Below are 72089 nucleotides of genomic sequence, written 5' to 3'. Positions count from 1 at the left end.
CTCACGGGGTGGTGAAAGCAGTCTTCTCCCGGTCTTCGGGTGCCATCACTATCTGATTGTAGCCTGAGAAACCATCCATAAACGAGAGCAAAGCATGCCCCGCTGTAAAATCCACCAACTCATCAATATGTGGCAAGGGAAAGTCATCCTTTGGACTAGCTCTATTCAAATCCCTGAAATCCACGCATACTCGAATCTTGCCATCCTTCTTCGGCACTGGAACAATGTTGGCCAACCAAGTCGGGTATTTGGATACTAACAGGAAGCCTGCGTCGATTTGCTTGGTGACCTCTTCCTTAATCTTGAGAGCCCAGTCCGGACGGATCCTCCTGAGTTTCTGTTTGATCGGTCGGGCCTCGGGGTCAAGAAGGATCCGGTGCTATACAATCTCAAGATCGGTTCCAGGCATGTCTTCGTAGGACCACGCGAAAACATCTTTGAAATCTTTTAATAAAACGACTAAGCGCTCGCGTTCCTCCGAAGACAACGTGGACCCGATCTGGACCAGCTGCGGGTCCTTCTCAGTACCAACATTCACAGTAGTGATTTCATCCATTAAGGGTTTAACAAATCTTTCCTGCTCTTGATCAATTAATCGTTGCAAAACCGGAGGAATTTCTTCCTCGTCGTTTTCATCAAAATTTTGAAAATCCTGATTTAAGCAATAAAACAAAGGCACAGAAAAATACTCAGAAACCACATCCACATCATTCTCATTAAATACTTCCAAGCCGTCCGATTCTTCTGTTACAACAGACTCAAAAGAGAAAGAAAATGACGACCTAGACAGGACTGTGGCATCCGGGTTATCACCCCCAGGAATACCGGACTCTGACTCAGTCGAGCTAGAACCTGATTCTGACTCACAAGACTCGGTGGAATCAGATTCCGGCTCACTACCTGACCCGGTGCTGCTTGATAAAAACCCCTCTTCGTATTGCCAAACGAGAGAGAGTGTGATGGATGCATCCAAAATAGTTGATGGTAGGCCGACAGCCATTTCATTCCCGATCATGCATACCGAGAAGTTATCCCCCAAGCACTTCTGTTCGATCGGAGGATCTGAAAGTAGACATGCCAGCGCTACCCCCATTTCATTTTCAGCGTCCTCAGACTGCGCTTCCTTACTCCGCTCAACCTCAGCTGATAGATCTGTCTGCCCTTCGGCAACGTCATCCTCAGGTAGCTGCAGGTCAAAGAAAATCTCAAACCCCGGTACGCGCTTCCTCTCCGCATTCAGCCACGGCTCTGGGAAGCCACAGAATGGAAAGTCCTCCCCCTCCCGGACGAAGCGTCCGTTTAGGGTACCCTGGATGGGCCTATGCATCAACTCAAAAGGCTTCCTAGCCTGCTTTGCTCTGGCTCTTCCAGCCATTTCCTTTCCCTTCCTTATCCAATCCTCTTTGGTGGGTAGATAACCCAAGCCAAAGGTATGTGGGTTATGTGGCACTTCGGCTAATGCTGCGACGCCCTTCCGGCCGCTCTTTCCCAATCCCATCCCAGGGATATGTTGAAGCTTGTTCATGAGGTATACCGCTTGGGCACTGACATATGCCCCCTCGTTAGCGGCCAAGATGTCCTGTACAACCCGAGCCTCAGCAAGGGTGAAACCTGACATGAACACGTCCTCCATGCCGTGCTCAATTTCCAAAACTGGCGTAGATACTTCCGGTGGTGGATGGATCGATGAACTCCCAAAAATAATGGCTACTCCCTTTCCATAGGGGTATTTCACCATTTGATGCAAGGTAGAAGAGACTGCCTTGACTTGATGTAGCCACGGCCGCCCCAAAAGCAGGTTAAAAGTTGCAGGAACCTCCAAGACATGGAAATCTATCTCATGCTATCCCGGCCCAACCTTTGTTTGAATCTTAATTGTTCCCATTACTTCCCGGCTTGTGTTGTCATACGCTCAAATCACCTGGGCAGTTGGCACAAAGTCCGCAATTTTCAAACCGATCGCATAGGCTGTCCTTGCCGGGTAGACGTTGATGGCGGACCCTATGTCGACAAGGACCACTGGTATCCATTTATTCCTACACTCCACAGAGATGTAGAGTGGCTTGTTATGGTTTTCCAACTCAGGTGGTAATTCCTTGTCGGAAAATGTCAGCATCGGGATAGCTCTTCCCGAAAAAACCAATCCGACTAACTGCTCCGGCGTAGTCTCTATTGAGAGTTTGGCCTTGTCCATGGCTGAAAAGACAGCCTGTCTATGTACTCGAGAAGCCATGAGCAGGCCCCAGATGGAGATGTCTGCTTGTATCTTTTTCAATTGTCTCAATACGGCCTTATCCTCGAGTTGCTTTTCTTTTTGCTTCTCTGCCTCCCTATCTTTTCCAGACACCTCTGGTTGATCCAGGTGTGGAGGCTTGAAATACCGTCCACTCCTAGTCATGTGATCGACTTCGCCGATATACCAGGTATCATCTGGTTGGTTATTCCCCCAATCTTCGTCCGTGTGGGCAAGACATAGATCATCGTCCTCCCACCACATTCCATCTGCAGCCGACAGGCACCTGTCCGGCTCTGGCATGACTGTCCTCATACTCGCAGTACTTTCTATCCCTATGCCCGCGACATTCTTCATTTCTGTGCTCACAGCAATCTCAGTCCTCACATGGGCTTTTGCCTTCCTGATTCTCTCAAAATCTTCAAATCTCTCCTGTTCCGACTGTGTCAATGCAGCCGTCTGTTCAATAGTCCCCGTACTCGAAATGCTCCAATCCCGAGCGAAATTCTTGACATCAGCGCTCTCCGGCGATGCATTCTGTTCTTTAACTCTTCCGGCTGTCACTGACATTCTTGCCCCTGCCGGGCCTTGTTATGGCTAAAACTCTTCTACCACATCTGGTTGATCGTCCAACCAACCCGTAGCCTCCGTTGATTCCTCATAATCGAACCAGTTAACGGCTGAGTCCCCTGGATCTTGGTTACTGTAAAACTGGAGTTTGGCAAGGTCCTCTTCCACAGCCGTTAAATCATTCGTTCCTTGTCCCAGACCGTCCCCCTGGATTACACACAGCTCCTCCTCTGTTGGTAGTTCCATATCTGGCCTATCTTGGCCTATCGACAAAATGTAGTCACCTGGACTATAAGCTTTCTCAACACTACTCCTAGATTCCGCAGACTCTGGCTCAACAAGCCCCTTCTCCTTTGGAATCTTCTCTCTCCTGTCCTCGACAGTCATCACCGCTGGCTTAGGTTGGGTTATGGAGGTGTCCATCATGCACAAATCGGTGTAATCGGGAAGGAACACTTTCGGCTTAGGCAGGTGGGAAGGAGTGATATAGATGCTCGGATCGTAAGGCATGACCCCAATTTGGATGAAGTTGACTCTTTTGGGTGGTGAAGCTTGGTTATGTGTGGGGAGAGGGTTTGTAGTAACGTTAGGTTTCTCGGGAGGCAAAATCACCCCGTTATCGATGAGATCTTGAATCTCATGACGTAATCAGAAGCACAGATCGGTGTCATGACCGTGCTGTTGGTGAAATGCACAATATTTGGCTGGGTTGTGGGTAGCGGGGAGTCTTTCTGGTAAGGGTTGCGGCTCTAGGGGCTTCAGATGCCCTTTTCTGATTAAAACCCCCAAAGCTTTGGACAGGGGCATATAAAGCAAAGCGAAGGTTCTGGTGTTTTGGAGTGGGTATTTGGCTGTTTGTGAGTTGCTTCCGGATGCACCGGAGAATGGTGCGGCCGCCATAGCTCTTGAGGGAGGGTTAGTGGTGACCATACTCACTTTGGAGGTCCTGGTAGTTGTAGCGCCACTCGGGCCTGTATTAGTGTTGCGATTGAAAGTTCTGCGGGGTTGCTCCCAGTCATTATCAATTAAGCCTTGCTTCAGTGCATCTTCAATCTGTACCTCCATTTTATGTAAATCGGAAAAGGTAGGGAAGGGGAGTACGATCATCTTCTGCATTAACTTGGGCTGAAGATTGCGCACAATCATTCGAATCTGATCTTTGTCCGTGGGCCTTAAGGTCATCATCGAAGCCTTAGCCCTCCATCTGGTCACGAATTCTGAGAAGCTCTCTTTAGGTTCTTGCCTCGTTGTCTCGAGATCTCGGGTCATAATCTCGATTTGTGTATTGTATGAGTACTGCAAGATGAAGGCCTCAGCCATTTCGTCCCAGCTTCTCTTGACGTCATCCTCCAATTTGGCATACCATATGGCCGCTACACCCGACAGGGTCCGGCCAAATAGAGACAGCTTCTGCAGTCTAGTGAGGCCCATTGGCCTTAGGATATCTGAAAACAACCTCAGGTGCACCATGGGGTCCCCGGACCCATCAAATCGATCAATGTGCGGCATTTTGAATCTGTCAGGCAGCATCACAGCTGTGTCAGTGTATCCATCTTCGATGTCAGGGATGGTCTTGACTCCCTGGGACTTCTTAAACATCTTTTCCAACTTGCTTAGTTTTAAGGCTGTGGGGTCCACTTCGAACTTAAAAGGAGAGTCCAGTATATTGACAGGCGTGGGCGCCTTGGATAGTTGTGGTGGAATCGAGGGCAGAGCTGGCCCCGCTGGGAGGTCTGTATTCTCTTGGACATTCCGGACATTCGGTGTTTCTTCGGGTATCGGAACCCTTAGTGGGGGAGAGACTTGCTGTGAAGCAGATGCTCCGGTTTGCTGCTGTAACCTCACGATTAACTCTGCTTGTTCATTCATAACCGTGGCCTGCTGTTTGGCGAACTCTGCCTGTCGGACAGCATCTTGCTACATCACTTTCATGCTTTCTTGGAGTTGGCGCACCATCTCCTCTAAACTAGCCATACTGTTCTGTTCTGACTGAATTATCGGTATATGTTCCCTCTCTGTGGGTGAAACAGAACCTTGATCCCTACTGTACTCGGGTGAGGTAGACAAAGCCCTCTATACTGACTGCGGAACTGATATCCTCTGCCTAACTACCCTCCGTCTAGTAACCAGGGATAGAGAGTGGTACACTGGTTGTCCGTCTACCAGATCCTCAGATCGATGGAGCCGACGACCTCTAATCCAGAGTGCTTGGGGAATATCTACTGGGTCAGAAGCAATTGTGCTCGACTACCTAGTAAAAAGATAAATAAAGCAAATAAATGAACGGGCAATTGGACGATGTAACAACGTAAAATAAACACACACAACGCACAGTTGGGTATTTATAACACACAGTTGGTAAGCCGAACACACTATTCCTCGATACTGATCACTGTTCCCCAGAATTACTGTTCCTAAAACTGAACTTGATACCCGCAGATAACTGATTTCTCAACAACACTGATACTGGTGCCCTCGGGCCTGATGCTCAAACTTGCAAACTGATATGTATGTTCCTGTAGAGATACACTCTAAAGCACATAGCAGATAAGTGAGAGCCAAAACACCTCTATGTTGGGGTAGGGTTTCCCTGTCCTATTTTGTCAGGAGCTAGGGTTTTACTATGCACGCAGCAGTTTTCAAACAGCCTAACATCGGGTAAGCAACCTGTCCTAATTTGGAATGGTCACTATGGATTTCGATATGCACTAGGTCGAATGGTCGAAAAGGGTGCCCCGGTGAAACTGGGGTTTGCGTTCCCATACTGTCAGAGCCCACAACCGGTCCGCCTTATGGCATGCTTTGACAAAGTCAAGCCTCCGGCAAACCGTTCAGGAATGGCAGATGGCAAACACGGTGTCTTAGGCGCATCAATGCACATGCAATGCAAAGAGACACATAAATGAAATCAAAATAGGATATCACGAGTTCGAGCCAAGCTCTCTAAATCCCCAGCAGAGTCGCCAAAAACTGTAGGCGCGCCCGTGGGCCTCACTACAGTTCGGACTCGATTTGTGTCATGGTTCTTAATCTGAACCAAAGAGTCCAAATCTGGCAAATCGTTTTGAGCAAACAGATTTTTTGAAAGAAGTGCCAAACATGGACTGCTTTGCCAGATACAGAGTCGCCACCTAAATTTTTTATTTTAGGGAAATTTAGGAAACCCTGACTCGGTGCCAAAGGCCACGTGTCCGTCATCACCAAAGTTACCTCGGCTCGGGAACTTGGGTACGATTGGGGAAGGTCAGCTATGAGCACCCCCTCTCCCCCGATCCGAAGATCGGCCTCTACTAATCATGATATCCAATTTTGAAAACGTTATGTGTTTTTATTCCAGTTATTAGCCTAGAATTACTATGTTATGCGCACAGCAAACAAGTATAGACCAAATCGCCTAAATTGGGACAAAACATTTCATGTTTGTTTTGAAAATGGTTCGCTACTCGCAAGTAGGCTAAAATGCAGGTTTTGCCACCCTCAAGTGGGCTTAAAATTCACAATTTTAATGCGTTATCCCAATTTAAGCAATTCGACCTCTATCCACAGGCATTCAAGTAGTTATATTACATAAGCAGCTAGCCTCATGGTAGTTATGCAATTATGGCAATACTCACACGCATGAGGCATGCTAAAGCATAAAAGCTCACCTAGTACTCCAAGCCAAAACAGAAACCAGTTAGTAATCACATGCATGATCCTAGTTCATATTTGAAGTGGCTAATGCAACACATGCAAAGATGCAATCCAAACAGGCTCGGCTATCCTAAACATGGCATATGAAATGCTGCAACTAACAAATACTCAACTTGGAATTGAAATACGAGTGCAGTTAGCATGATGTACCGAACCCGGTGCATGTAAGAAAAATGTATGGATGCACGCATGCTAAGCATAAGGTATGCTAATTTAAATATGCCCTAGTCTACCATCATAAGCGGGTAAATAAAAGGGAAGAAAGACGTGGGGTTGGAAGACATACACACACTCACGCACACTTATTACACAATTGCCCTCACTCGGAGGGTCCGAAAGAATAATACAGTCCGAATAACAAATCAACTATCCTAGCTAATTAATTATTACAGATCCTTAATTAATTAACAAAATAAATGCAGAAAGAAGGTGGCCGCAGCCGTGCCTCGGAATGCGCAAATGATGCATGTTTGACTCGTCTTGCCCGGAAACTCGCTGCCGTAGCACTACTGCCTCTGTTTACACTGCCCTAGCTCCTCTGAAGACTGCATAAGTCTTGGAATAGGTTCTCTGCACACTTCGGAGCACCACCGGCTAGGAGGAATGGTCACCGGCTGCGGGGAATGATCACCGGCTGCATTTTGATATATCGGCTGCAAATTCCTGGCCGATCGGCACTATATGTAGCCGACCGGCCAAAACTTCCTGCAGAACCTGCAATTGACAGCAACAGAGGGCAAGCAGTGTATGGCATGGAATTTTCAAAGCAATGTATGCATGGCACACTCCCTATTATGCAAGGGACTCAAGGGAGCATGACCCTCGACCCTCGAGCCATCAACCGTGCATTTTGATGCGTGATGGCCTAAGGAGCCAAGGTTGCAATTCAATGAAAATGCATGCAACATATAAATGAAGACCAAGACCCTATCATGCCAAAGTCAAGGGCCTCGGTGACCGAGAGTTGAGACGCATTACATCACTTATAGTATGAACAATTCTCCCCCCTCGCACTTGGTTTGACACCCCAAACCAAGCAATGCAATGCATGTTATGTAAACATGGCTCGAAAATGCAACATATTACTAAAATGCAAAGCATGCCAAATGTAATGCAACATATCATGGCAAGCATGCAATGTTCCTAACATGCAATGCTAATATGGTACAATGCACGCATGCAATTAGAGGCAACAAGTCAAACATACAACCATGTCCAAGAAGGGACTTAGACTGAAATGGGAGGCCTCAAACACCCCCCAAAACAGAGGCTAAAAGTGCCTCAAGTGATGGACAAAATGCACTACAAACATGCAAGCCAAAAGAGGGGCCAAAGCTAAGGCATAACAAAGGGCATTCTATCACCACTAACCCAAACAAACATGGCATGAACTATACAACCAAAAACAGAATTTTGGCATGCAAAAAGAGCCCCAAAACCCACACATATGGCATCCCAAATGAAACAAACACCTAGGCATACACAATGCATGTTTCAAGGCCTAAGAGGGTGCAACTTCAAAGCATGAGAGGAGCGATGAATGCAAGTATGCAAGCATGGTTTAGGGACTGAAATGACATGCTAAGTGATTCCAAATCACCGAAATAGCCTAACCAATGCATGTTCATGACCCATACCCTTAAGGCTCTCAAGCCAAAATGCAAAGCAACTATATCAAGCATGCTAAACAAGACCAAATCAGTGGCCAACAAACCTCATGCATGGCAAAATATGGTCAAGAACTTCACAAAGTGAAGCCAAAGTATGAGAGCATGGTAGTCAAAAGTCATGATGCATTTCTAGGCACAAACAAGGGAATACAAAGCAAGTATGTTAAGCATGCAAAGGGTCACCAATCCGACAAAAAACAGAGATAACATGTGACCTAAATAGCACCAAAAACATCTGATATGGAACCAAAAACAACCAAGCATATATGCTACCCTTATGAGCCCAAAACATGCACAAATGAGACACCAAGGGAGAGGGGTATCCCTCCCCTATACAAGACTTCAAACCTTCTTCTTTACCACTGAAAATCCACTGAATTTCAGTGGTGAAAGAACCAAACACTCAAGCAAATAAAGCCTAACAATGGAAGCACCAAAAGGGCCAAACAAGGCCTAAGAGGGTGAGTTCGACCCCTAATGCCAAAACACCCTTAGTGAAAGTTCTTAAGCAGGAAAATATAAGACTTTTTTATGTTATACTCAAAGCTTGGATCAATATGCAAGACAGGTCAAAAGCCAATGCAAGATTGGGGAAACTAAAGTGAAAATCTTACCCTTGAAGAACACTTCAAGAACAGTTGGTCCAGCCACACTCTTCTGAGCAAAATCAGTCCAAAATCTCAAAAAACAACCCTCAATGCCTCTCAATCTCGGAGCAAGGTGTAATGGTGTGTGTATTAGTGCAAAAGTAAGGTCAAAATGCACTTTTAGGCCAAGAAAACACACACAAGGGAGGAGAGAGAGGGAAATATAGAGAGAGAGTGTGTGTATAAGATGTATATGTATATAAGCTCTGGTTATTTTTTTTTGTTCAAAACTCTAACCCCAACAATGGAAGAAGAGAGGTGTTTAAATAGGCAAAGGGAAATGATTTAAGCTTCTCAAAGAAGCTAAATGAAAGGGGCAAAGGGGGCAAAGGAGTCAAGGCTTCTTGGGGAAGCTAAGACAGCTGGCCAAGCTTCTTGAGGAAGCTTTGACAAAAAGGTCAAGCTTCCTCAAGAAGCTTTGACCAAAAGGGGGCAAAAGGGGCAAAACTGCCACTACATGCACGGGGAAGAGTGTTGGTGCATTCTAGCTAGCACAGCTGGCATGCACCAAGTCTGAAGGGTGCAAAAGAGTCACACCGGCCAGCAAAAAAAAAGGTCACCGGCCAGAACAAAGTGCCGATTGGCAAAATATAATGCCGACCGGCCATTGGTTTTAAGAAACCACTGCCAGTGGCACCAATAAACGGCCGGTGATGTAAGGGGATAGCCGGTGGGGTGTGGGAATGGTCAACAAGCCATTCCTTGCCTTTCAAGGAAAAAACACAAGTGTTTGGTTCAAAATCGGACACCGAGAAGTCGAGTCGAGAGATCCTGAGGCGAGGCGCGCAGCCGAGACCTCCGGGAACTCGAGACGAACACAAGCACGGATGATCCCCGAGTGTTCCAACAGTGACGTCCAAGTCTTGAGGACGGTCAAAAATGGGGTGTCTACACAAGGCTCTATCAACTCGGTTTCCCAGAAAATAGAAACGATCACCGCTCGAAGTGCACACCGTAACTCTCTGACGGTAACAATCAATCACAACTTGGTAAGAACACAACCAGTCCATGCCTAAATTGACATCAAAACTCAACATATTTAGCAACACAAAAGAAAACGAAAGTCGATGCCCAGCAACTTCTATCTCACAATCACGACAACCCCGGTCTAAATCAACTGTACCCCCAACAAGTGACTTTACTCTAAGTGGAGGCACTAATCGTGCTACCTCTAACCCCAATGCAGAAGCAAATGCAGTAGATATAAATGAATGAGATGCACCCGTGTCTATCAATACATTAGCTAAAGAATTACACACAACAAAAATACCTCTCACAACTGAGGATTCTGGCAACTGCTCTAGCACGGTAACAGCATACACACGTCCCTGTGGCCCCTGATTAACTTGCTCCCCTCTCGGACCATAGGCTTGTTGTACTGATTGAGCCGAAATGGCTCCCTGATTAACTCGCGAAGCTTGGACTGAGTAAGCCTGCTGGTGGCTCTGAGTCTATCTCGACCCTGATGCGCCAGATGCACCTCCCAACTGTGGACAAGTTCTCTTCGTATGCCCCGGCTGACCACACTGATAACAATTAAACCCTTGACCTTTATTCTGAGACTGAGACTGACTTTGAGATCGGTTAAGTGGTGGTAACATTAACTGCCCTCCTCCCTTCTATGGGCATGAGAAAGATTTGGGACCCGGTTGGCCACACTTGAAACAGGAGAAGCTACTCGATGCACTTTTTCCTTGACCCGCACTAGGCAAAGGAAAAGTGGATCTAGAATGCTATTGTTGGGACTGGGATGGATAGGTGTTCCTGCTCTTCTTGTTCTACCTATAGTCTCCTTGAGACTCTTGGCCCCTAGACCTTGAACTCCGAAGCCTCTTCTCCTCGGCTTGTATGGAAATTTCTACGTGTGTCGCCATCTCCACAAGATGGTCATATTCCCGAATCATATTTCCGACAAGCTTGAACATAATTTTTGTTTTCAATTTCTTTTCAAATTTAATGCAACGGCGCTCTTCCGTTGCCACCAATTCTGGTGCAAATCTGGACAAACTAGAGAAGACCGCCTCAAACTCAACCATGGGCATGTCGAGTTGTTTGAGGTGTTTAAACTCTTGCCTCAATCTCTCCCTAGCAGTGGGAGGTATGTACTTATCTTGGAAAGCAACCGCAAAGGCTTCCCATGTCGGCTTTTCTACCCTTGGCATATTTCCACCATTGACCCACGTCTCCCTTAAGGTAGTAACTCGCTAGAGTCACTCTTAGTTCATTATTTTTTATGTGAAGCATCTCAAATGTCTTCACAGTTTGTTCAAGCCACTCATCCACTTTCTTAGGCTCGGGGCCACCATGAAACTCATCCGGTTTGGCCCGCAAGAACTCTCTAGTAAGGAAACTCGCCCTTGATAATTTTATACAATTTTAGCATTATTAGATTAAACCAAATTGACAATTGATTATTCAAACTTAATAAATTATAAAATATATTTAAAATCGACTTATTTAGGCCATCTCCAACGTTGCATTAGATGTTTCATCAAATTCAAATTGATAAAAACAGAAGAAATGTCTACTATAATGTTGTTATCAAACCAATATCGGATGGAAGGAGAACCAAATATTGCATCAAATGAAGGGAGCGTTTATCGTTCATCAAATTTGTAGGTAACTATTGGGCTAGATATCCTCCTGGACAACCGAGCTTTCTTTATCTGAACTCAATTTTTCCCAATGTCCTGAATTCTGCCCAGACGTTCTCCCGAACATCCTCCTAGACAATCTGACATTTGATAAAAATTTTAAATTTAACGTTGGAGTGTATCGTATTAGATCAAAATTATTATCAAATTTTTAAATTTAATAAAAAAAAAATTAATGCAACATTAGAGATGTTCTTACTTAATGAATTGAATATAAATAAATTTTTAAGAAGGATTTGGTGATAGATCCCTCAGTGACTAACTTGTCCCTTTTTTTTGGCCAAAACTTGTCCTTCAAAAGGACAAGAATTATATAGATCATTTCAAAACTTCCTAGTATTTTAAAACTTATTTCTTTTACTATAATATCCTCACATATATGTGTGTCTGTGTATATCAGATTGCAATCACTCTCTCTCATCTTAATCTCTTTTCTCTCTGGCTCGTTCTTATCATTGTTGCTATCCATCAGTGCCATCGTCGCTCACCATAGAACTCTTTCTCTACCGTCTTCATTCGCCACCATCACTCGTTGCATCCACAACTTTAGATTTGAGATTGTTCACAGTCGTTGTCATCAGAAATTGACAGTTCCTGACAGTTCACAAACCTGAGATTTGAGATCCTTTACTTTCTCTCTTTAGGCCAAGTTTGGCAACCCTTGAAAAATCCAAAAAGACAAAAAAATTACCTAAAAAGTTAAAAAGTTAATACTATTCACCAAAAAAAAAAATTACTAAAAAAATAATATACACATATTAATACAAATAAAAAATAAACCCTGGATTGGTACTGATGAGATGGTGAAGTCAGTGACCGAGGGAAAAAAATTATAGTAAAATATTCACTAAATTAGATGGTAGAGCTGGGCCCGTGGGGGCCCACCATGGGTCCCGTTTTGAAATCTGAACCGTTCAATAAGTAGAACTCGTCTAGTACTATATTCTTGTAAAAAATCACGTCTATCGGATATCGCTAAATACATGATCAAATCAGTTTTGTATAAAAATGGATGGTGTTATAGTTAACAGTTAACAAAAAAAACTAACACGATTAGATAGCTATCAATATCCAATCAACGTGATTTTTTACAAGCATATAGTACTCGACGAGTTCTACACATTGAACGGTTCCGATTAATAAAACGGAACTCGTGGTGGGCCCCCCATGGGTCGAAAAGAACCGATCAATTTATACCCGAAAAGTAGAGAATCAATCTCCTAGACTACCCTCTGCCGCGCTGCCCTTTAGGCTTCCAACCGTACAGCCTATTCCATCACTTTATTCCCCTATACACTTATTTATACCATTTTTTAATACACATTTTTTCATAAAAAATCAAAAAGTTAACCCAAACATCCATATTTTTTTCCTCAACTTTTTAGTCCAAAAAGACAAAAGTACAATTATTTAGGACACCCCAAACAATCCCTTAGTTTTGATGGTTCATGCTCTCTCTCTCTCTCACTCTCTCTCTCTCTCTTCTTCTTCTTCTCATTTTTCTTATGATCTTTTTTTTTTTTTTTTTCAACTTTGTCTTCTTATTTCTCTTTCTTTTTCTCATGATGCTCTGTTCTTCGAACAGTAAAATTTTACTCTGATTCATGATACATCACTCTCTTGTAAAGCCATCTTGTTTCAGAGTAAAATTTTACTTTGAATCATAATCATAATAAATTTTAGGGTAAATTACAAATACACCCCCTGAGATTTGCTTAAAATACGAATTGCCCCTTGTGGTTTGGAAAATTACAAATACCTACCTGTCAGAATTTTTTATTTAACAAAATTAATTGAAAAAAATGAAATCTCTAACTGTTCACCTATATAATAATAAAATTATATGAATTATTAATTGAATTAAAATTTTAATATTATTAAAAATTGTTAATTAACTTGATGATTTATTAATAAAAGGACCTATTTGTTATGAAATTAGAAACCTTATGAGGCATAATGTAATTTCTAAAACCACATATGATGATTTGTAATTTAGGTAAACCTCAGAGGGGTGTTTGTAATTTACCCTAAATTTTACTTTGATCTAGAGTAAAATTTTACTCTATAATAATAAATAAATAAATAAAAGAGTAAAATTTTATTTTGAATCATAGTAAACTTTATTTTGATTCAAAGTAAAATTTTACTGCCATTAAGTAAATTAGTAAATTTTTTTTTAATTTTTTTTTATAATCTTAGATCAAAGTTATTGATCTCAAATATCAGTTTGTAAGTATCAAATCTAAGATGGGAGTAGTTTGACTATAAAAATGGTGGTTGTCGAGCGACGATGATGATGAGCAACGCCGATAAACGATGAAAATTGTGAAAATGATGAACAACCATTGAGTTGATAAAGAGAGAAAGAGAGTGTCGTAAAAGAAATAAAAGAAAGAGGGTATAATAAAATATTCAAATAATAAATTTTATCCTTCATATAAGACTTTATAATTATGAAGTTTTGAAAATAATAAATTTTTTTTTATTCTTTTAACGAGAAAATAAAGCTAAGAGAATTTTATGACTAGGGGTTGTTTGGGATAAACTATAAAAGTGCACTTTTTAACTTTTTAGATAAAAAAGTAGAGAAAAAAATATGATTGTTTGGGATAACTTTTTGACTTTTTACAAAAATTTGTGTATTAAAATATTGTATAAAATAGCAAAATTATCGTATTACCCCTATGCCTTATGCGTTCTGACAATGACATTGAAGGAACCGTACGAATTGCTTTGAAATGAGATGGTGCCTTCTGAAGATGTATATATATATAGGATGAGGCTTCCCTCCAGTCACTATTGGGCCCATGGAAGCCCACCATGGGTCTCGTTTTGATAATTCGAACTGATCAATGTGTAGAACTTGTCGAATACTATGTGCTTGTAAAAAAATCACGTTAATCAGATATCGATAGCTATATGATTAAATCAGTTTTGTATGGAAAAAAATGGATGGTGAAAAATAAACAGTTGACAAAAATCTAATTTGATCACATAGTTATCGATATCTGATCAACGTGATTTTTTACAGGCATATAGTTTTCGACGAGTTCTACACATTGACGGTTTGGATTATCGAAACAAGACCCGTGGTGGACCCTTACGGGCCCAACAATATCTAATAGTTCGATGAATATATATATCTAATTTTTTCATAAAATATATGAAAAGTACCCCACCGGCCCACACGTTAGCTTGTACCATCACTGGAGGGTACAATTTTGGCTAGTACTTTTTTTTTTGGTACTTTTTTTTATGAATAGTGATATTTTTTTGTCTTTTTAATAATTTTTTGACTTTTTATCTTTTTTAAATTTACCCAAACACCAACTAAATTTCTTAATCTATACTATGTATTAAGCAAAATGAGGTTTTTAACCCCAAGCCTTGTGGGAACTCCAATCTCCCAATCTAAATTTTTTGATTTTTTGATTTAAAAAAAAAATCTTAGCATTTATTAACTTCTTCCAACTCCCAAGTCTTACCCTCATAATAACGCTTTAATGCATTAAAAACAAGTATAAAAAAAATTCTTTGAAATCCAACACATATGAATTCCTTGAAAAGTCCCAACACATATGATTAGTATCCCTCATAATAACACTTTAATGTATTTAGAACAAACATAAAAAAAAAATTTCTTGAAAAGTCCAACACATATGATTATTATCAAAATATTAAACTTTAATCTATATCTCTATATTAAGGAAAATGGGGTTTCTAATCCCAGCCTTGTGGGAGCTCCAATATTCAAATCTAAATTTCTTGATTTTTTTATTTAAAAAAAAAAAACTTAGCATTTATTGATTTGGTCAAAATTTCTTAATCAACATTTATTAACTTTTTTCAATCCACATGTCTTTTCACATGCTTGCATTTATTAATTTAATCAAAATCCCTTAATTAGCATTTAAAATCCCCTCATACAAATAATTATAGATACAATCCTTGTATAGTTATTGCAGTACATTTTTCAACTTCTCTTAGACATTATGGTTAGTGATAAGATTGTTAAATTATTTTTATAAAAATCTTAAAAAACATAATTTATATATTAAAAAAAATCTAAAACAAATATAAATATTTATAATTATTCCGTGCATAGCATGGGTGATAGGCTAGTACTATATATTAAGCAAAAGAGGGTTTTTAACCCACAAGGTTTGTGGAAGTTCCAATATCCCAATCCTAATTTTTTAATTTTTTTATTTAAAAAAAAAAACTCAGTATTTATTAATTTCTTCCAATCCCTATGCCTTTTGGGAGATTTGGTCAAAAGTCCCTCATAATTAAACTTTAATGCATTAAAGACCAGTATAAACAAAATTCTTTGAAAATTTCAACACATCTATCTATCTATCTATATTATATTATCTATATCTATATCTATATATCTATCTATCTATCTATCTATCTATACTTACTATATCTATATATCTATCTATCTATCTATCTATCTATACTTACTATATATTAATCAAAAAGGGATTTTTAACCCACGTTCTGTGGGAGCTCCAATATCTCAATCCTAATTTTCAAATTTTTTGATTTAAAAAAAAACTCAACATTTATTAATTTCTCTCAATCCCCATGCCTTTTGGGAGATTTGGTTAAAACTCACTCATAATTATTTAATCGTTTTATTTTTACAATTATTATTTTTATTATGAAAAAAATATGATTGTAATTAGATAGCATAAAAATATTTGTGATTTGTATGATTGAAATTATCTCATTTTTTGATGTATTTGGTCTAGCCAAAAAAAAAAAAGTTATAATTTGTATTTGGTTTAGCATTTTCTTCTTTTGTGTACTATTTTAATAGTTCTTTTAATTGAAATTATCTCCTTTTGTGATTTGTAAAAAAAAAATTATAATTTGATTTTTTAATATGATTGAAGTTAGATAAATATAAATACTCACAAAGAGAAAATGTGATTGTAATTAGTTCAACAGTTTTTTTTTAATGTGATTGTAGTTTGTTCAATGATTCTTTTTTTTAATGAGATTGTATTGTAATTAGTTTAATGGTTCTTTTTTTTCATTTGTTTTTTTTATTATGAGAAAAATGTTATGTGATTGTAGTTTGTTCAATGGTTCTATTTTTTAATGTGAATGTATTATAGTTAGTTCAATGGTTCTTTTTTTTTCATTTACATTTTTTTATTATGAGAAAAATGTGATGTGATTGTACTTTGTTCAATGATTTTTTTTAATATGATTTAATTGTTTTATTTACTGTTTTTAATGGTTCTTCTTTACAATTATTTTTTTTTATTATGAAAAAAATATGATTGTAGTTAGATAGCATAAAAATATTTGTGATTTGTATGATTAAAATTATCTCATTTTTTGATTTGTATTTGGTCTAGCTAAAAAAAAAATTATAATTTGATTTTTTAATATGATTGAACTTAGATAAATATAAACACTTACAAAGAGAAAAATGTGATTGTAGTTAGTTCAACGGTTTTTTTTTTAATGTGATTATAATTAGTTCAATGGTTCTTTTTTTTTTAATGTGATGGTATTGTAATTAGTTTAATGGTTCTTTTTTTTCATTTCATTTTTTTTATTATGGAAAAATGTGATATGATTGTAGTTTGTTCAATGGTTTTTTTTTTTAATGTGATTGCATTGTAGTTAGTTCAATAGTTCTTTTTTTTCATTTACTTTTTTTATTATGAGAAAAATGTGATGTAATTGTAGTTTGTTCAATGATTTTTTTTTTTTAACGTGATTTAATCGTTTTATTTACTGCTTTAATGGTTCTTCTTTATAATTATTTTTTTATTATGAAAAAAATATGATTGTAGTTAGATAGTATAAAAATATTTGTGATTTGTATGATTCAAGTTATCTCATTTTTTTTTATTTGTATTTGGTCTAGCCAAAAAAAAATTATAATTTGATTTTTTTAATATGATTGAAGTTAGATAAATATAAACACTCACAAAGAGAAAAATGTGATTGTAGTTAATTTAACAGTTATTTTTTTAAAATGTAGATTGGTCAGAAAATGTCTATACATTTCAGAAGGTTAAAAAAAAAAAATTTAAGTATGACATTTTTACTTTATAACATTTTATAAATACATAATATATGTATTGTTCATTAATTATAATATTAAACCTTTGTTTGGCAATGACTTTTTTAGTTGACTTTTGGACCTTTTTGACTTTTTTAACCTGAGACTTTTTTGTTTGTTTGGTATTCTTGATTGGATTTTTGACTTTTTAGCTTTGGAATAGTGGTTTTTTTTTGTCTTTTTGTGATTATTTAGCCAAATATGATAACCAAACACCACCTAACTATCATGTTGACAATGCAGGAATGCTGATGGAATGCTCACAACAATTTAGATTTTAGTTATTTTTTTGTTTTACTTATTAAGTGAATTTCGAACAAATGTAATAAATTCTTATTTTTATTACTTTAATTATGTAATGTCAATATTTTTTTTTAAATTATATATATTTTATGCTAATAATTTATAAATATGTTTGATATAACATAAATGATTTTTTTTTTAAATTTAATTTCGTGTATAACATGATATGCTAGTTTTTAATAAGCGAAAAATAAGTTAAACTCAGACATTTATAACACGTGGCAGTTGCCTCGACAGGTGGTATGGGATAGAGATGGTGGAGTTGTACTTACGCTCATTATTATTATTTTAAATTAAATTTGTCTTTAATAAATAAAATAAAAAGAGAATTACACTCGTTATTGTTTTTTTTTTAGTCTCTATTGATATGCAATTATCTTTAAAATAAAATTATAATTATTAAAATAATTAAAAAAATATTCATTTATCGAATTTAAATTTGCCTAAATCATCTGAATTTATGCATTACCTAGACTATCAATGTAATCTTTGTCAGTCTCATTTGTTACGTGAGTGTGGCTATTAGCACTCTATAAATTATTTTGAACTCTCCATTTATTTGGACCTCCACTTATAAATTTTGAAATCCTCAAAATTTATTTTTTCCTCAAAATAATACCAAAATTGTCCTTATGAAAATATTTCATCCATTAAATACACACTCCCCTACACCCCAAAAAATCCTAACAAAACCCACCAAGAAGAAGAAGAGCCAATGCGATTACTGTCTTTGCTACTTCATCCACCATTATTACAGTTGGTATGCTCTCTCTCTCTCTATATATATATAATTTCTTAATTTTCTCGCAATAATTTCTTTTCTTTCGGGAAAAAAATTATAATAATTGGTTTGGTTGGTTTTGTTGGTAGATATTATAAAATTGTGACTTCAACAGAGTATTGCGCAGTAATATTATCAAAGTTACGCGATGTAAGAATAACTTTTGAACTTGATAATGGATTTGGGTTACTTTCAATAACTTCTGCTAGTGTTAAAAATTTTGACCATTCAATGTGTTAAGAAATTTCCATGTTCGGGCCTATATTTCTAAATTTGAAAAAATGAAAGCTTCTGCAAGCATTAACAATTTTGACCGTTCAATGTGTTAAGAAATTTCCATATTCGGACCTGCATTCCCGAACATTACTTATTTGTTCGGAAATGCCTTCCTAAACAAATAAGTAATGTTCGGGTTTGTATTCCCAAACTTGAAAAAATGGAAAACTTCTGCAAGCATTAATAATTTTGACTGTTCAATGTGTTAAGAAATTTCAAGTTCGGATCTGCATTCCTGAACATTACTTATTTGTTCGGGAATACTTTCTCGAACAAATAAACAATGTTCAGGCCTGTGTTTCTAAATTTCAGTAATATGTTTGGGAGCTTAGTCCCAAAAAAATGGCGAATAGATTTTATTATTTTTGCCATTTTTTTCAAGAAACTTACCCTTACAAAGTCAATCTCTTCTGAGAAGAACAATATCAAAGTTATGAACCTCCTCTAACCTATTATTGTTGTACTCCTCTATTCTTATGGAGTTGTGTTTATCAAAAAAACATTCACTCATTATCATTGTCGAAGAAGTGTAGTTAGTCAAATGGTTGTCACTGTTACTGCCAGAATATTGCTGACAAAGGATTTTTAAGGTTTTGAGAGTAAGTAAGTTTTGAAGGTAAGATTTGGGAAAGATGGATGGGTGGTGATAAAAGTGGATGCTCTTATAAATCATAATTCATGATGTAGTGAGTGTGTAGGTATAATTGTGAGATGAAATATCTCAAAATAAATAATGTTCTTTTTAATAATTTTATTTAAAATTATTATTATAATAAAAAAATTAAAATTAAAAAATCTAAAATAATTTATGAAATACTAATAACAATACTTTTATTACTTTTATCTACTGCAACCATCAATTGCAACTACGTAACTGACTAGACAACATACATGCACAAATATATTATAGGAGGAGTTAGATAAGTCAATTTTTTTTTTATTAATTACAGTGGTCACTCTTGTCAATATTGCAATTTGCAACTACGTGACTGACTGGCTAGACAACATACATGCACAAATAGATTATAGGGGGAGTCGGGCAAGTCAAAATTCTAGTAATAATAATAATGATTTATTTTATTAAAAATATCACCACTAATAGCACTAATGTATTAAAAAAGTAAAAAAAAAAATAAAAAAAAATACAATTTCAAGACTAAAACATCACATCATTAATGGCGAGACCCACTGCCACCTAATTAGTTTGAGCACTAATTAGTGCTCCCAAGCATTTTTCTAATAATAATTTGGTGGGTGTAGAAAGAAAGAGAGAGATTATGTGTAAACAGAATCAGGCAGCCCGTAACGGCCGAACACACGAACTCGCTGAAATTACAGTAATCTCGTTTCCCTCTCTTTCCCTCTCTCTCCTCTAATTTATTCTCCGAGAACTTCCCTCATCTCCCTCAATCCTCACCCCCACACTCTGTATATCATCATTCTCATCCATATACATATACATATACATATACATATCATTATCTATCTATCTATGTATGAAAATGAGAGGTCGTGATCGGATAAATCCAGTCCTACCGGACGAGTTGATCCTCGAGGTCTTCCACAAGCTGGACTCCAAGCCCAGCCACGACGCCTGCTCTCTCGTTTGCAAGAGATGGCTCGGCCTCGCTAGGCTGAACCGCACCACCATCCGAGTCGGCTCCTCCGACAACGCCGACGCGCTGGTTCAGAAGCTGGCTCGCCGCTTCGTCAATGTCAGGAACGTCTTCATCGACGAACGACTCTCCATTTCTCTCCCCGTTCAATTCGTAAGTCTTTGTTTGAGTTTGTGTGTTTTTTGAATGTTAAATTTTTTAATTGCATTTTCTGTAAAATTGGACCGAGTGATCAAGTTTAGGGAAAGTTGCATGTGAAAATTTGAAGATTTGATTGTGTTCTGGAAATCAGCTGAATGATTAACAATTTGGGTGAAATTTAGGTTGCATTTTTTAAATTTTTTTTTTATTGTTTAGAAAAAAAAGAAAAAAAAAAAAAAAAGAGAGAAGGAAATGTTATGTTAATTATTTTTAGGAGAAATTCCCCCAAAAAAAAAAAAAAAACTCTTAAGGTTTGATCATTGTAACAAAATAAATTTGCAATTCTTAATTTTATCAATTTAAAATATACTTTGATTCACTTTGTTTGTTTCCAGTTTTTAGAATTCACTTTTCAAAAAATTATACTTTTTCATTTACCGTATTTTTTTTTTTGTTTTTACTGAATTTTTTAATATTTTAAGTTTTTTTTTTTTTAATTTTTTTTAAACGCATCTAACATAAATACACTTAAAAAACATAATATTTGTGAAAAAAACTTTAAAAAATCCACTAAATGCTAAAATTAAAAAAATAAAAAATAAAAAAACGAAAATTCAATACATTTTTCTTATTTTTGTATATTTATTAATTTTTTAAAATATTTTTTCACAATAATTTATTATTTAGATACATCTAAGTAAGATACATCTAAAAAAGTAAAAAAAATTGTTTAAAATTTTAAAAATATTCACTAAAAACAAAAAAAAAAATACGAAAAACAAAAACAAAAAATTCAATTTTCAGAAAAATGAATTCAAAAAATTAAAACCAAACACACTGATTGTTTTTAATTTAAACCCTCTGCTTATTTTCGTTAAGTAAAATTGTCAAAAAAAAGTATATATTAGTCATTAAACTCAACAGTGGCATATGAAAAATGTCTAAAATATTTGTTTTCATTGAGTTTAATGGCTAAAGTACACTCTTTTCAATAATTTTACTTAATGAAAATAAGCGAAGGGTTTAAATTGAAAATAAATAAGAAGACTAAGGTTTAAATTAATAAAATTGGAAAGTAAGGTTTATTTTGTTACTGGGTTAAACCCGAGGATTTTTCTTTATAATTTTCTTTTATAATTATTATTATTATTATTGTTATTTTTTGTAATTTTCTCTTATTATTATTTATTATGGAGAAAGTTCAGTAACCCTCTTAAACTTTTGCTTTTGGGGGGGTACATACCCTTATCAAAAGTAGAGCCTGGAATGGTCTTTTTGGACTATTTTGGTGAGATTCCGTAAAAAACAGTTACTATTATTTTTTAAAAAATTTAGGAACACTAACTACTGTACCATACCAACCAATGTAATGTTAGGTGAGACTTATGTTGCATGATAGAACCCACATGTATGTCTTATGTCTTAAGCCTCCGTTTGGCAAGCAAAAAGCCAAGTTTTTTTGGCTAAAATAGCCACAAAAAACAAAATAGGCTATTTTAGCCACAAAAAACAAAACATCAAATCCAACCCATAATCATTACAATCTTCTCTCACAAAAAAAGCCAAAAAAGCCAAAAAGCCAAAAAGCTCTTCCCAAACCAGGCTAAAATAGCCCAGGCCAAAATAGCCAAAAAGCCAAAAAACCAAAAAGCCAACCCACTTCCCAAACGGAGTGTATTAGTTGGTACACTAGTTAGTGTTTTTGGTATTATTGGAATCGATCATAATTGGTTGAAGTTCGTGTAGAGGAAGTCCATTTCTTTTTCTTACACTTGCTGGATATGGCATGTGTGAGAATAATATTAGTATAGTATGTATTATGTGAATATTGTTTCTTATTTAGGATTGGTTTAGGTTTATTTGTTTCCTATTTAGGATTAATTTAGATTTATTCTTGTTTCTTATTTAGGATTAGTTTAGGTTTATTCTTATTTCCTATTTAGGATTAGGTCTAGAATTACTATATATATCAGATGTATACATTGTATTAAAACACAATTGAATATACAGTTTTATTTAGAAAGTTAACATGGTATCAGAGCCGTCAGAAGTAGGAGGATCAGCAGCAGGGGCAGAGACAACTGGTGGAGTAGAAGTCTTGCGACAAAAATAAACTAACAACGGAGGAGGAGAAGCAGCTGGAGGAGAAGACGAAACAAGCTCAGAAGGAACTGTGGAGATGTACTTATCAGACAGAACCTTAGAAGGAAACGAATTAATATGAACCAAATTCTCTTTGAAAACTGGGGCGGTGAGAGAAGGAAGCTGAAAGTAAGGTAGACGTTTGAGAAAAGAAACATGACAGGAGACATAAAGATGACGGAAAATAGGGTCGTAACACTACTAACCTTTCTGAGTAGGATTATAACCCCAAAAGACACAGAGGACAAACCGGACACTAAGTTTGGTCCTATCTTTGCGGGAAAGAAGGTCAAAACAGGCAGACCCAAACACATGAAGGAGGGAGTAGTTAGGCATTTGGGAGAACAAAGCCTCATAAGGAGATTGGCCAGAAAGAAGAGGAGTAAGCATGCGATTGAGAAGAAAGGCAACAGTAAGAACTGTCTCCTCCCCAAATGGAGCCGGAACTGAGGCAGAGAGAAGAAGAGACCTAACTTTCTCAAGAAGATGACGGTGTTTACGCTCAGCTCGACCATTTTGGGCAGATATATCTGTACAGGAAGTTTGGTGAATGGTACCCAAATTGGCTAAATACTCACAGAACTCATTTTTAAAAGATTCCCCACCTAAGTCAGACCTTAACACTTTAATTGTAGACCCAAACTGAGTAGTAATCATAGACTGAAAGGTACGGTATATCTGATAAAAATCGGACTTATGAGTCATAAGATAAACTCTAGTGTAATAGGTGCAGTCTTCAACAAATGACACATAGTATGTAGAACCCTCTTTGGTGAGAACAAGAGACGGACCCCAAACATCAGTATGAACTAAAGAAAATGGTGTATCAGATAGAAAAGTACTTTTACGAAAATGTAAGGCTGTCATTTTGGCAAGTTTACGCCCCCGACATTCAGTAAGTTCACTAGAATAAACTTTACCTAATATACCTGACTGAGCTAAAGACAGTAAGCGGTCAGCTAACAAATGCCCTAATCTAGAATGCCACAAGTAGAAAGGAGTGGACAGAGAATCTAACTGAAAAGAGGAAAAAGCAGTTGGAGAAGTTGTTATAAGCAAATGCAAGCTCTCCACCACATAGAGGTCTCCAACTCTACGGCCTGTCCTAATCTGCTGCGTGAACATCCGATCCTGTACAGAACAGATAGAAGAAGAAAAGATAGCATCAAAACCGGAAGCATCAAGCTGACTGATAGATAATAAACTGACAGATAACTGAGGAACATAAAGGACAGATGGAATAGAGACAACAGACATAGCAGACAGTAAGACAGACCCAATAGATATAATAGACATACTAGACCCATTAGCAGCATTAACAGTAATAGGAAAAGGAGGGGGAGTACAATTTTGAAGTAAGAAGAGACGGGGAGTCATATGATGAGAGGCACCGGTGTCAAAAATCCGGACAGACGAAGAGATACCTAAAGAAGACCCAAGCAAACCTGAATACAGAGAGGAAACAATGGAGGCAAATGGGGATCGCTAGAAGGTAGACAATGTATGTTGAAGCACACTAATCTAAGCACTCAAGGAAGCCAAGTTAGGATCAAGAGCTGGAGTAGATGCAGTAGAACCGGCGGAAGCCTGAAAATTACTCGGAGAAGAAGGGCAAAACTGGGTCTGAGACTGCTGAGAATACGAGTCAGACATACATCCGTTCTTGGAACAGTGATACTTCCAATGGCCCCTTTGATGGCAGAAGGCACACTCATCCGGAGCTAGAGACATCATAATAACTAGAAAACTAAGGGGTTCAAGTGTAATAAACCTTAAATAAGAAATAATATTCACATAATATATACTATACTAATTTTATTCTCACATTTATTCAGTTAGCAATTCAATGGGCTTTATATAAGTTGTGTGCTTTATATAAAAAAAATAGATAGAATGGATAGATACTCAGAAGACTTCCACTATATATTTCATTGAAAGTGTTCCTTGCAATTATACTTCAAAAAACTGCATATCAACTCTTTAGTTGGTTGAATAGTTGGTAATGTTTCTATTTAGTTTTCAGTGGATCATGATATTTGAGCTCATGGAGAAGACCTAAAATTTCGTATTTAATCACTTTATGCAACATTTGAGTTTGTTTTTAAATTAGAGCCATTTGAACCTCCTGACATACCAAAATGCAAAACAGGCTGAACCCCTTGGACACCTCAAACCAATGCAGTCAACCTAAAAGGCATGACTGCAACATCAACTGCAGCAGCTATAGAATGTGAGAGGGTGTCAGTGTAATTTGCCCATTTTTAAAAAGAAGAAAATAAATGTATTATTGTTGCTAGAAAAAAAAAAAAAAAAATTGGTGCTAGTACATGGTTTGCTACAGAGAAATTGATCCATGGGTTATGCGTTTATTTGCCCCAATGCCCCCCCCCCCCCCCCCCCTTCTCTCTCTCAATTTTTTTTTTAAGTTTCTTTGATTGGTTGTTTATATGAACTTATTTATCGGGGAAAGGTGTTATTGAGCTTGTTATGATCATTATTTGATAGACTTGTATAAATTTTCCCCTTATGCAGCAAAAACATGGTGGTGAACAGTCTGCACTTTCATCCCTGACGCTTCATTATGCGAATGAGAAAAGTGGGTCTGAAGATGAAATGGGGTCATACTGTTTGTCAGATGCTGGTTTGACTGCTCTGGGTGAAGGCTTTACAAAACTTGTAAGTTGAGCCTTATCTGGTGCTCTAATGTGACAAGTGCAGGCTTAAAATCTATAGCTGAGAAGTGTAGTTCCTTGAGATCTTTGGATTTGCAGGTGAACATCTAGCTGTAAAACTTTAGGTGTCCCACTTGTTGATTTACACAACCTGTTTCTCAAACATCTTAATAAATTTGAGCACTCCTCCAGTATTTTGATGTGTGCATGTACTAGTCCTTTTAACTTATTTAGAGCTGTTTTTTTTTTTATGTACCATTGGTTCCTCAACTGATGCACAAGCTATTCCATCTGTTCATTTACAGAGGTTTCATTAACAATTCTGTCTAGGGGGCATCTAGACACTGTGATATCTTGACAATCTGCTAATCCAGAAATTGGCTTGGGTTTTCCTTCTCAATTCTCATATGCATTTGCATTTCTTGCCTACACCGCCATCTAAAATCACACTCCACTTCCAGAAGTAAGAAATTCTTTATTAGCTTCACACTACATGTTAACAGAAGAAAGGCCAAGGGAGGAATGCCCAGGACTGTCTAAGAAACCTAGTACTTCACCCTACAAGTCCGGCAATTAGAGCTTTATTAAATTGGTCTCTGCTACACCATGATTGATGCCTTAGACCACCCTAAATGAATGATGTGTTGGCGGCTGAGAACAAATGGGTACAGGTGGGGGCTTTGCATGGATTTGTGGTTGTTCTTTTCTTCCAAGACTTTTGGAGTACAAAATATTTGGGTTTGACACAATTCTCCATGCTGTGAGACTGCCATAACATGATCAAACTTGGATCAAACTATCCTTGGGGTTAAAAAAATAACTTTGAGTGAGCTTCTGAACCTGATGGTAGCACAAATTGCTCTCTTTCCTTGCTCCCCTAGATTGACTACAACTTTGATGCTGATTTCTTATCTGAAAAGGTAATTAGTGCTTATACAGGGAGTTGTTTGGGATGACTTGAAGTGGTTTCACTGTGGTGTGTGCTTTCTCACTGTTTACGGAGCCAAATGATTTTAATCTGTTTGGAGTTTGTTTCATGAATCTGCCATGCCATGGTCATTTTTTGTGGTGTTATTAGGCTGTCATTAGTTCTTGATGTAGTATGAAGGGAGGTTTACTGCAGCTATTATGTGAGATGATTGGACTTGGCTTTGAAATGATCATTTCTGGTTTTGTTTTGACTAGATTCAGCTTACATTGCTTTCTTTATTTGGGTATTGAAGTAATGTGTGGTCCAAAGGTTGAGTACTAGTTGCTATTATTACTTTTCCACTCCTACAGCAATAGCTACCAGCAGCTTTTCAACTTTCTATGTCTTAGCTGGTTTTAGTGACCACTATTGCAAGGCTGTTCTGATTTGAGGTGCTGGTTAGAGTGGACTGTTTGTGGAATTATATACAAATATATGAACATTTATGCTTTTCCTTGTTAGTCTAATTTTCATCTGTCTCTCTTTAGATCCTTCTTCTCTCTAGTTTGTTGGTCATATATGCATATACGTTGCCCCCTCTATTTTTTTTTTTTACACTATTGTGCTAAAGTGCAAAAATTAATGCATTAACTAAAATCTAGATGTTCACATTTATCTTTTCAAGGGTTGCTATGTTGGAGATCAAGGTGCAGCTGCTGTTGGGAAGTGTTGTAGGCAACTTGAAGATCTGAATTTGCGATTTTGCGAAGGCCTGACAGATACAGGGTTAATTGTGTTAGCCATCGGTTGTGGGAAAACTCTAAAATCTGTTGGAGTTGCAGCTTGTGCAAAATTAACTGATGTCTCCTTGGAAGCAATAGGATCTCATTGCAGATCTCTTGAGAAATTGTCATTGGACTCAGAGTTCATCAACAACAAAGGGATCCTTGCTGTGGCAAAAGGATGTCGCCTTTTGAAAGTACTGAAGTTACAATGCATCAATGTTACAGATGAGGCACTGCAAGCTGTTGGCATTTTCTGTTTATCATTGGAGTTGTTGGCTCTTTACAGTTTCCAGAGGTTTACTGACAAGTTAGTCATTCTTCGCAGATGCTTTTTGCATGCCCTTATTACTATTTTGACATGAATCCCAGAATAACCAGTTTACTCTCTCTCTCTCTCTCTCTCTTATTGCCTTTTCCTCTTTAGATTATTTTGTTGTGAACCAAACTCTGTAGCTTTATCATGTTTGGTTTCAGTTTTTTGAGTTATTTTTCAAAAAAGTGATTTGAGAACTGTAGAAATTTAATGTATAAAGAGAAATAGAGAATTGTATTATTGATTGATATAATGTTATTGTGTATATTACAAATGGTGAGTGGCTCATTATATAGGAGAGGGTGAGTGTAGTAGGTGAGGAGTAGGTGAGGAGTAGGTGGTGGTAGGTGATGGTAAATTGGTGGTAGGTGATGGTAAATTTTAACAACCCCCGCAAACTCAAGGAAGATAGAAACTAACCAACTTGAGTTTGGAGAGAGTAACAAAACAAGAAAATACATAAAAATAAAAGAGGATAGGAGACACTGTATGGTCGTGTCAAACCATTGGTGAAGACACTGGATGGTGGTGTCATAACGTTGTAGAGGACACTGTATGGTGGTGTCATAACGGTGTAGAGGACACTGGATGGCGGTGTCAGACCGATGTAGAAGACAGTTTATGGGGTCATGTCGGACCGTTGTAGCTGACAATGTTGTGACAGTTGTTGTGATAGTTTACAGAGTCTTGCTGGACCCTTGTAGAAACTAACCGGAATCAATGTCGGGACAGTTTACAGAGTCTTGTGGGACCCATGAAGGAGCTAACCGGAATCAATGTCGGGACAGTTTACAGAGTCTTGTCGGACCCTTGAAGGAGCTAACCGGAAGCAATGTCGGGACAGTTTACAGAGTCTTGTCGGACCCTTGAAGGAGCTAACCGGAATCAATGTCGGGACAGTTTACAGAGTCTTGTCGGACCCTTGAAGGAGCTAACCGGAAGCAATGTCGGGACAGTTTACAGAGTCTTGTCGGACCCTTAAAAAGTCGCACCCTCAAAAGGTGTGCCCAATCTTTCAAAAGGCGTGCCATCAAAAGGCGTGCCCAATCCATAAAAAGGCGTGCCCACTTCATCAAAAGTCGTGCCTGACAGAAAGCGTCGAGCCATCAAAAGGTGAGCCGGAGACATTATGGCGATGCACGTGAGTGCCTTGGCTGGCGCGCCCGTTTGTCGTCTGGCGTCAAGTGGCGCGCGAGACGCATGGCTGCCTCGGCTATTTAACCAAGGTTGATGCTGAGGCTGAGGCAGACAAAAAACTTCTGAAAATCCTCTGAAAAAACTCTTCCTTTGCTGAGAGAGAAACTCTGTAATACTCTGTAACCAACCCGTCTCTGAAACACTCAGCAACATGGCCTCTTCTTCCCGTCCAGCGACCCAGAACATGGCCTCGTCTTCCCGTGGTCTGCTCACGCTCTTTCCAGAATTGAACGAGTCCACAAGAGAAATAACTGGTGCGGTGGCCAGTGAACCTCAACCAAACACCTCTGGTTTTGCTCCGTTGAACTTTCCGATGCGGTCGGTGGAGCAAAAAATGGCGGTGCAAACTGATATTTAGGCCAATCAGTATACTCTGAAGTCATGTGTGGAAACCATGACTGCGGTCACAAACCTGTCGCACCGGCTGCAGAGCAGGACAAATGAGGTGCAACAGTTAAACTCCCAGCTGGCTCTGCTCCAACGCATGTATAAGGATGCGCGAGCAGAGATAAGTGTGCTAAAGACAGAAAACAAGGAGCTGAAGCGGAAGGCCACCGTGATGTTCCGATTTGGAGGTCCACCATATGCTGTAGTGGAGGAGCAGGGTGGAGTGATCGTGCCCAGGGGAGTGGGAAACACGGAGGCAACACCGTCAAGGGCCGCCCAGGACGGAGGCAAGAAGAAAAGACCTGCAGCAGAGTAGAGAAGAAAATCCTGCTTGTGGATGTGGTTGTTTTTTTTTTTTTTTTTTTTTTGGTGTAAAATTGTGATCGGGGTTGATCTCCTGAGATGAATAAAATGAGTTTGGTGTGCAGTTTCGTCTTCTTCCGGTTTTTTTTTTTGTGTAAAAATAAAAATAAAAGGAAAGAAAACAAGGGATAAAGAAAATAGATAAAAAGAATTGGTAGATGGATTATATGAAACACATCAGTGTGGGAAATGAAATAAAATAAAATAAAGAGTTGAAAAAAGCAGAGGTGGGTGAATAATATAAAAATAAAAAGAAATGAAAAGAGGGGGACAAAAGTTGGTGTCTGGTGTGATGATAAAGATATTAAAAATGTTCTCCTCATAAGAAAAGGAAGTGAGTGGGTCTAGTGTGTCTTTACCTTTCAAAACTCAAAGCTTCCGAGAAAAAAAAAAAAAAAAAGAGAGTCAGTGCATAGAAAGAGAGAGAGAGAGGTTCGTAGCCCCTCTCCATTTGTGCTGGGTTTGCTGAGAGAGATGAAATCACGTGGGTAGCTTTTCTTTTCTGGAATTCAATAACACACACACACACAGAGAGGGAGGAACAGAGAGAGAGAAAGATAATCTCAGGCATGCTCACTTGATCTCACCTTACTAGCCATTTTATTGCACTCTCTCTCCAACATTCTCTTATATCTGGCCAAAGCCGACTGCAAGGACGTCGCAGTGGCTCGGCGCATCGACCGGCTCATGGATCTCAGGCGAGGATCTTGATCAGACCGCAGCGGCGTGCGATCAAGCAGCGAGCTTCGATTCTGAACTCGAAAAATCGACCGGCAAAGGAGATCGGACTCCGATCTGAGGCAGAACAGAGCTGAGGCCCCGAAGTCGCTGAGTGGTTGATGGTGAACGATCTTGGTTGGAGAAAATGGCGATGGCTGATCTTCTCGAAGATGGATTCATTGATTCGAAGGAGTCGTAGAGAGTTGTGTGTGAGTCTAGTGCTTCGATCAGATCGACATCGGATATGAACCGATCGACTTTGACGGCGATTCCGACGGCGGTGAAATCGAGATTTGATGGTGGTAGTGGTTTTGTATCTCTCGTAGAAGAGTACCAAGTGTTCGATGTAATGCCTCAAAGGCCAGTTGTCCATTATGCTCCTCCATACCCAGATGTTTATGGGTCGTCCTATGGTTATAGGAAGCCAGAGACTCACCAGGTCATACTGGAGAAGAAGAACTATGAGAGCGCTACTGAGTATGCTAACGACGGTAACTACAGAGTCTATGGAGCGGAAAATAATGCTGAAGCCGATGAATTTGTCAAAACCAAACATAGTGGCTACAAAGTCTACGAAGAGGATGTTGATGCTGAAGCCGATGACTTTATCAAGTACGAGCATAAGAAGTGCCAATTGGGCAAATCGATGTCCATGGATCGCTTTTGATGCTCGTGATCAAATGAAACGTCAAGGGCGCGGTTGAAGCAGCGGAGGAGGGTGGAGTCACCACAGAGAAAGAAATTAGTGACGATGAAGATGAGAAAACAAAGAAAGAAGAGTTTCTGGTATGTGTTTGTGATATGTGTTGAAAAACTCCCGCGGGCAGCGAAGGCAAGGTTGCCGGCCGGCTGCCCGCCGGAAAGAAAGGAGTATAGGCCTAAATCTTATAGCTCTGATACCATGTAGAAATTTAATGTATAAAGAGAAATAGAGAATTGTATTATTGATTGATATAATGTTATTGTGTATATTACAAATGGTGAGTGGCTCATTATATAGGAGAGGGTGAGTGTAGTAGGTGAGGAGTAGGTGAGGAGTAGGTGGTGGTAGGTGATGGTAAATTGGTGGTAGGTGATGGTAAATTTTAACAAGAACTATGTTTTGAAAATGGATGTGTTTGGTTTCCAAAAATTTCATTATTGCAAATTCAAATTTCCCTCCACCAGTGGAGAGAGAGGCAGCCTAAAGGATGTATTCAACAATTAAAAAATATATGTATATATATATATATATTGTCACATCAAAAGTACCACCACGTTTGTTTTATGTATATATGTACATTCTATATATGTACCAAAACATAAAAGAGGAACCAAACAAAGATTTTGAAAAAAGAATCCAAAAATGTGATTTTGAAAACTTTTTCAGATTTTCTGAATAACCAAACAAAAACTCTACAATTTTCAAAAAATTAACTCCAGAAACGAGGACCCAAACATTGCTCCTTTATGTTATGGCCTCTATGAAGATGTTAGATGCTTTGGGAAGGAATCCAAAATTTAATCACTTGCTTTAAGCATCTTCCCACTTTAAAAGAATATGCAATAACCATTTTTTTAGCTGTAAAGAAAAAAAAAATGATCTCTTTTTGAGGAATAGGTGTTATTAACATCTTTTACTGGTTTTTGTTCTCAATGTAATTTTGCATAAAGATGCAATGTATTGCCTAGGATTTTCTTAAAATCATTGTCTTTTCTGGTATATTCTGGTATATTGCAGAAAAGAAGAAAATTGTGCCTTCATATAATTCATTCTGCTACTAGCAACATGGTTGAATATCTGATAATAAAAAATAAAAAAAAAGAAAGAAAAAAAGAGGGAGCAGAAGAAATATATTTTTTCATCATGCTCATTTGTGATTTTTCTGTTTACATATCCAGGAGTCTTTGTGCTATTGGAGAAGGATGTAAGAAGCTAAAAAATCTTGCTTTAAGTGATTGCTATTTCTTAAGTGACAAGGGTTTGGAAGCAGTTGCAGCTGGTTGCTCTGAACTTACACATCTTGAAGTCAATGGGTGCCACAATATTGGCACAAGTGGACTGGAGTTCGTGGGAAGATCTTGCACGTACAGTTTGCTGTTGTTGGTTTATTATAAATTATTGATTTTATTTTGTGGTAACTGTGTGACTGTGCAATGAGTCTTGTTTTGCTGATTGTTACTAGCTAACCAGCTTGCACTGATTTTTCTCACTTAAAAAAAAAAAAAATATCAATTTGTAAACAAACCCTCCTGGAAAAGAACTGTAAAAATTGATGTATTATTGATTGATATTTTGATGTGTTGTATATATTAATAATGATTACAATTACAAGGATTCCTATATATAGAAGAAAATATGGTAGTAGGTGTAGGAGTGAAGTGGAGGTGGTAGGTGGAGTGTGTGATAGTGGAGGTGGTAGGTGTGGAGTGTGTGATAGTGGAGGTGGTAGGTGGAGATAAATTCTAACAGCCCCCCGCAAACTCAAGGAGGAGAGAAACTAACCAACTTGAGTTTGGAGAGAGTAACAAAACAAGAAAATACATAAAAATAAAAGAGGATAAGAGACACTGTATGGTCGTGTCAGACCATTGGTGAACACACTGGATGGTGGTGTCATAACGTTGTAGAGGACACTGTATGGGGGTGTCATAACCATGTAGAGGACACTGTAAGGTGGTGTCAGACCGATGTAGAAGACAGTTTATGGGGTCATGTCGGACCGTTGTAGAAGACAGTTTATGGGGTCATGTCGGACCGTTGTAGAAGACAGTTTATGGGGTCATGTCGGACCGTTGTAGAAGACAATGTTGTGACAGTTTACGGAGTCTTGCTGGACCCTTGTAGAAACTAACCGGAATCAATGTCGGGACAGTTTACAGAGTCTTGTCGGACCCATAAAGGAGCTAACCGGAATCAATGTCGAGACAGTTTACAGAGTCTTGTCGGACCCATAAAGGAGCTAACCGGAATCAATGTCGGGACAGTTTACAGAGTCTTGTCGGACCCTTGTAGAAACTAACCGGAATCTATGTCGGGACAGTTTACAGAGTCTTGTCGGACCCCTGAAAAAGTTGCACCCTCAAAAGGTGTGCCCAAAGTTGTCAAAAAGGCGTGCCATCAAAAGGCGTGCCCAATTCATCAAAAGGTGTGCCATCAAAAGGCGTGTCCACTTTATCAAAAGATGTGCCATGAAAAGGCGTGCCAGTGTGTCGGGCGTCAAGAGGCGCGCGATGCGCGTGGCTGCCTCGGCTATTTAAACATGACAGAGCCTGAGGCCGAGGCAGAAGCAAAAAACCTGCGAAATCCTCTGTAAAACTCTTCGTTGTGCTGAGAGAGAGAGGCTTTAACACTGTTGTGCTGAGAGAGAAACTCTGTAATACGCTGTAACACTCTGTTGCCCAGAAAAATGGCCTCGTCCTCGTCTTCCCGTGGACTGCTCACCCTCTTTCCCGACCTCAACGAGTCAACGAGAGAGAGAACTGGTGCGGTGGCACTGGAACCTCAACCAAGCGCCCCGGAGTTTGCTCCGTTGAACTTTCCGATGCGGTCGGTGGAGCAAAGAATGGCAGTGCAGTCGGATGTGGAGGCCAATCAGTATACTTTGAAGGCATGTGTGGAAAGCATGACGGCGGTCACAAACCTGTCGAACCGGCTGCAGAGTAGGACAAATGAGGTGCAGCATTTAAACTCCCAGCTGGCTCTGCTCCAACGCATGTATAAGGATGCGTGAGCAGAGATAAGCGTGCTAAGGGCAGAAAACAAGGAGCTGAAACGGAAGGCCACCGTGATGTTCCGATTTGGAGGTCCTCCATATGCTGCAGTGGAGGAGTATGGGGGAGTGGTCATGCCCAGTGGAGTGGGAAACACGGAGGCAACACCGGCAAGGGCCGCCCAGGACGGAGGCAAGAAGAAAAGGCCGGCGGAATAGGCGAAGAAGTGAGGTCGGTTGGTGGCCGGCTGCAGAAAAGAAAACAAAGCTGTTGTTGTTGTTGTTGTTATTTTTTATTTTTTATTTTTTTTTGTAAAATTATGATCGGGGTGGATCCCGGAGATGAATAAAATATGGGTGTTTGCAAATTTGTAAATTGTTTGATTTTTTGTTATATATAAAAAAACAAAAAAAAAAAAAAGTGGGAAACAACATGATGTCTGAGAGCATCAATGAAGGTTTAGAATAAAAAATAAAATTTGATTAAAAAAATAAAGTGGGCGGTGGAAGGCATGCCCATGTGGGGCAATGGGTTTAGTATATATATATATATATGGTTTTGTTTATTTTGTTTATTTTTTTTTTTGTTTTTAAAAAAAATAAAATAAATAATAATAATAATAATAATAATAATAATAGTAAGACTATATGAATGTGCTGGAAGACCAAAAACTCTCACTTCACTTTATCTCTTTATATAATTATATAATGGTAGACTCCCACCTCACCACAAGATTACGGTCCTCAACGGTGGCGATGAAAACAGTAGCAGATCTGCAGCGTATCATCACAGCCGACGACGGAAATCTGGTCGGATCTGAGTTGGATCTGTGAGTCTATGCAAAGATGAGATTATTCGAGAGGGCGATAACGTAATGGGATTGGCCATCGAAGATGCAGATCTGGTCGACGAAGAAAGCGGACAGAGTGGGTGGGTGGAATTTTGTGCAAGAAGCATCATCCGGAGGTCCAAGGTGGAGAGTCGATTGGCGGTGAGGTCCAACTCGGTCAGACTCGGTGGAAGCTCGACTGAGTCGAGATCGTGTAGCTGGAAGCTTGTGAGATCGAGGACTGTAGCCGATGATGACTCATTGTAGGAAAGATTTACATCTGCCTCGGATAAAGAGAGTATTAGTTTTACAACATCAACACTGCCATACATGGCAGCAACCATTAACGGGGTGCGATTCTCGAGTGCTATCTGTTTTGATGCTCTCTGACGACCATACCAGAGTCCCATTTCATTAATTGCAGAAGCAATACGCAAAAATTGATTGCTTGAACCCCTCAACATCATTGTCTGCAGCAAGTTCAAGCAGACTTGAGAAAGAAATTTCAGTCTTCACTGTTCCGGGCAGAGAGAGAGGCCGCCGATTGGAAGCAACAAGTGAAACGATGAAGAGAAGAAGAAACAGAGAGGATTTGGGCAGTGATGGGAAGGTATGTGTAGAAAATAAGCGGAATAGGTAGAGGTCCGGCGGACGGCTAAGGTGAGGTTGCCGTCCGCCGGTGAAGCGAAAAATCCTAGGTTCTAAACCCGCTCTGATACCATGTAAAAATTGATGTATTATTGATTGATATTTTGATGTGTTGTATATATTAATAATGATTACAATTACAAGGATTCCTATATATAGAAGAAAATGTGGTAGTAGGTGTAGGAGTGAAGTGGAGGTGGTAGGTGGAGTGTGTGATAGTGGAGGTGGTAGGTGTGGAGTGTGTGATAGTGGAGGTGGTAGGTGGAGATAAATTCTAACAAGAACAATTGACATTTCATATATATATATATATATATATTTAAATATGTAGTATTATTTCTGATGTGTCCACATTTCATAACTTTTTCAGAGCAGTCGACCTAATTCAGTATAGACATTGCAGTGTGGCCCAATGGTCTAGTAGCCACACCTTAGGGTGTGGTGAGTGGGAGGTCAGGGGTTCGAGCTGATGGAGTAGCGGCAAACCCTTCAGTTGTAATCTAACTATACTAACATACTAACGCTATCTTTGCCAAAAAAAGAAAAAAGACCTAATTCAGTATTACTTTGGTGGGTTTTTTGTCATTTGCTATTGGGGTTTTCATTTTTTGATAATATAAACAAAAGAATGGTGAAGAAGAAGGAACATAGACCAATAAGGATGAGAAACCTTGTGAAAGAGAGAAATGAATGTAATGCAACCGAAATAAATGAAGGTGAGATGAACCCCCAAAACTTTCTGCTCCCATGTAGAACGTGAAAGGATTTTAAATGTCCTCTCATAGAAGCACCAAGGAAGCCTGGGCTTCTCCAATGAATCCACCTTCTTGGTGGCTTTGGAAGGGTATTCTTCCAAGTTCACATTGTATATTACTTCTGCTCCAGTGAATATCTTTTTTTATTTTATTTTACTTTTTAATGCAATTGTTGCCTCTGAAGACCTTCTTCATACACTTACATTGATCCAAATCAGTTTCTTTACTGACTGGTCGAAACCATATCTGTTCAAGTTCTGGGAGTTTGAACTAGAGTTTCCATAGGTGGAGTTGTGTGTGTGATCGTATCACCTTTTACTTTAACTTAAGCATTGTTGAAAAGGCGGGGAAGCTCTGAGCTTTTCTTTTCCTTTGCATGTATGTGTAATTGGGATATCAAATAGGTTGCAACCTGTCACCTCATTGCTGGATGATATCTTTATATTCATATAAGCTTGTTACTAATGGGGTCATGAATCCTTCCTTAAATTATCTTGCATTCTGATCCGTAAATTTCTCCTTTTTGTCTCTTTTGTTTGGTCATTGCCTGTGATAGTCCCCGAAATTGAGGGTGTTGGGAGGGATAGACTGGATACAGACTTAACTTTGGCATAATATGCACAAAATGGCGACTCACATACTTGAATCTGAGTTAGTCACACTTAACAACCAAGTTTTTATCACTGCACTAAGCCTTGGGCCCTTGGGGGTTGGGAGGGTTAGCTAAGGAACATATTTGGAAAAACAGGAAAATATATGTTTGCGTAAAATGCATAATTTCTATTTTTTAAACATGCCATACTGAAAGCGTTAAGTCACGGAATATTTGGCTTTGGCTAATTATCGTAACTTTTCTATTATGCAAAATCTTTTGATAGCGTGCATCTGCCAATACTTCCCTTCATTATTTAATTGTAGTTCTTGATCGCATACTGCAGACGCCTTTCAGAGTTAACACTGCTTTACTGCCAAAAGATAGGGAATTATGCCCTTTCTGAGGTTGGCAGAGGCTGCAAACATTTACAAGCTCTTCAGTTGGTTGATTGCTCAAGTATTGGGGATGATGCCATATGCAGTATAGCTTCAGGCTGCAGGAACTTGAAAAAACTTCATATTCGTCGATGCTATGAGGTATTTGTTTTGCTGCATTTGTTTAATCTTTTCCTGTTTTCGTCACTTGGTTTAAAATTTAATCTTTGGTGATGACCATGATTTCGTATTTCTTTGAATTATGTTTGGCATTCATTTGTGTGCCTAGAATTGTCTTCTTCTGGGAATACTTGATTTATATGATGGTTGTTCTGCACACAAAATGTTTGACTGTATTCAGGTCAAAAGTGATGTACTGCTGTGAATAGTGTTCTTATTAGCTGTACAGCCTTATTCCTTCCCCATCTGTTAGACTTTTAAATTTCTTTTGTGGTACAATATCTTATCATGTTTTGCTACTGATGTTTATTGATATTGAATTGATAATATTTTAGTAAGTCTTTGACCTTTGACCTTCTGATGTGATATTTATTCCATATCTTTATATGGGAATGAAATCTTGTATTTGAAGTATTCATTCTGTTAAACATAATGCATCAGTTCTTATTTTTATTTTTTATTTTTTTGTCATTATAGGTTGGGAATACGGGAATCATAGCCGTTGGTAAGAATTGTAAATTCCTTACAGATCTTAGTATTCGGTTTTGTGATCGGTAAGAACTTTTCTTACTGTGTTGTTAATAATCACAGATTTCCTTTCCATTTTTTTCACCTCATATAATTCATTCATTATATCTGCTGAAGTTCTAGTCTGAAAAACAATTTTGCTTTCTTTTGCTTTTATTTTTCTTACTTGTTTTTCTTGCACAATGACTGTACTATTCGTATGCTTTTAAAGCTGGGTAAGTTGAACCAAGTGTAAAGTTTGATGCTGTTGCTGTCATTTAACTCCTCTTACTCTCTACCTTAGAATGTAGTGAATTCTATATGGTGCAATTTGGTTTTCATGGAGCTGCAAAAGGCTGGTTCTTTTCAACCCAAGGTTGAGCTTCAATTGTACTTTGTTTGTTCAATATGATTCCGAGGAGTTTGTATGTTTAGCTGCTTAGGCTTCAAAAAGGATGTCAGGGAGCTATTACCTTTGCTTTATTTATTTAATCGGTTGTTGCTTCCATTTGTTCGGGGGGTGGGCCTTTAAAGAATTCAGTTTTAGTTAATATGTATTGTATCCTATGTCCTACTCATCCAAAAAAAAGAAGAAAGAAAAACACTTAAGTGGAGGGATAATGTCATAAAAATATATGGGGGAACTATATGCAGGTGGGAGCTGGGGAAAAAAAAATTACCAATGCATTGCATCCCCATAGCCTTTCATTTGCACCCACCACATACACACTTGCACCCCCATGTGTTTGTAAATTTTTTTCCCAACTCCCACCTGCATGCTATGTTACATGGACTCGGGTACGGGAGTCGGGTGCGGGTATGTATCTAGAGGTCGGACTCATCAAATCATAAATTTAAGATACGCGGACTCGGCAAAAAAATGTCATATTTTTATATTTTTAATCTAATATGTGAGATAAAATGGTATTATATTTAACTTATAGTGTCAAAATGACATTTATAGCAATTATATAACAATATATACATATAATAATAGTGTTATATACAATTATATAAGAAGTATCCGTTGAAAAGTATCCGACACATATCCCATACCCTTGTCCGAGTGTCGGGTGTCCGACACGGGTATTTGATTTAATTTGAAGAGTCCATGTAACATAGCCTGCATGTAATTCCCCCAAAATATATTAGTGAATTTCTACATGAACTTTCTGTTTTATCTGTGTTGTTTGATGGAAGTCCATGGTTCCTAGGAATAATTTACTATTTTTGTTCAGTTCTTTCATTTTTTGGTTAATGTTTGTTTAGGATATGTAATAGCCAGCAGCTTAAGATAACCTATTCATAAGCCGTCACTTTAGTGCCTTCTTAGCTGTCAAATGATTGGACCCATGTGATTTCACATGTTATTTAACTACCAGGGTAGGGAATGAAGCACTGATAGCTATTGGTCAAGGTTGCCCCCTACAACATTTAAACGTTAGTGGTTGCCACCAAATGGGGGACAAGGGAATCATAGCAATTGCAAGAGGCTGTCCTCAACTCACTTGCCTAGATGTAAGCATTCTTCAGGTATGGCTTCTCTGTGCATTTTGCTATGATTAATATCTATAAATTCTAAATGTTAATTAATTTTGAAATTCATATTTGTGGAGGGCATTGTTTACAAGACCAATGTAATTACGTACTTGCAGTTTGTAATTCTCTGAAGGAGCCACCTTTTGGCAAGAATTTGAAGGGTTTAACATTTGAACTCTTTTAATGAGGGAATTTGTAAGACTATAACACTATGTATTAAGATTTGTACAAAGTGCGGCTTTGCCGATTTCCATTTGAGCTTTAAGCCATAGAAGTGCATTTAATTATATTATATGTTTTAATATTAGTGTATAAGTGAAATTTGGTTTATTTTCAGCATGGTTGTCCAGTGGGTTGATATTGGTATCTTGCATCAAGATATAGCAGTCATGAAGTTAAAATTTTGCTTGAAATGCGTATGTATTGAAACATCCAATACATAGTTCTTAACATAGCTTTTAGAAGAGTTGAATTAGTCCCTATCTTGGAGTTCTTTCTTCTTCTTCTTCTTTGTCATTTTTTTTTTTTGAATACTCTCTATCAACTTGATTTATGTTCATGCACTATGGTAGTTAGAGATCATAAGACTGTCAGAAAATGTGATGCATGGAGCGAGATTTTGCCAGGCTGATATTCACTCTTTGTATTGAATCACTGATGTTTGAAAGTTCAAATCAAAATATTAACCACCCATTAAAGTCAACACCTGTGAGGCGTACAGAGACCCACTTATTTATATTTTCTCGTGGTTTGAGATAATAGCAGGATTTCAATATACCGGTCATGTATGAACAACTATAGCTTGATACCTTTCTGAATCTTTGCACTATACTGATTGAACTTTGGCCTTTCATTTTTCTTATTCTTTCTAACAGAATCTCGGGGATATGGCAATGACCGAGTTAGGTGAAGGCTGTCACTTGCTCAAGGATATAGTGCTGTCACACTGCCGTCAGATAACAGATGTCGGTCTAGCTCATCTTGTTAGCAAATGCACCTTGCTCGAATCCTGCCACATGGTGTATTGTCCAGGCATTACTTCAGCTGGAGTTGCCACTGTGATTTCTAGTTGTGTCGGGATTAAGAAAGTCCTGGTTGAGAAGTGGAAGGTTAGCCAGAGGACTAAACGGAGGGCAGGTTCCATCATCTCCTACCTCTGTGTTGGCCTTTAGACCCTGGATTACTTACCATCAAAAAGGCAAAATAATAGTCCCTGTTGCCTGGGCAAAGTTCCATCACGTGTGTTGTTGACTTTTTTTTACTCCTGTATACTAATTGAAGGACACAGCTGACTGAATTTGGAGCTCAATCTAGCACTTGTAGGGTATTTAGCAAGCATGGTGCTTGTCTTGAATCCTGTTCTTTCATTGTGTCAGTTCTCTTTTTGCACAATTTTGTAATAAACAGTGTTGGGGTAGGAAGTGTTGGTTTAGATGAACAAGGCCAAGTGTTTTTCTGGTCTGCTAATGCAGTAATCTTATGAGTTATTTTTCTGCGTCTTGGGCATAAATTATCTTATGGGTCTGAAACACCACATGGCTGTGTGCCCATCAATGGTGTTTTGTAATTCGTTCATGTTTTGTTGTTGCAAGCAAAATGTTATGAAGTTTCTTTCTTTTATGTATTTGATTGGATTAGTAGTAAGGATTATGGACAAATTAATAATATGTAAGATGTTGGATGTGATTAACGTTAGGCTAGAATAGTATATGACATGTTAGCTCGCAGAAGGGCCATTTTTTTTTTTCTTTTTTAAATTTTGAATAGATTGGTTTGCCTTGCTTGAGGCATCAATTTTGGTTCACAGAAGTGTTTGTTTTGCAGACTGTTAAACAAGACTGCCACATGACATGGGTGTTGATATATCATCTTTCATTTGGTGGGAGATCAGTTATGACGAGTCAAGCAGCATGAGGTTGAGCTACACAAATGAGCCATAGTTCCTTCCCAATACCTGGTACGCTTTCGTTGCTTTATTGACTTTTTATTTTTTTGGCTGAGAAAAGAACATTTCATTTCATATTAATAGTAGTAGCACATATGATTTGTATTCACTTGTGCAGTAGTAATTTGTTTCTTCCAATTTATTTGCTAGTGACTTGTGCAGTAGTAATTTGTATGAGTTGGGTTCTGTGGGTAGATTACATTCTTTTTTTGTTGAAATAGAAAAAAAAAATTGTGAATCCAATTTGGATCATTTTGGACACTCTGAATGCGAAACCAACAAAACAAAATCTTGTATGTATTGTCCTTTTCAGTCTCCTGACTTAAAGAACTCCTGAAATTGGAATTATTACCCGGTTCTACCCAATTCTGTGAAAGTGGTTGTGTTTGGTTCTTTCAATATATGTAGATATATGACAAAATTGCCTCACAATTATATTTATATTCAACAAAGATTGATCAATCATATTATTTTCCCTGGTTGCTTGCGCTAATCAGAATGAATTGAAGTTTTGATATTAATTGTAAATTGCAGCCATGAAATTTTATGCTTTTGAACTTGAGGATAGTCACTTTGTGCCAATTATACCAAAGATTAAGTCTATACCCAATTTATTCCTCCTAGACCCCATCAAATAGGGACCAAACTGGGCGTAATTTTTTAAAGCGTCAGTGCATAATACTTTGTTTTCTTCACAGATATTTACAATAATAAAAGGCGAAACCCTAGCTATTCCTAATGAAGAATGAAAAGTAAAATTGTCTGTACAACAGAAGGCTAAACCCAAAACCCTACCCATTTCTCCTCTGGTAGAATGAAATCCTCCCACTAAAGTTTTTGCCCTCAACAATTCTATTCACATCAAATGATTTGCTTCTCTAAAAGCCTAGAATTTATCTCTCTCGCCGTTCTGTTAGTTCTACTATCATGTGATTTGTTTCCCTCTCTCATTCTTCTAATCTGACGTTCAATGAACGGTAGAGATCGTACGGGGCCCATAGATGATCAACAATGCACGGCTTCCTCGAATCCAATCTCAACCATGGCTTACCTTTGCCACTCCAATGTAGTAGGCTGATAGGGCCTGGATGGAGACGTCTACATCTTCCTTCAAAATTGTCACCACCCAACCCATGTTGGTTCCATCTATGATCAATCGCCTTTATATTCCCAGCCATCACAAGCAAAAAAGGTGGCAAAGACCCTAAATGGTATATCCTCTTCTGCTTCTGCACTGCCATCCACTCCTCAACCTTCCGTGTATACCCTCCTCTCCTCCATTTACCTATATCTATCACCATCACACCGGTGTTGAAGTAACACGGCCTTCTTCCTTCAAATGTTCTTGTCAAACTCTTGTCTAACCAAAATCTGTTGGTGAAATAGGTTGTAAAGTTCGCGTGACAGTATTCCGGTGCAGCAATCACCTTGTCACCCAAATCCACTTCCCATAGTTTCATGATATCGTCCACAACAATGATATCTGAGTCTAGGTAGATCACACGGTCCACATCTGTCAAAAGGATGTCACCAAGATAGATTCGGGCATAATTTAAGGGTTGGTCCAATGCTTGCCGGACAGACTTGGAGATCTTCCCAAAAACCAAGTTTGAGGGGAAGTGATATATCTTGAAGTTTAGGTAAGGGAAGGTAGTTTTTATGGTTGAATTTATTTCAGGGTTGATATGGAGGGAGAGAAAATGAAAAAAGTTGTTTTCCGGGCATATTGAGTGTTGTAGGATCGATAGCACGGCTGCCATTGTGCCGCGGAGGTAATTTGCATCAAGGGTCATGACTATATGGATTTTATTGTTTTTTTGGGAATTACATGTATTGCCATTGCGGAAGGCGGGCGCTTCCTTGAAGACGGGGATGCGGAAGGTGGGGGCTTCCTTGAAGATGAGGATGTTGGAGGGAGGCCGAATTCTGAGATGAATGCCGTCGGTGGTGGCTGCGATGGGGTGCAAGAGGAGAGACAGGAGGCCAATAAGGAGAGGGAGATGAAAGGAGCTCCAAAAGGCCATCCTGCCTGGTTGTTATTATATTTTTTTCTTTCTTCTTTTTAATTTATTTTTTTGATTTTGGAATTTTTGAAGGGTAAAAGGGTTAAGAGCCATGAGAGATTAAGAGAAGGTTTAGGGAAAGGTCTGAGATAGTTTGATGGTTGAGGTAGGAAAGAGTTGGGTGGGTGAGATTTAGGAAGGGTCTGAGATAGTTTGATGGTTGAGGTAGGAAAGAGTTGGGTGGGTGAGATTGTAAGGCTTAGGAAAAAGGTCTATTTTTGACTTATGAAGACTTATGTTGGAACCGAGCGGGTTTGGCGTGTTTGAAAAAAGTTAAAACATCATTATCCTATTTAAGTTACATCATCTTATTTAAATCACATTATCTCTCTAATATATCACTTCAAACTCAATCCAAACCCGACTCACATTTCATAAAAAATTAAAAAGTATACTTATTTAGATCATCCCAAACAACCCCTAATTAAGAAAAAAAAAATTATTTACTACCACAAACATATATAATAAATACTGCAATTATGTTATTAGCAACAGTATTACGTATTTAGAAAAGAATTGTTAGAAAAGTGTTCAAAATCAATTTCATTTTTGGTGTGACCCATATCACATTATACTGAAAGGAAATTTATATCATAAATTTAAATTGCGGGTATTTTTTATTTTTTCTAGGTGTGTAATATTTTTGTTATGATATATTAGTGAAAACTCGTGCTATATACGGAATGTGAAAAAATTAATAAAATATATTTATATAAAATAATATAAAGGAGTTAAATTTTTATATGTAAATTATGAAAAAAAAATATTGAAACTTATAATTTAAGTTTCACAATTTAATCATAATATATATATATATATATCAATTTTTAATTTGTTACAATTTGAATCATATAACTTGCAACTCACTTGCTAGAGTTGTAAACTCGGGCAAGTTCAATCCAAACAATTTGAGTGAAGTCTAAATTTTTTTAAAGATTGAGTAATATAATTTTTAATTCGGTGATAATTTATGTAAAATTCGAATAAATTTGAGTAGACTTGCACAGAGACACTAAATAACTTGGGAAATCGAAATAAAATTATATATATAAATATATAAAACTATTTACTAATTTATTTTTTTAATAATAAATAAGATTAATTAAAATTTTAATATTAATGAACAAAAACAAAAGCAATATGTCTAATAGAATTTTTTTTATTATGTTTAAAAAATTACACCTTTTAGAAAGGGATTATTGAATAAGTTAATATTAAAAAAAATTACATTTTATAATGACATAAAATAATTTAAATATAATAAATTAAATTTGTTACAAAAAAAAGTATATGGATAAAAAAAAGGTAAGAAAAAAATTTAGAATAGTATTCTCATTTGATCTGAAAATAATTTTAGATGACCAATAAATTATCACATGTAACTCTTATTTTTTTAATAAAAAAGATATTTCACGAATCATCACTTTTGATAGAAAAATAACATTTATTTTTATTTATTATAGCCAAAGTCACTTTCTAGCAATTTGAGCCGAAAAAAATTTATTTTTCTTTTAGTTTATTTAAAATTGAGATTTTTTTTAAAAAATTAACAGGATTTATCATGTTTCACAAGTGTTAAAAAATTCTAGATAAATAATAAGAAAAATGTTTGAGACCTACAAAAAATATCCACAATATCTGTCAACTTTTGATTTGCTATACACTCAATAACATAGGGTTCAACTCCCTTGCCACACCACTGTAAGTGAAAGTGTGAATTTGTAACATTGCTGAAACAATAAATCACGTGTAACTCTCATTTTTTTTTATTATATAAATAAAAATAAGTTTCACCAACCATCACTTTTAATAGAAAAATAATATTTATTTTTATTAGATTTTAACAAAAGTCACTTCTAATTATTTAAGCCAAAAAATTTATTTTTTATTTTAATTTGTTTAATTGACAATTGAGATAAAAAAAAAAATTAACAGAATTCACTATGTCTGACAAGTGTTAAAAGAGTCATTCATTTTCTTAATATTTGTCTTTTGTTAAAAAAAAATATTTGTATTAAAAAAATTTATTGTTCAAGTCTTTGTAGTTTAAAAGGATAAAAAGAAAGAAATTATAAAAGTTAAAATAAAATAAAAAATTTAATAGCGATTGATAATTTGAACACGTCTATTTAATAACATATTATATTTAAATCAATAATATTATGACATATCATTATGACATATGTGAATATTAATCTCATTCTAATTGTAGTAATATAATTTAGGAAATTTTTTTTAGGGTCCCTGATATTAAGATTTTATAATATAAAGGACATTCAATATTTTCATAATGTCTAAGATCCCTCAAATCGATTCAGAAAAAATTTGATTGAGAGAATTTCCCATTCCAAAAAAATTCTCTCCAAACTAGAGAAATTTGCCTCATTACGTGCAGAAAATTACTCTAGGTTCAAACTAGAGGAATTTCAAGAAAATTGAAATTTCTCTAGTTTTGTTTACAAATTTCTCTAGAATAATGGAAGAAAAAAAATGCAAGAATTAAGCAACTCAATCAAAATGCCAAGTTAAAAATCCAACTGAATGATGGTTTTATTCAAATTAATTACAATTATAATGCATTTTGAGAGCAACATAGAGTAGTTCTGGAACACAGTCGATACAATCAAAGACAGACTAGAATGAAAGATATTCAATTTATACACAAACAATACATAACTAGAGAATTTTTAGCATAATGATTTTAAATCAGAGAAAATTATTTTAATCAAAATTTTTCTGTGTTTGTTTACAATTTTAAACTAGAGAATTTGATTCCAGTGTATCAACATATCTACACCAAACAAATCTTGCAGCAAAAAAAAAAAAAAAAAAAAAAACTCCTTCATCAGCTCTTGAAAGTCATCTAGTATAAAATCTTCTCTTTTTTTTTTGGAACTAATCTATAAAATTTGATACATGAATAAATATGCAGAAATTTTTCCATCAACAGATTGGAACAAATAGGAAAAGTGATATTTCCTTTTTGGAATGGTAATATGAATATATTGAAGATAGCGCACCTCAATGAATGCAGATTGAGTTGGAGAAAGGGTTCTCGTGTTTGCTAACTAATCACATACTTCCTTTCTGCCATTAACAGTCATGCTTGATTCTCTATCTGCCTTATCAAAGCAGATATCCGACATTGTTCTCACACATCACTCGTCTCTCTCTCTCTCTCAATGGATTTGTCCAGTCCACCTGCGTCGACACACAGAGATGACGGTGGACCGATGTAGATTTGCAAACGGCGACGGCGAATCGTTGTAGATCTGGAGATGGCGACAGCAGATCATTGTAGATCGACTTCAATATATATCGAAAAAGCCATTTTTTCTCAAGAAATCTGTAGACGTCCCCGAACGCCCCGGGAGGATGAGTCCCGTTCTGCTCATTTGGGCTCACTACAAGTTCAGACTCTCAAATTGTCACGATTCTAAATCTGAACCAAAAAATCCAAATCCAGCAAATCGTTTTGAGAAAACAGATTTTGAAAGAAGTGTCAAACATGGACTGCTTTGCCAGATACAGAGTCGCCACCTAAATGTTTTATTTTGGGAAAATTTTGGAAACCCTGACTCGTTTGCCTAAGGCCACGTGTCCGTTATCACCAAAGTTGCCTCGGCTCGGGAACTTGGGTACGATTAGAGAAGGTCACTTCGTGAGCACCTCCGCTCGCCCGATCAAAGATCGGCCTCTACTAACCATGATATCTATTTTTGGAAACATTATGCGTTCTTATTCCGGTTATTATCCTAGATTTACTATGTGATGCGCACAGCATACAAGTATAGACTGGGTCGCCTGAATTGGAACAAAACATTTGTGTGTTTGGTAACGTTTACGTTTTCAGTTTATATTTACAAAAATTTTATAAACTAGTTTTTGTTTATTTTTTGTTGATTTTTAGAAAAACATAAACTACAGACGCGTTTGATAATTGACAAAATATTTAAAAAAAATTAAAATATAAAAAAGAGTGAGAAATGGCGAGTGGTGGCAAGTGGCGGCGGAAGACGGTGGTGGAAAGTGGTGACGGTGGGTGATGGGTAGCTGGTGGTGGCAGGTGGTGATGGTGGGTGGGTGGGTGGGTGACGACGGCGGGTGGTGGGTGGTAACGAGTGGGTGGTGGTGGTGGTGGTGATGGTGGCGGGTGGTGGATGGTGGTGGCAGGTGGGTGGTGGATGGCGGGTGGCGGCGGGTGGTGATGGTGGGTGGGTAGGTGACGGTGGCGGGTGGTGGTGGCGGCGGCGGCGGCGGGTGGTGGGTGGTGGTGGCAGGTGGGTGGCAGATGGCGGGTGGTGGTGGGTGGTGGCGGGTAGGTGACGGGTGGTGGTGGTGGTGGGTGGGTAGGTGGGTGACGGTGGCGGGTGATAGGTGGTGACGAGTGGGTGGTGGTGGTAGCAGGTGGGTGACAGGTGGTGGTGGTGGTGGTGGTGGCGGTGGCGGGTGAGTAGCAGATGGCTGGCGGTGGTGGGTGGCTGGTGGTGGCAGGTGGTGGATGGTGGTAGTGGCAGGTGGGTGGTGAGTGGTGGTGGCAAGTAGGTGGTGGTGGCAGGCGGTAGATGGTAGTGGCGAGTGGTGGGTGGTAGCGGTTGGATGGTAGGTGGGTGGTGGGTAGTGGTAGTGGTGGTGGTGGTGGTGGTGGTGGTGGTGGTGAGGGTGGGTGGTGGTGGCGGCGGAAGTGGAAGACGATGGTGGAAAATGGTGGCGGGTGGTGGCTAGTGTTGGGTGGTAAAAAAAAAAAAAAAAAACTGAAAACTCAAAATGGAAACATATTTTTTGTGTTTTCATTTTTTGGCCAAATTTATAAACTGAGACCATTGATTTATAAATTACAAATTTTACCAAACAAGTTTTTATTTGAGTTTTTAAAATTTTTGTAAATATAAACAGAAAACTGAAAACGTAAGTGTTACCAAACGGCACCGATGTTTGTTTATTTGAAAATGGTTTGATAATGCTACCTGCAAGTAGGCTAAGACGTGGATTTGCCACCCTCAGATGGGCTTAGAAAACATGATTTTGCCACTATCTAGTGGGCTTAAAACTCACGGTCAACGAATTGTTCCAATTCAAATAACCTAGCCTTCACCCACAGGCATTCAGGCAGTTGTATCATATAAGCATATAGCCTCATGGTAAGCATGCTATCATGGCAGTCACTCACATGCATGCAAGGATGCTAAAGCATAAAACTTACCGAGTACTCCAAGCCAAAACAGAAGCTAATTAGAAATCCATGCATGATCTTAACTATACAGAAATGCCTAATGCAACACATGCAAAAATGCAACTATAGAAGGCTCGGCTATTCTAAAGATAGCATGCGAAATGCTACAACTAACAAGTATTCAACTTGGAATTGAAATATAATGCAGTTAGTATGATGCGCCGAGCCCGGTGCATGCAAAACAGATGAATGAATGCAAACATGCTATCATACTGTATGCTAATTGAAACATGCCCTAATCTAACCATCATAAGCGGGTAAATAAAAGGGAGAAAGACGTGGGGTTTGAAGATATACATCACACACACGCACACTATTACAGTTGTGCCCTCACTCGAAGGGTCCGAATAAATAATATATAGTCCCGAATAAATAGTACAGTCCGAATAAGTACAAAATCCTAATTAATTAGCAAATTAATCTAGGAAAGCAGTAAATTGCATGTAAATCTGTGGACCGCCTCAGCTCTGTTTCGAATGATGGATGATGCATGCTCGAGTTGCCTTCCGCGGAAATCCATTGCGATGTGCCGGTTCGCCTCTATTTGCAATTGTTCTCGGGATGCGTGCCAAGATCCGGAAGGCTGCCGATTTCTGATTTGCTGCAACAGAGAGCAACACAGGGGCATGGAAAAGTATTTTCACATATGTATGCATGACCACTCTTCAGGGAGTGTAGTCCTCCATCCTCGTGCCACCAATCACGCATCTCGATGCATGATGGCCGAGGAGTCAATTTGCACGACTCAATGAAATGAATGCACATATGGACACAACAAGGCCTAAACTTCATCATGGGTAATCCGGAGTGTCGGCGACAGGGAATTGAGACACGTTCCGTCACTCGTAGTACGAAACGTCCCTCGTTTCCCGTGCTTGGGCTAACTCCTATCCCAAACACTATGCAATATGCATGATATGCATGAATGCAACCCTAACATGCAACCTAGCATACACAATGCTATGAAGTGGCATACACAATGCACGATGTAACCAGGCATACACAATGCTTTAACATACAACCTAACATACACAATGCTATGAAATGAAATGGCATACACCATGCACGATGGACTTACACCAACATGAGTGGACCTCAGCTACACTCACATCAGTAGCCATTAGGTGAGAATGGGACTATCGAAATGCGTGCACACGTGTACGCAAATCGAGGACCGATCCTAGGCATAACATGCAACTCTAACAAGGCATGGCAAGGGATGCAAGATGACATACAAACTCACAAATTTCAGCACTGAAATATGATGCTAAACAGCCCCGAAACATGGAAAAAAAGGCACCCGGTGTATGAGATGAACCCCGAAACTCGAAATTGGGCACATGGAATGACTTATAGCTATACAAAGCATGCATTATTTGATCATGAAGTCTAAAGACAGAGCCAAGGCAGTCCCAAAATATGAACATTTCCAATTCAAAGCATGGCCAAAAGATGCTAGCATGGTGGACTAAAATAGCATGCAAGATTGGCTAGCAAACATGAGTTATATGGCAGGTATAGGATGCACATGGAATCTTACCAAACCAGCAAAAATAAGTGAATAAAACATGTGAAAATATGCCCAAATAACCATGGAGATGCAACCAATACATGCAAAAATGATGAGCTCCTTTAGAGGGCCATGCAATGGATTATTAAGCACATACAAGGTGGACACTTAGCATGGCATAAGTAACTATGAAAATCAAATATGGTAGTCTTAGAACTCACCAAATTAAGCATGCAAGATAGGGCCTCTTTGGAAGGCCAAAAATGACCGCCAAACAAGTCAAGGTGAGAGGGGGTCACCCCCCTCTGATTTGGAGGCTCAAAACAGTGTGTTAGCCACTGAAAATCCACTGGATTTCAGTGGCTAGAAGGCCAAACCAAGCATGCAACAAGAGCTTAGGTGTAAGGCTCAAAATAAGGGACAATCAAGCATACAAGGAAGCATATGACTTCAAGCAAGAAAATTCCCTTAATAAAACATGAAGATGATGTCAAAAGGAGACTCCTTTCAGTTTATAACAAATCTCAAAAGTGAACACAAATAGGGCTAATCTATTATGCAAAAAAAGCCCTAAAAAAGAGATTAGAGACAAGGGACAGCAGCTGACCCCAAATAGCAAAGAACCCTTCAAAAAATTGAAAAGGGGCTCAAAACAAGGCACTGTACAATTTATATCAAGTCTCGAAAATAAACACAAGTGAGGCTAAAACAACATGTAAGAAAAAGGCCTAAAAGAGGGATAAAGAGACAAGTGGTAGCAGCTGGCCTCAAACAGAGGAGAGCCCTTTAACAAAGTTGAAGAGGGGCTCAAAACAAGACATTTTACAACTTATGACCAAGTCTAAAACAGCTCACAAATAAGACTAAAATACCATGCAAAAATAGGCCTAAAAGAGGGATTAAGCACAAAGGGTGAGGAGAAGACCTCAAACAGCAAAAAGTCCTTGATCAAACATGAAGAGGAGCTCAAAATATGACTCTTTACAGTTCAGGTCGGAGCCCAAAAATGTAAGCAAAATGGGCTAAGATATAGAACAAAATAAGGCAAGAAAGAGGGAGAAGAGGACTCACCCTTGTAGCACAACTTTCCCGCAGCTTCTGGTCCAAGAAGAGGAGCTCCTAACCTCTGAAAAACAGCCTCAAGTTGCTGGAATGGAGTGTGGAGATTTTAGGCTTGGAGGTGGTGTGTAAAGGTCAAGAACAATGGGTGTTTGGAGCTTGAAAATAGAGAGCAATGGAGGAGGGAAGGGTGTATGCTCCAGCTAGTTTTTTAACCCCTCAAAATGGAGCTGAGGTGCTGGCTTTATAGAGGAGAGGCCAAGGGAAAAAGGAGGGAAAAACAAATTCAAATTTTCCCCCCAAAAGGCAGCCCCTCGGATACAGGATCTGGAGAAAAACAGCTGGCACAGTTGGAATACACTTGGAGAAAGGATCATGGCCGACCAGGTTCAAAAGGGTCAGGGGGCCGGCCAGCCAGGGGTCAAAAGGGTCAATCAAAATTGCTGGCCGGCCACCCCAAAAAGGTGGTCTCCCATGTGTGCACAACACAAATATGTGGTCAAAACCCAGAAAATGTGAACCAGGAGAGAGAAAAGCCAACTTCTTAGAGGGGTTCAAAAGGGTCAGAGACAATTACTGGCTGGCCTATTCATATTGGTGGCCTTCCAGGTGTGTACAACACAAATATGGGGTTTAAGGCTAAAGAAAGTGGCCCGGGAGTGGTCAACACTAGCTTTCTAGTGAGGAAAACGGGCGACGGAGAGCGATGAAGAAATAAAACTAGCTTTTCAGAAAAATTGCTGGCCTCTCACCCTCCTACAAGCTTTCTAACAATGAAAATAAGGTCTCCACCAAAAATGAACCAAAACGGATGCAAAACGGAGGTTCAGGGACCGAAACGCACGGCCCGGGGCCCCGAAAATGGGCTGTTAAACACCGGAGGTGGCATTCGACCACGAAGTTGGTCTCTCGGGCCACAGTGTCCCCCAAAAGGGAGTAAATAAGATGTGTGCCGAAAACAGGAGTAAATGGAGGTGGTTAGGCTGTCCCGAACAGAGGCACACGGCCGTCGGCTCCGAAAAAAATCGGAAACCGGGCTCCAAACGGAAAAAATGGCCTACGACCACGAAACGTAGCCTATGGCCACTGAGAGATGATCTACGAGACCTCTCCCTCCCTTCGGGAAGAGAAAACAGAGAAAACAGAGCCTGGTTCGCAAACCAAGGCAAGGCACGAAAGAGTCCGGAAGTCCGGAGGCAAGGCTTGCAGCCGGAAGTCCGGAGGCAAGGCTTGCAGCCGGGACTCTGAAACTTCTGAATGAGCACAATATGCAATATCACCGAGCGCTCAATCAGTGACGTCTGAGTCTTAAGGTCGGTCAAAAATGGGGTGTCTACAGTTGTCCCTCTTTGACAGAACTCGGAAGTCATAAGTGACGGGAGTGAATGTCAAAGCCCAGAGACGACCCATTTTTGACAAGGCCGAAGACTTAGACAAACAGGCGAGATAAACAGAGATACGCCCGCAGGCAGGGCAAAATGCAACTGACAATGCAAGAAGCCGAAGGTATCTCAATGATCATGCAAATGCAGCAAGCTGTAATGAAGCACATATTCACGATAGATGCAACAGTTTTAGGCAAGAATGCAAAGCAACAACCACATTTCATGCAGTTAAGAATGCGGAGAATTATTCAATTCTCGCCACGTCTCACACGGAGAAGATACAATACATGCGCGGTTCGTCTGGTCGCACCAGCCTCAAATGAACCGTACATAAAATATCGTGCCTGTAAAAGAAAGAAACTCGACAAGCATAACATAATTAGCAACACATGTTCAAAGCGATATCGAATGCAGACAATCGCGGTGTCGATGGAAAAGTGCATCGCAATGCGGGGAAAAACACGCGTAACAACGCAAGCTAAGCATGAGGGTATGACAATACTCGTGAAACGTGCACAATAGTATGAGTGGTGTGCACGAGAATGCAAGTGACGTGCATAACAATGCAGAACAAGTGTGAATTTGAATGCATGTTTGTCACAAAACGACGATCAAAGAAATGCAAGCTTTTGACGAGGGCGACTCAATCGCGACCTCCGGTTCACCTCCCGGAGGGGTCGCAACACATTCAAAAAGGATACACCTTGCTTTTGACGAGTGACGATGAGATACACATCGAAAATTGGAGTTGAAGTTCCGGCGAAGCGATTTCGCGACAAAAAGTGCACTTTGCTTGTGCTTTCCCGGGTCCCGGGGACTCCAATCCTTACCAAAATTTGCAGAGACCTTGGGGGCCACATGGGGAACACCACCGGCCAGTTTTCTTCCCAGGGGGAGGCCACCGACCAGGTTTGAGGGAGAGGCGGGGTGGCCGGCCTGCCAGAAAAGGTGGCCGGCCAACACTTTTCCAAAACCGTAGACAGTTTGGTCTTTTTGCCCTCATTTCTTTAAATCCATTCGGCCAAACACTTTTTCCTCACAACTCCAGCTCCGAAATTGCCTCCTCTACCTTCCTAGAGCATTTTCTCTCTCAGATCTGTGCTTTATACGCATTTTCCAACGCCCCACGCAAGTTGTTTTCGCGAAATCTTTCAGTTTTCGTCACTTTGGACCGATTAAATTTTGATTTCGGTGCTTCTTTTCTCATTTTCACCACTTGAGGTAAGTTTGTCTCAAGATTTGGAAGATTTCCTCGGGGGTTGACTTTTGTTGACTTTTTCATTTCCCGAGAGTTGACTTTTGTTGACTTTTTCTAATTTTGGCTCATTTTGCTCATTTTTGCTCATTTTTGCAGATTTTTTGAAATGGCTGGTCATGTCCCTCACGGTGGAGGTCCTCCGGACGCCGGGGATGATCCCGATATCATGGCTCTGCCTCCGAGGGTTCGATCCTTCATACCCGAGAGGTACGACCCTCCGACACATGCGCTCCCCCAGGCAGTTTTCTATCATTTTACCGATTTCGATGATCGAGCACCCGGGGATCTTTTATTGCGGGAGCCGGAGTCCCACCTCTCCCATCAGGCGCAGGAGGTATGTTCCTCGCTTTCATATTTTCTACGATGTAACCTGCATTTTCCATGCATTCCATGTTATGTTTATCCGCTCATTTGAGTGCACTGCTTGTTTAGAATGCTTTAGTCTATGACACCGTATTCTATTTGCATCTTGAACACATAGTTCAATCACTTGAATTTCTGAACACACAGTCCATGAGTTGAAGGCGAGTACACAGCACACACACTTGTTAGAAAGTTGAACACGCAGCCCAAACTTTGAATTTCCGAACACACAGCCTGAATAGAAGGTGCACACACAGCACACACTTGACAGAAGGTTGAACACGCAGCCCAAACTTTGAATTTCTGAACACCCAGCCCAGATTAAGGTGAACACGCACGCAGCCCACTGATTTTGAAATTTGAACATGCAGCCCAAACATTGAATTTCTGAACACACAGCCCAGATTGAGGGTGAACACGCAGCCCACTGATTTTAAAATTTGAACACACAGCCTAAACATTTGACGTCAAACACTTAGCCCGAACTTTGAGGTGAACACACAGCCCACTGATTTTGAAATTTGAACATGCAGCCCAAACTTTGAATTCTTGAACACACAGCCCAGATTGAGGGTGAACACGCAGCCCACTGATTAACAGGTTGAACACGCAGCCCAAACCTTGAATTTCTGAACACACAGCCCAGATTGAGGTGAACACGCAGCCCACTGACTTTGAGATTTGAACACACAGCCCAAATACTTGATTTGCATGCAGCTCATTGCATTGTATCTGTTTTAGTTTGCACACAGCTCATACATTTCATTTGCACACAGCTCATTTATTTCATTTGCACGCAGCTCATTTATTTCATTTGCACGTAGCTCATTTATTTTATTTTGAGACTGAATATATGTATTCATTCTGAATACAGGTGACTTCCCGTATCGCACGAGGATATGGCATCGTTGCGGCTAGAGAGTGGTATGCAGAGCTCCCGGAGGTTGTCCGGGATTTGGTTGACTTGGCAGGGTTTGGGCTCTTCTGCTCTGGGATATCTCGTTGTCCGGCTAGTAGGACGCTGATGGGTGCTTTGGTGGAGAGATGGTGGGACACCACCAACTCCTTTCATTTCTCTGCCACTGGGGACATGACTATGACCCCATTTGACTTCGCCGTATTGACTAGCCTTGATGTGGGAGGCTGGGCGATCCCATATGACGAGGACATGGGCCAGTGGGAGGCCGCCTGGATCTACTTATTGGGAGCTCGCCCGCTAGTTGACAGATCTTCGGGCAGGGTCCGATATACTTGGTTTTCTTCCTATTTTCGAAGGGTGGAGATGGAGCCTGAGGCTCCTGAGGAGGTAACCCAGTATACCCGCGGATTTCTGATGTTCCTCTTCGGGACCACTCTGTTTGCCGATAGGGGGAACACTGTCAGGCTCTATCTGTTGAGTGCCCTAGTGGACCTATCACAGGTCCGGCGGTATGATTGGAGTGGCGCTGGTCTGGCCACTCTTTATTGCTATATGAGCGCGACCTCCCGCGGACGGGGGAACATACTCGGCGACTATTAGAGAGCCTGGGAGGTACTTTCTGCCCTCTTGATTTATATTTCTGCTTCACATTACTTGCATATTGCACACACGGCGCATTTTACACTCTGTACCTTGCACTTTGCTCTCAGCATTTTGTATTTACAATTTGCACTCAGCATTCTGTATTCTGATGGCTACTGCCCTGTTTTCCACAGCTATGGATCTATGCGTACTTCCCGACACTAGCTCTGGAGCTCGAGGTGGAGATGCCTCCCATGACCCCTTACTCGCTGGTATTTGAGGGCCCGTACCGGCCGAGACCTCGGGAGTCTCTCCTCTATCTATGGCAGTACTTCGATACAGTACGACCATCAGAGGTATTGCAGAACTCTCAGTTCTTCATGTTTCCAACCTTCGATTTATCTTGCGCATTTACAATTTCTGATCAGCTTATGCATTGGTTATCCTCATATCACATGGCAGCCTTAGGCGCCTTTGGATAGAGACCTCCGATTCCAGTTTGCCGGAGCCTAGAGTGCCTCTCGGTACAGGATCCTGTTAGAGGGGCCGGTTGGCAGGGCCTGGTTTTTAGGGGAGCGCTTCCTGCGCCAGACATGGGACTACCCCGTTCAGGACATTCCCTCAGCACCCCCAGACGACATGCGGACCGCTGATAGGCTCCCTCCCTAGGGTGTTGTTGACGCCAGGTTGGGCACTGATGTACTTCTTCATCTGGAGCAGGGAGAGTACGCGACTTATCGTCACACATACTTGATGCCTTCGTTGACGGGAGTCCATACCCCGACGAGGAGACCCGCTGGTATGCCCTTATCGGGCCGAGCTCGGGCTGCGGACATCCCTTCCACTAGCAGGGCTGGTACATCTAGAGGTGGGGGTGGATTGGTTCCCCTGATTCCTCCGACTCATCATCATCCTGGGTGGCCAGACATGCCGACCGAGCTGACGGGATGGCGATTTGGGACTCCCTACTCGATTCCGATAGAGCCTTCCATGTCTGACCACAGATATGTTAAAGATCCTGATTCGCCGCTGGTATGCTTTATAGCTTTGATTTATCACTCAGATACTTGGACATTCATTCCTTTACTGATATTTTGCATTTGTATCTGCAGCCTTCGGTCGAGTATATGGATGAGATGCTCGGGATGATGGCCACACTCGAGGGCATGGTCTTACGGAGAGAGGCACAGTTGTCCATCATGGGTGTCCAGGTACTCTTTAATTTTCTCGTATTTATCATACTTCCGATGACATGCTGAACTTGATCATTTCACTGCATTGGTAGGTTGCTTGTGTAGAGCACATCTGACACACACCACATTCATATACTGTATCTGTATGCACCCTCATTTTGCTTGCATCTGTATCTGATACACACATTTGAGCTGATGTATTCAAACTGCACTTTTTATTTTCAGATGCCTCCAGTATATCAGCCACGGACCGTGCCATCCAGGCCTTCTCGGGGAGCCGGGCCATCTCGACCTTCTCATGGGGCCGGGAGAGGGGAGTCATCCCGCAGACGCAGAGCACATATCGTAGAGGAGGAGCCCGGTGAGGACGAAGAGGAGGAGGAGGTTGCAGATCATCAGTCAGAGACATCTGCTGACAGAGAGGAGGGTTCCGACCCTGGTTCCAGGAATGGAGAGGAGGCTGAGGAGGATCCCAAGGATGACAGTTCCGACTTAGATGGTGCCGGTGGCGCAGAGCCTGTTCCGCAGAAGAGGACGAAGAGGACCTCTTATTCCTGCTCTTAAGAGCATTGGTGCAGCTGTTTCCTGCTTTATTTACCTTTTTTACTAGTAGTTGTAGCACATTGTACATTATTAGGCAGTTTTATTTTCTGTAAAACTTGTACCTTTGTTGTAAAATGTTGTAACAAAGGAAGCATGATGGAATGAAACAGCTTTTTGAAAAAGTGTTGTACTTTATGTTCTCAGCATCGCATCACATCATTTTGCAAATAATGAGATTAAACGGTAAATGTGCATAGTGTATTTGCCAAGTCAGGTAGCGAACCGACATGACAAACTAAACAACCTAACTTACTAAGAGACAACAAAACCTTAGCAAGTTTACAACACAAAAAAATTGATAAACAAAGAGTAACAACTCAAATGCACAAAACTCGGCGACTCAATAAACAAGACTCAGTAAACGAAACAGCTCGACCAACAAAACAACAACTCGATAAGCAAAACAACAACTTGATAAGCAAGACTAAACACCAATTCAATAAACAAAACACATTTCGGATGATCTGGGTGATGGAACGCATCCGAAGCAGAGGAAAATGGAGGCCTTCGACACTCCCGATGCATGGACATGCTAGGAACACTCTTCTAGAGGGTAGAACAGGACCAAAGACACAAATTGCAGCATGGCTGGCCACCTTTGGGAGCTGGCCGACCAGCTTTTTACATTTGAGGGGAGAGGGGTGGCCGGCCTACCAAAAAAGGTGGCCGGCCGGCCACTTAGCTCAGCAACCACCAGTTTTTCGACACGTGTCCCCCCGAATAGTGCCTTATCCCCTTTAAAAGTCCTAGCTCCGCGGCTCATTCATTTCATCTCAGTTTTGCACCAAAATGGAGGCGTTTCTCGTCGAAAATCTCACAGCTTGGATTGCTACTTTAGACGGCTCGGAAAAGTTGAACTTCCGGGGCTTCGGCTTGAATGCACTATTCACGCTGAGTCGTACTCCGCTACACCTTCCCTTCCTCCATGCCGCGGCGAGGTTTTGGAACCCGGTAACACACGTCTTTAGCTTTGGCGGGCAAGACGTATGTCCGACTTTCGAAGATTTTCAAGTTTTGATGGAATCTGAACGTTATGAAGAGACCTTGCCTCAGTTTCGCTTTGCTCACGCCCAAGCTTTAGGGCGGATGTGTGGACTTACCACGCATGACTCTCGGTCTCTGATCTGTAATGGGAAACTGGACATCCTCGGATTGATTTATCGCTTTTCTGACGCTGGTGACCGTGGCGACCATCATTGGCAAGGTTTCCGACAACATGCCCTTTGCTTGTGTATGCTATCTCACTTTCTGCTTGCGTCGGGCTTTGGTGGATCTAGCATTCGCCTGATTGAAGTTGCTCAAGGCTTGAAGGATGGAAAGAGTTGTATTGCGATGACATTGGCTGAGACGCTGATGGGCTTGGATGCTTTCCATTGCCAGAAGACGACCAGATTTGCGGGGAGTCCACTACTGCTGCAGGTAATGTTTCCTACCTAATCTCACATATGTATTGCTCACATCACTCGGCCCTCAGGCTCAGTTTTTCTCACAAAACCCTTGTCTTACTTTTCTCTCATCGTACATCTCTCTATTCTTCATTTTCTCATTTTTCATCCCTCCCCAGGTATGGTTGATGGATAAATTGCAGGTTGTGGACTCTTGCCCAGCCTACTCAGCTCGCGGCTACTTCTTTCGACAAAGCCTAGTCGATGCCCTTGATGAGGGATGGTGGTTCGACTAGATGTGCAATTTGTCTGCAGATCGCATCGCTTGGCGTTGCCCTTGGCTCAATCTCCCGGCAATGAGCTATAGCATGTCTCGGCAGACTGGGATCTAATTGATTGGTCTGACTCACTGTGTATTCTATTTTCCGTTCCGGTTCCAGCGCTAGTTCGGTCATGATCAGAGTTGTCCACCAGAGGGGATAGAGTATCCGGCTTCATTCCCGGTTCGAGGTGCACAGCTTGCCCAATATGCCACGGCATGGAGGACGAGAGAACTCCTGGCCCCCGCTCCCACTTTCAGTTATACTTTGTCTGACGAGTGCTTGGATTGGCTCAATGAAGAGGCACAGATTGGGCCCAGCTCGGTATCAGAAGCTTCGACCAGCTCTGGGAGGGGGCGCAGGGACACCTGACTTGACTATGCCCCGAATTTATTGCTTTATTAGTACTTCAAAGTTTTCTTTATGAATGTAATAAAAAGCAACTTCGATCGTATGCAAGAGCAGGAGAACTCTGTTTTGAAATAATGAAATTGAAGGTTGTGGTACTGAAAGTTTTCCGCTTTGGTCCAAAAATGGTCTTAGTTGTAGAAAGATTAATTTGAACAAAGTCAACTTTTATTAAAACTTTTCAAAATCATTTTCGATATGGATCAGAACTGGACACGCCTGAGATCTGTCACTGAGATGCACAACCCCAGATCCCTGCAACTGGAAAGTTGCCCCTAGTCTAAATAGCACCCCGGCACTGCACAGCAACGGAAAGTTGCCCCTAGTCTGAAAAGCACTGCACCGGAGATTCCAATGGATGTTGGTAGACAAAGGTGACTGAGATGATCAAATAGACAAAGTTGATCGGGAAAAAGTTTATGGCTGAACTTCAAGATGAAGTTGCCTACGTATCCCGATGATGGGAATCAAGCCTTACGTAGTTCAGGCTTAGGTTCACTCGAGTATTTTCACTCTCCTTTTACGCTCTAACGTTTGCCAAGGCCGCCCTTTGCGGGTTTTCAACCTTGCGAGCTCAGTTTTTATATTTTTCCAATTTTTTATGCTCTAACTTTTGCCTAGGTCGCCCTTTCGGGTTTTCGGCCTAGCAAGCCTCTCAGGGGTAATATTTCTTCAACTTGTCCATGTTGATCGGTTGGGAGAACTCTAGGCCATCTAGATCCATCAGAGCCACAACTCCACCTAACCAGATAGCTTTGATGATGTAGGGACCAGTCCAATTGGGTCTGAACTTGCCCCTTGGGTCGTGGATGGGAGCTCGGTTGTCCTTGAGAACCAAATCTCCTTCCTTTAGATTCCTGGACTTGACTTTCTTGTTGAAAGCCTGGGCAATTCTGCGCTGATAACCTTGAACATGGTACAGTGCTTTCAGTCTTCTCTCATCAAAGAGCATGACTTCCTCAAACCTGCACTGCTGCCAATCTGCTTCGGCTATTTGACACTCAGCCAATACTCGCAATGACGGAACCTCAATCTTGATAGGTAGAACGGCCTACATCCCATAAACCAATGAATACGGAGTCGCTCCGGTTGAAGTTCTAATTGAAGTCCTGTAGCCCCACAGAGCAAATGGCAGCTTATTTGGCCAATCCTGGTAGGTTTCCACCATCTTCTGCAGTATGTGTTTGATATTCTTATTGGCGGCCTCGACCGCTCCGTTGGTTTGCGGCCGGTATGTGGATGACTTATGAAAAGCCACGTTGTATTTCTCCAACAAGTCAATCACTTCCTTCTTGAAGTGGGAACCGTTATCCAAAATAATCTCGTTTGGGACCCCATAGCGGTAGATGATGTTGTTTCTGATAAACTTTGCAACGTGCGACACCTTCAACACGGCATATGATTGGGCCTCGACCCACTTTGTAAAATAATCTATCGCGACTAGGATGAACTCATGCCCATTCGAACCCTTCGGAGTGACAGCCCCGATCACATCAATTTCCCAAACTGAAAATGGCCATGGTGAAGTCATGTTGTATAGCTTCGACAGCGGGATGTTCATGCGGTTTCCATGGATCTGACACTTGTGGCATCGCTGAACAAAACCGATGCAATCCTCCTCCATGGTGGACCAGTAGTAACCCTGTCTGAGGATCTTCCGTGCTAGCATTACTCCGTTCATATGCGCACCGCATTCTCCTCCATGGATGGCCTCCATCAGGCGCTTCGATTCCTCAGCTTCAACACACAGCTTATGCATTCCCAGATGACCTCTCTTATACAGCTTACCCCCACAGATGATGAATTGAACGACCATTCTTCTGATTGCCCTTTTATCCTTGGCATTTACCCCTGGCAGGTATGCTTCCTTCTCCAAGAAATTCCAAATGTCGTAATACCAGGGGTTTTCGTCTTGAACCTCATCTATAGCAGCAATTGACTCGTAGGCTGGCGCAAATTTATGGTCAATGATGATGGGACGCATCCGGACTCCGAACGGGATGTCTATCATGGAAGATAGAGTTGCTAAAGAATCTGCGAACCTGTTATTCTCTCTTAGTAGATGAGCAAAGTTTAGCTTCTCAAACCGAGGAATTAACAAGTCCAAGGTCTGGTGGTACATCATCATCTTTTCTTCTTTGACTTTCCAGTCCCCTTTTGCTTGAAAGACAACAAGGTTCGAGTCTCCGATGACGTCCAACCGTTTTGCCCCTAGTTCCAAGGCCGCTTCTAGACCGGCAATGCATGCCTCATATTCTGCTTCGTTGTTCGAGACTTTGAATCGGAGTTTGAAGGCTAGAGGGATACGGGACTTGTCAGGTGCTATCAGCAGCACTCCTATCCCATACCCGTACTGATTTGACGCTCCATCAAAGTACATCGTCCAAGTTTCATCGTCGATGTGCAAAATGGCTTCATCTGGAAATAAGTACTCGACTGCTTCGCCCCCTTCAACTGGATGGTCGGCTAAGAATTCTGCTACTGCTCTTCCTTTGACTGACTTGCGCGTCACATATTTTAGATCGAATTCAGAAAGCAACAGCAACCAACGAGCTAGCCTACCCGTAAGTGCCGGTTTCTCGAAAAGATATTTGATGGGATCGAGTCGTGAAACCAACATTACGGAGTGAGCTAACAGGTAGTGCCGCAGCTTCCTGGTAGCCCATACCAAAGCTAAGCAAGCCTTCTCCAACGGTGTGTAGCGAGTCTCATACTCTAGCATCTTTTTGCTTAGATAGTAGATGGTTTTCTCCATTTTGTCCTCTGATTCTTGCACGAGCATGCAGCCTATTGTGGTCTCGGTCACTGAAAGGTACAATATCAACGGTCTCCCCGGCTCTGGCGGTGACAACACGGGTGGATTCTGCAAGTATTCTTTGATCTGTTCAAAAGCAGCTTGGCATCGGCCGTCCCATTGGAATTTCTTTCCTTTCTTCAGGAGACCAAAAAGTGGTTCACAAGTCAAGGTTAATTTTGAGATAAACCGCCTTATGAATTGCACTTTACCCAGAAAGCGTCGCACCTCCTTTTCAGTCCTTGGTGGTGGCATTTCTAAGATGGCCTTGATTTTTGAAGGGTCGACCTCGATGCCCCTTTGTGTAATCAGAAACCCCAGCATTTTTCCCGCTGTAACACCGAACGTACACTTCTGAGGATTTAGCCGCAACCGAAATTCTCTGATCCTTTGAAAGAACTTTTGCAAGGCGATGTAGTGGTCGTCCCTTTCTTTGGACTTGACAATCATGTCATCCACATACACCTCAACCTCTTTGTGGATCATGTCATGCAATATTGTGGTCGGGCCCGTTGATATGTAACTCCAGCGTTCTTCAACCCAAACGGCATTACTCTGTAGCAGTATGTCCCCCATGGGGTGGTAAAAGCAGTCTTTTCCCGATCTTCAGGTGCCATTACTATCTGGTTGTAGCCCGAAAAGCCATCCATGAATGAAAGCAAAGCATGCCCTGCTGTGAAATCCACCAACTCATCGATATGTGGCAAGGGAAAGTCGTCCTTCAGACTAGCTCTGTTCAAATCCCTGAAACCCACGCACACTTGGATCCTGCCATCCTTCTTCGGCACTGGAACGATGTTGGCCAACCAAGTCAGGTATTCGGATACCAGCAGGAAGCCTGCGTCGATTTTCATGGTGACCTCTTCCTTAATCTTGAGAGCTCAATCCGGGCGGATCCTCCTAAGTTTCTGCTTAACAGGTCGGGCCTCGGGGTCAAGAGGGATCCGGTGCTGTACAATCTCAGGATCGATTCCAGGCATGTCTTCGTAGGACCACGCGAAAACATCTTTGAAATCTTTTAATAAAGCGACTAAGCGCTCGCGTTCCTCTGAAGACAACGTGGACTCGATCTGGACCAGCCGCGGGTCCTTCTCAGTACCAATATTTACTGCAGTGATTTCATCAACTAGGGGTTTAATAAATCTTTCCTGCTCTTGCTCAATTAAGCGTTGCAAAACCGGAGGAATTTCTTCCTCGTCGTTTTCATCAAAATTTTGAAAGTCTGAGTTAATGTAATAAATCAAGGGCACAGAAAAGTATTCAGAAACCACAGCTACTTGATTCTCATTAAGCACATCCAAATCGTCCGATTCTTCGGTTACAACAGACTCAAAAGAGAAAGAAAAAGATGACCTGGACAAGACTGCGGCATCCGGGTTATCATCCCCAGGATTACCAGACTTAGACTCAGTCGAGCTAGAACCTGATTCCGACTCACAAGACTCGGTGGAATCAGATTCCGGCTTACTACCTGACTCGGTGCTGCTGGACAAAAATCCCTCTTCATACTGCCAAATAAGAGAGGGTGTGATAGATGCATCCAAAATAGTTGTTGGCGGGCCCGCAGCCGTTCCATTCCCGATCACGTATACCGAAAAGTTATCCCCCAAGCACTCCTGGTTGATCGGAGGATCTGAAAGTAGACACGCCAGTGCTACCCCCATTTCAAGTTCGGTGTCCTCAGACTGCACTTTCTTACTCTACCCAACCTCAGCCAATGGGTCCATCTGCTCTTTGGCAACATCATCCCCGGATAGTTGCAGGTCGAAGAAGATCTCAAAACCAGGCACGCGTTTCCTCTCCGCATTCAGCCACGACTCTAGGAAGCCACAAAATGGAAAGTCCTCCCCCTCCCGGACGAAGCGTCTGTTCAAGGTACCCTGAATGGGTCGATGCATTAACTCAAAAGGCTTCCCTGCCTTTTTTGCTCTAGCTCTCCCAGCCATCTCTTTACCCTTCCTCACCCGGTCCTCTTTGGTGGGCAGATAACCCAAGCCAAAGGTATGCGGATTGTGGGGCATTTCGGCCAATGTTGCGACGCCCTTCCGGCCGCTCTTTCCCAATCCCATCTCGGGGATGTGTTGAAGCTTGTTCATGAGGTATACAGATTGAGCACTGACATACACTTCCTCATTAACAGCCATGATGTTCTGCACAATTCGGGCCTCAGCCAAAGTAAACCCTGATAAGAACAAATCCTCCGTGCCATGTTCGATTTCCAAGACTGGTGTAGACACTTCCGGCAGCGGATGGATTGACGAATTCCCAAAAACAATAGCTACCCCTTTCCCGTGAGGGTACTTCAACATCTGATGCAAGGTGGAAGAGACTGCCTTGACCTGGTGCAACCACGGTCGCCCCAAAAGTAGGTTAAAGGTAGCGGGAACGTCCAAGACATGGAATTCAATGTTGTGTTGTCCTGGACCAACCTGGGTCTGAATTTTGACAGTTCCCATCACCTCTCTGCTTGTGTTATCATAGGCTCTGATCACTTGAGTAGTTGGCACGAAGTCCGCGGGCTTCAACCCGATTGCATATGCCGTCTGTCACGACCCAAACCCGGCCCTATGGGTTCAGCACCGTAACCGGCCAGTAATCCGAGATTACCAAAGGCCTGCAGAACAGTAGTACAGTAAAACAGAGTACAGGGCCTGGCGGAAGCCAATACAGTAAATGAATAATGTCCATTGAGCTGTGTCGGTCTGTATGCCAAAAAGATTTTTCATGCATTCACATATACAGACAGTACAGTCTATACAAAATTTACAGTCACACAGTATAGGGACCTAATCCCTTGATAACAGTACAGTAAACATTCAGTCTATACAGAACAGTAGACGGTACAGAAGGGGGAAAAACAAGACACCCCAAAGCCATAGCATGGCAACTCGGAACCTCGCAGTGAGGCACAAAGGCTGGCTTGACAAAACTGGAGTCTAACCCACGCTCCTAGCTCCGATCTGGTGGCTGAGCACCTACATATATATATAAACAGTGAGCTAAAGCCCAGTGAATAACATAATGCGTAAAGGAGTTATGAATGAAATGTCCTTACAGTAATGAAATCAGTTCATTAATCAATACTTCAGTCTTTCAGTCAGAACAGTTATTCAGTCATATGTGTTACATCCATTAGCATAGCAGTAAACAGTAGGTCTTAAAGACCGAGCAGTAATGATGGCCATCAATCAGTAAACAGTAGTGGTTCCACGAGGGAACCGACAGAGATCTCTGTAACAGTAACAGTCAGTAACAGTAGTTGCTAAGGATGCCACAATACAGTTCAAAATAGAGGACATACATTCATTTAATTAACAGTAACAGTTCAGAAAGCAGTACAGTTCAATTGTTCAGAAAATATTCATTTTGAACATATCTTTACACAGTTGTTACTCACAGAGCTTGGGCTACAGTATGCTAGAGCGCGCCTCCCCAGTCGCCAGCCCTACACAGTTCACAGGTTGAACACACACTAAGCTACACAGCTGGGAAAGATCATAATTTAATCCCTAATGCCTCGGTGTGCTCTACATCTATATCCTCAACAAGATGCCTTAAACTAGGTCTAAGAATGCCTAGAATGGGATGAGGATGCAAAGATGTGATCAGAAAACAGTCTCGGAGTTTTCAGAAAAACAGAGTCCCGCTCTAGCGCACGTTTCCCCGCTCGAGCGGACATGCAACAAAGGTACACACTCGAGCGTAAACTTTCCCGCTCGAGCGTACTGTAAAAGTACTGGATGGGTGAAATCTCCGCTCGACGCCCGCTCGAGCTTGAGACGTGACTCCGCTCGAGCGCCCAATCCTCCGCTCAACCGGACTGTAAAACAGTGCAGAGATACTGGATGCTCGGATTCCACGCTCGAGCGGCGATTCACCCGCTCGAGCAGAAATGCAAAATCTGGAAATTCCAGATTGCACCTCCAAGCTCAAACTCACATTCAAATGCATCAAAACCGATCCTCTTGGGCCCATTTTCTGGAAAACATTTATAAACACATAGAATAACATGTTTCAAAGCTCAATTTTAAGAAATCAAAGCCCAAGGGTGTTTAATTCAAACTCAATTTAAACCAATTTTTCAAGCACAAGATGAACATGCAAACATGCATGAATTCAAACCATTTTGAAGCTCCAATTTGATGCTCTAAGGAGCCAATTGATCCAAGAACAAGTTGAAAACATGGACCATTACAAAATTATGGACATGCATGCACCATTTTGCCATGAACTCGACTCCAAATTCAACCAAGAACACATGCAAGCATGAATTATGCTCTATGTCAACATATATGAACCAAAACATGACTTAGCTCTACAATTAAACATGGACCATGCAAGAATTAGTTCAAACACAAGAATGAGAAGGTGAAATTCATACCTAAGGTCCTCAATTACTAGTCTTGAGGTTCAATCTAGCAATCCACACTTCAATTAGCAAGCAATTCTCAAGTTGAGCTCAATTCTCTCCTATCTTTCTCTTGGTCGGCTAGTGTAAGGAAAAGGGCTGAGGAAATGGTTTTTGATTCAAGTGTATGAGTGTATACAAGGCTCAAAGGTGTGTGAGATAGTGGCCCACTTAGTGGCAAATTGGTAATTACGGCAAACTTTGCAATTAACTCGTTTTAATCTAATTTAATCATACCTAATCATTTTTCAGATAACTTTACTATAAAATCACATTAATTATGACGATCATAAAACTTCAATCAATTCCGGATTCGGCCGCCGATAAGGCCTTCAATTAGCAGTTTAAACACAAAGACATGAACAGATAATTAATCAATCAAACAGATAGAATGTGCAACACAATAGTTATACTTGGCTAATTCAGTTTCAATTTCAGTCAGTCGGTTCAGTACTTTTAATCAGTTCAAACATCAGTCATAATCAATTCAGTTCAACGGTAATCGATGGTTATTGGTAATCAATCAGTCATTAATCGGTAAACAGTATGAGGGTTGTTACAGTCTCCCCTCCTTATAAAGAGTTTAGTCCTCTTAACTCGAGTTACCTTCATTCTGGAAGAAAACAGGATTCAGTGGAAATAGTTCAGGATATCTTTTAGCCATGTCATCTTCCCTTTCCCAAGTGGCATACATGCCACCATGGTTCTGCCAGTCGACTTTCACTAGCGGGATCTCTTTGTTCCTCAGTTTCTTGATCCGTCTGTTTACAATCTGTATAGGCCGTTCCTCGTAAGTGTAGTCATCACTCAACACTATGTGGGTAGGCTCTATTACATGGAAGGGATCCCGGAGATAGTCTCTTAACATCGAAATGTGGAAAACATTATGCATATGCTCCATTTCAGGAGGGAGCGCAACTTGATACGCCACCGGATTGATTTTCTCAATAATCTCATATGGTCCGACGTATCTCGGTGCTAACTTGCCTTTGACTCCAAAACGAGTCTGGCCTTTCATCGGTGTCACTTTTACAAATACGTGATCACCCACTTCATACTCTCTGTCTCGTCTTCTAACGTCAGCATAACTCTTCTGTCTGCTCTGTGCAGTTTTCAATCTTTGTTGTATCAGTTTTACTTTCTCAGTTGTTTCATAAACCATCTCGGGGCCAAGCAAAGGCCCATCTCCAATTTCTGCCCAGCAAATCGGAGATCTACATTTTCTGCCATACAATGCCTCGAAAGGCGCCATACCAATACTCGAATGGTAACTGTTATTGTAGGCGAATTCAACTAACGGCAGATGACTTCCCCAGTCCCCCTGAAAATCAAGGACACACATTCTCAGTAAATCCTCCAGAGTTTGGATGGTCCTTTCTGACTGGCCATCTGTCTGAGGATGATAGGCACTACTCAGCCTCAAATCAGTACCCAATGCAGTCTGTAGACTTTGCCAAAACCTCGATGTAAACTTCAAATCCCTGTCAGAAACAATAGACACAGGCACTCCATGCAGCCTCACAATTTCATCAATATAGATAACAGCCAATTTATCCGCATTATAGATTGTCTTGACAGGTAAGAAGTGAGCAGATTTAGTTAGTCTATCAACAATAACCCAAATTGAATCCATACCTTTTCTGGAGCGAGGTAACCCAACGATAAAATCCATCGTGATATGCTCCCATTTCCACTCTGGTATGGGTAGGGGTTGCAATAATCCGGCAGGTCGTTGATGTTCAGCTTTGACCTGTTGGCAATGAAGACATTTGGATACAAAATCGGCGATTTCTTTCTTCATTCCTGGCCACCAGAAATTCTGTTTCAGGTCTTGATACATTTTCGTATTCCCTGGGTGGATCGACAATTTCGAATTGTGGCCCTCTTGCAGAACTCTCCTTTTCAGTTCAGTATCATTTGGTACACACAGTCTTTCATGAAATTTCAGTACATTGTTCTCAAATTTGAATCCCGGTCTCGGTTTAGATTCTCTTTCTTCGATGATCTTCTTCAAGAAGTCATCCTGTTGCTGTTTCTCTTTAATTTCTTCAATCAGTGCCGGTTGAGCAGAAATAGCAGCTAAGGTTCCACCTTGTTCTCGCAAAACAATTTCGATTTCAGATTTTTCAAGGTCACAAAGCAACTCTTTCTGTCCGGTAAGTAAACATGCTAAGTTTCCAATCGATTTTCGGCTCAGTGCATCGGCAACGGTATTGGCTTTTCCTGGGTGGTACAAGATCTGTAGGTCATAGTCTTTAATCAGTTCTAGCCATCTCCGCTGTCTCATGTTCAGTTCTTTCTGTGCGAAGAAATATTTCAAACTCTTGTGGTCGGTATACACGTCACATGTCACCCCGTACAGGTAGTGACGCCAGATTTTCAGCGCAAATACTACTGCAGCAAGTTCCAGGTCATGGATCGGGTAGTTCTTTTCATGTGGTCTCAACTGTCGGGAAGCATAAGCAATAACTTTCCCATTCTGCATTAAAACACATCCCAAACCCTTATGAGAAGCATCACTAAATACGGTATAACCATCCGTACCTGAAGGTAAAGTCAGAACAGGTGCAGTTACTAATCGAGTTTTCAACTCCTGAAAAGCAGATTCTCTTTGATCAGTCCAGTCAAATGATATCCCCTTCTGAGTCAGTTGAGTCAACGGTAAAGCAATCTTGGAGAAATCTTTGACAAATCTTCGGTAATATCCAGCCAATCCCAAAAAGCTTCGGACTTCAGTCACGTTTGTTGGTCTAGGCCAGTTCACTACAGCTTCAATTTTCTGCGGATCAACAGAAATCCCATCTTTGCTAACAACATGCCCCAAAAACATAACATGGTCAAGCCAAAATTCACATTTAGACAGTTTAGCATACAATTTCTGTTCTCTTAAGGTTTGTAGGGCAAGTCTCAGATGATGTTCATGTTCTTCTATATTCTTGGAGTAAATCAATATGTCATCAATAAATACAACAATAAAATTGTCAAGGTATGGTTTAAAAATTCGGTTCATAAGGTCCATAAATGCAGCAGGGGCATTCGTGACTCCGAATGGCATAACTAAAAATTCATAATGGCCATACCTTGTTCTAAAAGCAGTTTTATCAACGTCTTCCGGTTTAACCTTCAGTTGATGATATCCCAATCTGAGGTCGATCTTAGAAAACACTTGAGCACCCTGTAACTGATCAAATAAGTCATCAATGCGCGGTAATGGGTATTTATTTTTCACAGTTACCTTGTTCAGTTCACGGTAATCTATACACAATCTCAATGAGCCATCTTTCTTCTTTACAAACAAAACAGGCGCACCCCATGGTGAGGTACTGGGTCTGATGAACTTTTTGTCTAACAGTTCTTGCAGTTGCACTTTCAGTTCTTTCAATTCAGTTGGAGCCATTCGGTACGGAGCTTTAGAAACCGGTTGTGTTCCGGGAACCACATCAACAGTAAACTCAATCTCCCTGTCAATCAAATCTCCTGGCAAATTGTCTGGAAAGACATCTGGGAATTCTCTGACAATAGGGATACAATTCACATTAGCATTATCATCAGTAGATACAGTCAGTACAGAACACAGATATCCCTTACATCCCTTTCTAACTAATTTAACGGCTTTCACTGACGAAATCAAATACGGGGGAGGTACTACTCCACTCCCATTAAACACGAATTCAGGCAAACCAGGTGGACGGAAAACAACTTGCTTGGTCACACAATCAATAGTGGCATGATATTTTTGTAACCAATCCATCCCCAATATTACATCAAAATGATCAATGTTCAATGGTAGTAAATCAATAAACAGATGCATATCCCCAACAATGATTTCACTTGCAGGGTACATATAAGCACATGTCATGGATCCTCCTATGGGTGATGATACGGCTAGCAGATAGTTCATGGGTTCTAAGGGTCTATTCAATTTCCGTGAGAAAGCATGCGATACATAAGAATGTGTAGACCCCGAATCAATCAATACATATGCATTTTGTGTACAAATAGAGAGGATACCTGACACAACGGTCTCAGTATTTTGTACGTCTCCCGGTACTAGGGCGAACACTCGGCCCTGCCTCATGGGCTCTTTCCCGGTAGCTCTGCGGTTAGGCTTTGGTGCTACAGTTGATGCTGCTGCGCATGGTGCAGCTTTACTACTGGCTTGTGGAGCAGAGGGGCAGTCTTTAACCATGTGACCCACTTTGCCACACCTGTAACAGGCTCCAGATAGTTTGTAGCAGACCCCTTTGTGCTTCTTGCCACACTCAGAACAGGGTGGTATGAACCCACTCCCTTGACTGGGGCTAGTTGTCGACCCCGTATTCTGTTTCTTGTTGGCCGGGTTGTGCTTGCCTTTCTTGAATTTGAAACCCTGCCTCTTACTACGCCATTCCGACGTTGGTGTTTCAGTTTTCAGTGCTTCAATGTTTGATTCAGCCATCAAGGCTCGGTCAAGAACATTTACATAATTCGGTAGCTTCAAAACATTTATTCTGTCGAGAATTGCAACATTAAGGCCGCCTTCAAATTTCCTGGCCTTCTTATATTCAGTGTCCACCATATGCGGTGCATATCTAGCAAGCTCGGTGAATTTCGTCTCATACTCCGCAACGGACATTGTGCCCTGCTTCAGCTGTTCAAATTCAGTCACTTTTCTATCCCTGACACACTGAGGAAAATACTTTTCAAAGAATGACTCCTTGAACTGAGCCCAAGTCATAACAGTATTTGTATCGCGGATCAACATCCACCACCTTCTAGCTTCTTCTTGTAGGGTGAAGGTAGCTAACAATACTTTATTCGCTTCTGAGCACGGGAACACCTCAAATAGTTTTTCTGTTTCAAGCACCCAAGCTTCAGCCTTTAGCGGTTCCAGTCCTCCCTGAAAGGATGGCGGTTTCATCTTACTGAATTTATGGGTTAGAGCAATAATATCCCCATCATTCACGTTCACATTAGGTTCTGGCTGTACCGGAGGAGGAGGAGGTGGGGGTTGTTGGTTCTGTTGTTGTTCAAGTCTAGCAGTTATCAGTTCCATCATTCTTTCCATTCTTGCCTCAGTAGATGAGGATTCAGGTTCATTCGCATTGTCCATCTCACTATAAGCAGTTATAACAGTTGTAAACATAAGCAGTCATTTGTTTAACAGTTTTAACACGTTAACATATATTCAGTCGTAACATAACCACACACTTTTCAAGTTCATGAGATGCCCTAATTACTTTCTAGGACACCCTATAGCTCATTTGGAGACGTGTGTGCGGTATAACTCGTGGTTAAGTATCGCTCTGATACCACTCTGTCACGACCCAAACCTGGCCCTATGGGTTCAGCACCGTAACCGGCCAGTAATCCGAGATTACCAAAGGCCTGCAAAACAGTA

The 72089-nt window shown here is 40.4% G+C and overlaps 1 protein-coding gene and 2 pseudogenes across 3 annotated transcripts; 2 read left to right on the top strand and 1 right to left on the bottom strand.

Moving 5' to 3' along the window:
- The first annotated feature begins 20281 nt into the window (after positions 1-20281).
- Positions 20282-40901, top strand: LOC114296061 (uncharacterized; annotated as a pseudogene). Its single transcript, XR_014334962.1, has 8 exons — positions 20282-20684; positions 25347-25585; positions 27082-27488; positions 32043-32228; positions 37025-37217; positions 37713-37789; positions 39125-39275; positions 40157-40901. The product of XR_014334962.1 is annotated as an uncharacterized LOC114296061 (transcript).
- Positions 40902-41888: 987 nt separating this feature from the next.
- Positions 41889-43383, bottom strand: LOC114296069 (putative galacturonosyltransferase-like 4 pseudogene; annotated as a pseudogene). The gene has a single exon (XR_014334963.1). The product of XR_014334963.1 is annotated as a putative galacturonosyltransferase-like 4 pseudogene (transcript).
- Positions 43384-56630: 13247 nt separating this feature from the next.
- On the top strand, positions 56631-57529 carry LOC145794951 (uncharacterized). Its single transcript, XM_082877417.1, has 2 exons — positions 56631-56809; positions 57017-57529. The coding sequence occupies exons 1-2, from the start codon at positions 56633-56635 to the stop codon at positions 57353-57355; spliced, it is 516 nt and encodes a 171-aa protein (XP_082733543.1). The 5' UTR covers positions 56631-56632; the 3' UTR covers positions 57356-57529.
- The last annotated feature ends 14560 nt before the right edge of the window (positions 57530-72089 follow it).

Source organism: Camellia sinensis, chromosome 7 (genome assembly GCF_055761805.1).
Source record: "Camellia sinensis isolate YWXY chromosome 7, ASM5576180v1, whole genome shotgun sequence".
NCBI classification, from domain to species: domain Eukaryota; kingdom Viridiplantae; phylum Streptophyta; class Magnoliopsida; order Ericales; family Theaceae; genus Camellia; species Camellia sinensis.
The sequence above is the reverse complement of the archived record's forward strand: the minus strand, read 5'-3'. Positions and strand labels throughout refer to the sequence as shown.

Coding starts and splice junctions, on each gene's coding strand:
- LOC145794951 (XM_082877417.1), top strand. CDS start 56,633: ATGCTTTATAGCTTTGATTTATCACTCAGATACTTGGACATTCATTCC. Junction 56,810..57,016: donor TGTCCATCATGGGTGTCCAG/GTACTCTTTAAT, acceptor TTTTATTTTCAG/ATGCCTCCAGTATATCAGCC.